This window comes from Callorhinus ursinus, unplaced genomic scaffold (assembly GCF_003265705.2).
Source record: "Callorhinus ursinus isolate GAN/ISIS: 27379988/994484 unplaced genomic scaffold, GSC_fseal_2.0 scaffold28, whole genome shotgun sequence".
NCBI lineage: Eukaryota > Metazoa > Chordata > Mammalia > Carnivora > Otariidae > Callorhinus > Callorhinus ursinus.
In genome coordinates, this window is record NW_027397090.1 from 18,141,074 (window position 1) to 18,212,837 (window position 71,764).

At 47.0% G+C, this 71,764-nt stretch overlaps 1 protein-coding gene across 4 annotated transcripts; it reads left to right on the plus strand.

The window, feature by feature from the left end:
- The first annotated feature begins 23,697 nt into the window (after positions 1–23,697).
- On the plus strand, positions 23,698–54,420 carry DIRAS2 (DIRAS family GTPase 2). Of its 4 annotated transcripts, none has more exons than XM_073878182.1 (2): positions 23,698–23,800; positions 50,495–54,420. In XM_073878182.1, exon 2 carries the CDS (start codon positions 50,530–50,532, stop codon positions 51,127–51,129), a length of 600 nt encoding a protein of 199 aa, XP_073734283.1. In that variant the 5' UTR covers positions 23,698–23,800; positions 50,495–50,529; the 3' UTR covers positions 51,130–54,420. The 4 variants fall into 4 exon arrangements, with proteins under 4 accessions (XP_073734283.1, XP_073734285.1, XP_073734284.1 ...); XM_073878184.1 differs by having other exon boundaries at positions 23,748–23,831; XM_073878183.1 differs by lacking the exon at positions 23,698–23,800 and adding an exon at positions 23,977–24,115.
- Positions 54,421–71,764: the final 17,344 nt, after the last annotated feature.

The window sequence follows — 71,764 nt, forward strand, 5'->3', positions numbered from 1 at the left end:
TTCTGTCCCCGGGTTTGCTGGGGGATGAGGGGCAGAAGTCACCTGCACGTGGAGGAACCTGGGGCGATGGTACCATGAGGAAGAGCCAGATCCAGGAGCAGATGGTGCCGGGCATCTCCTCGGCCAGTCGTAGAAGCCTTGCCGTTTCCAGGGAGCTGCGGTGGGTTTCTGAGTTGGGGAGGGTCGCCTGCAGCCCGTTTCTTGTTCAAACAGCCAAGGGTGAGTGCGGTCTGGGGAAGCGAAGTGAAGGAGAAATCCTTGCCCTTGAATAATGAATTACTTCATCTTCCTTCCCCCAGATTGGTTTATTATCTCAAATGGAACTCCTTCAATACTCATTACCCTGTGCCTAAGTGACATTTAAATAAATGTCTTGTGGCCTCCTGCTTTGCTTCTTTGTTCTGTGGGAGCCTCTCCTGCATGCAGGATTGAGAGACATGTGGAAACCATCCTGGTAAAAAGGACGCAGCTGGGCAGCAAGTCATTTAACACTCCTTTGTCCTCTTGTTTCCGGGCTAATGGCAGCCTGAACTTCGTTGTGTCAGCAAAAATGACTGGCGAACGGAAAATGCCTTTCCCCATATTTTGCTACATCAAGACAAGTTAGAATTGTTTTCCGTTGGGAGAGACAGTCCCAGAGAGAGCACCCATCCCGCACCTGCCTCTGCTGACACATTCTTGAAGCTCAGTATTTGTAACACAGCTATTTTTTGCAAGTCATGTATTATATGGCATTAAACCTCACATGATACTGCCGTTGATATATTTTTTTCGAGTTACCTAGAACATTGGGATTGGGAGTCTCTCTCCCTTAGCTCACAGACGATGGGGTTAAAAAATACGGAATTAGCCTTAAAAAGTAAGAATGCTTCTAAGAAAGGAGGAAATGAAGGGAAGATACAAACAGGGCAATTTTGGGGAAAGAAAAACAGAGAAGAACATAATTTTAAATTTGACCAAGTCTTACTTGAGTCAAATAGGTGGCAACTGCCAAGGTTTGCATATATAAACCTACAGGAAACTTAACAGTGAATATCCGTATTCGTGTGTCTCCTGGAAGCTCTTCGACTTCTCCGTCCTCAACGCGATGCCTGTGGGCCGCCTTTTGGGCTGGCTCTCTGCCTTGTGCTCCTTCCGGTATGACGTGCGTAAGCTTGTAAGCGTCAGATTTGTAATTAACCCTGTCTGAGCTTAGAAAATTATAATTCAAGGCAAATGGGTGAGTGTCCCTCAAACGCAGGGACCAAAACACATCAGCTTCTGAAGGTGCGGCTAATTCCAGCAAGCAGGACCCTCCCTCGTGGGAGGGATTGCCAAACAGGCACCCGCAGTCCTGCAAGGAACTGAGGCTCCACAAAGACCAGAAAGCAATAAAAGGGAGAAATTTTTACATTAAAACTTGTGGCAACTGTACTCCCGGGAAATGCATTATCTTAGATGCCTTCATTACTAAAAAAGAAAGGTTAAGAATAAAGGAACTTGGTACTTATCTAAAGAATATAGAAATATGGAAATAAAAAATTTGAGGAAAAATAGAACTAGGGAGAGAGATTTCATAAAGACAAAAGCTGAAATTAATGAATTTAAAATAAAGAATGGGGTCCGTTGAGCTGAAAGTGAGGTGTTTGCTTTTCCCCTCCTATGACATGATGATGATGTTCCTTCAAAATTTTTTGGTTGTTTTTAATGAAAAGTAGTTTCTTTAAAACAACAACAACAACAACAAGATGGTGACATCCTCATGAGCCTGTTAAGTGAACGTTGCATGAGATTGGAAAAGGAAGAAGGCACACATACAAGGGGATCAGTAGAATTATGAGAGAATGATCCATGTAATTCCACGGTGATGCACGGGCAACGTCCTATCGAAATGTCAATCAGAAGAACAAACTATAATAATTTTCATAGACGGATCAGAAGCAGGGTGCAAGCTCATCACGTTTTCAACAAGACATGATGCACACATGACTTCAAACTTAATTCTACCTGATCTTAAAATGCTTGATCATTCCAGTGATACTGAAAGTATTCCAGAGCCCAGGATAAAAAACGAAGTTGCAAAGTCAATTTATTTGAGAAGTATCGTTGCCAGTTCTCTTGCAATAATACAGTTTCAAAAAGAAATATGTCAATCCTAGTTTTGAATAAAACGTTGAAAAATAGAACTTAGCAGCGTCCTTAAAAGCACTTCAAAAGCGCTTCAGGAATAATCAATTACAGAAGGACGGTTCAAAAACAGTAAAATGTTGACATTCAATTAAGACAGAAAAATCATGTGAGTGTGTCGAGGCTAAAAGGTAACATTTAGCAATCATCCGTAATAACCGTAATAAAAGTTACCGGCAAAATGAGCCTAGCAATCCAGTGCAAAGGCTAGATTGATGGAATGTTTAATGTTTCCCTTGAAAGTCACTGCATCCGTCCAAGCAAGCCGCCTTCGCTTTCCAAATGGTGACCGTCGCATCTGAAAAATGGGTGTCCTTGGCTCTAGCGTGTCTTCTTCTCCCACTGACCAGGGTGACCTCCTAGATCTGTAGATCCCATCACACACCTCCTCCGTTCAAAACCCTCCAAGGATGGAGATGCAGGCTGGCGGAGAAGGCAGGGCACAGAACACAGCCCGGGTGGCCCGCTAGCCTTGGAAGGACGATGCTCAGCTTTACCAGGAGGTCAAATTATAGCACTGAGGGTGGGTCGCTGCCCCTCAGAATGGCAGACCTCAAGTGACCAGGACAGGTATAGGTAAAGAGCGGAGGGATGCTCCTTCACGGCCGGGGACGCAGTGCCGGGGAGACCATCAGTAAAAAGCTGAACGGTTTCCATGATTTGCTGTTACATTAAAGAGACAATTGTGGAGAAGTAATTTTCTTTCATTTTTAATTGATTTCCTCTTGTAAAATAATTATTTGAAAAATTGGATCTGTCCTCCATATGTAGGCACACATCTCTGTATATTCGTTTGTGTATAATTAGGTGAACAACGAGAGAAGTATGAAAAGATACTCACCAGGTTATTAACTTTGCAATTCATACAGAGCACTAACTGGTAGTCACTGGGCTGGGAGGGGGTGTGGGAGTAGGTGAAATGGGCAAAGGAAATTAAGAAGTATATTTGTAACTTCTAGTTACAAACAAAAAATGGGGATGAAAATTACAGCATAAGGAATATAATCAATATAACCAATAATATTGTAATAACTTTGCATGGTGACAGATGGTGACTAGAGTTATCACAGTGAGCATTTTGTCATGGGTATAATTGTCAAATCACTGTGTTATACACTTGAAATTAATGTAATAATAAGATAATTTGTGTGTCTGCATATTTCAATTTAAAAAAAAAAGGAAACAGGGCTTGTTTTTCACAGAAATGACTGATTCTCAGATTCGGGAAGGAAGGACAAGAAGCTCAAGCTTCATTTGGTGCAAGAACATGGTGAAAGGCTGCCCCCAAAAGCTCAGGATGACAAGGATGTGCCAGAGGGCCTTTCAGCTACTGCAGGAGCTCTCAACTGCCAAAGCCAGAGCAGTATGAACAATAAAGTAAAATAAAGTCGTATTGGATTATAACCCAAAGTATATGATGACCATCAGCGAGCGTACACCTATGCAAATAATATAATGAGGAGACACAAGTGTCCTGGGTAGAAGAATACCGACGATTTGCAGAGATCTTCTACTCTCACGGAGGTGGAGGGTATCTCCCCGGGCTGCAGGAATGCGCTGCGCACCAGACGTCCCTACAAGAGTACAGCATGGGAAGTGGGCACAAGAGTCCCCTTACGGCACAGAAGTCAGACGCACAGTATCTCAGCTGGGTGACCAGCAGCACCCCCGGTGAGAGTGAGTCATGCGGAGAGTATGTACCCTTGATGTGACCGAAAGACAATCTACCACTTTGTTCTTTCGTCCCAAATCCGTCATCCTAGTCTACACAGGAAAAAAAGACAAATCCAAATGGAAGCATATTTTAGGAAACACCAACCAGGGCTCCTCGAAACTACCAAGTCCTTCAAAAGCCGCAAAACCTGGAGAATCGGTCCTAGCCCATGGAGGCTAGGTAGCAGTAGGGACTGGGGGCCGTGTAGGGTGAGGGACAGCGTGTTAGCGGAGCAGAGTGCGGGAACGGGGCCCGCGGGACTCTCTGCCCCATGTGGCGATTGTTCTAGGAATGTGCACCTGCTCAAAAAAGTTCAGTAAAATTTTAAAACTTATATATGCATTACACGTATATGCACGCATCTGTATATACTTACTAGCATGTAACTATGTGAGCAGAGAAAGTCAGGAAAGGATACCTGGCAGTTTATTAATTTGGTGTTGGTTCAGGGAAGGGGTGAGAGGGAGGGAATAGCATGAAAAGCAAGTAAAACAAATGTTAACCTGTATGTTTCCCAACAATGTAAGTGACATGTCATTTGGAAGCATAGACTTCTTCTCATTTATTATTATGTTAACACCACTGATATTGTGAGAACATATATATATATATATATATGTAATAAATACATAGTATATATACTATGTATAAATGTGTGAATATATAGTATAAAAACAGTATAAATATATAGCACAAGAATATATCAATATATAGAATATATGGTATAAATCTATCTATCTATCTCTCTATATAAACACACATACAGGATATAAATTATGTGTATGCCTGTTGTCCTGGGGCAGAGAAATTCCCGAAAAGTGTAACTTTTTTCCTTATACTTGCATGGCTCCAACTTTTATGTACCGCTAACGATTTCTGCCCAGGTCATGAGAGAAAGTGGGAAAGGAACAACAAAGGGCTTCCCCGCTGTGGGGGCTGCTCTGCCAACAGGTCGGGCGCAGGGCCCCTCCACGACCGGAGTGGAGGGCCTACCCCCGAACTGCGAGATCCGAAGCTGGTACTAGGATCCCAATGCACCTGCTTAGGTCGGAGGCAGAACCGGAAACCCGTTCCCTTGGAGGTTTCCACCATACTAACACCTTGCATACGTCCCTTCCTCAGAGTTTCTGATGTGTGCGTACCAAACATGCCCCTCCTGCCCGGGGTGGGCTGGGCGAACATCCCTTCCTTGTGCGTCACTCCTGCCACACGCCCTGTTCTGAGTTCCCTTTTGTATGTTGTCACTGGTGAATAAACCCTCCTCCCGTGATTACACATTGGCAGGTGTGATGGTTTTCTGTGTCAACATGACTAAGCTATGGGGTGTGCAGTCAGCTTGGACGACCCGACTCCTGGGTGTGCCCGTGAGGCTGTTTCAGAAGAGATTACGTTTGGATCAGTAGACTGAGTAAAGAAGGTCATCGGTGCCAAGGTCGGTGGCGTCATCCATCCTCGAGGGCCTGACTAGAGGAAAGGCGAATCTGCTCCCTGCTTGAGCGGGAGCCTCCCTCTTCTGCCCTTGGCCATGTGCACTCGGGGTTCTTGAGCTTTCGGATCTAGCATGGGACTTACACCACCACCCTCCCTGGGTCTCAGGCCTCGGGGTTTGGACTGGACCTACACTGCCAGCCCCGCTGCGCCTCCGGCGTGCAGATGGTAGATGGTGGGACCTCAGCCTCCAGGACCATGCAAGCCAGTCCCTCGTGATAAACCCCTCTCTAGACCTACATACATGCTGTTGCTTCTGTTCACCTGGACAACCTGACTGATACAGAGGGTAGCCCAGTTTTCCAGAACTATATGCCAACGCCCCCATGGCCCAGGTGGGGATGCTCCAGCTTCCTTCTCCCAGCCCAAGCCGCGCCCCTGACATAGCCCCACTGTCAGACAAATGTCTCAGACCCTTGTTCTTTGTCTCTGTCCCCTGTGCCCACAGCGTCCAACCCACGGCCTCCCCAGGTCTGCCCCCAGAGCCCTCCTTTCCGTTCTGGCTGGGGAAACCAGGAGACACCTCAAGGAGACGTGTGTGCAACAACCCCAGGTCTAACAAGGGGTTCGAAGGAGGGAAGGAGTATTTAAGGAGGTGACGCTGAGTTGGGTGTTGAGCGAGGAGAAGGAAGGGAGCGGAGATCCGGGGCCAGGTCTTCCACATGAAGGGAAGAGCGTGCCTGGCACGTCGAGGAGGCAGATGGGGCAAGTGTGGCTGGGGGCTGGCAGCTGGGGGGAGAGCGGAAGGAGTAGATGCCGGCCGAGGGAGATGGATCCTGGCTGTGGATGCGTGCGGGCTCTCCGTGTAAGCAGGGACTGACTGCCCCTCACTTATGTCTTTGAAAGGCCACCATGGGATTGATGGACAGTAAAGGGTGAGTAGAGGTAGAAACACGGTGAGCAAGCATTTATAAAATATATAAAGTACCTGGAGGTTCTTCACCCGCTCCCACAGAGAGGTGGGGCCTGCGTCCCCTCCCCTGGAATCAGGTGGGCTTGGGGTCACTTCTAGAATCCTGTGCAAGTGACACTGGGTGACTTCTGAAGACAGGCCATGGAAAGCCACGAAACCTTGGCCTGGCTGTCTCGGAAAACTCACCTTTAAGCAGCTTCCTCCTCGGGATTCCCCCTCTTGGAGCGAGTCAGGGTGCTCTGAGAAGCCGGAGTCAAGCAGAGACACCACCAGCACCCACGGTCACAGCCCAGACTCCAGACCCGTGAGCCGCTGCCAAGCTTGCCCCAGCTGAGGCCCGGAGGTCGCGCGGCAGACAAGTTCACCTCCGGGGTCCTGTGAAGTCTGAGTCCCAGGTCCATGTCATGCTACAGGGGTGGAAGTTCGGTGCCCCTGAGTGTGGACTGGTTTGTTTCACTGTGATAATGACAGCATGTCTCGTCAAAGGCACGAACTACAGATGATTGTAACCTGGATTGGGCCCAATGTGCCCAAAGCTGGTCACAGATTTTGGGATCTAGCAAAACATCCTGATGCCGGATTTTCAGGAAGAGGAATCAGGCACTCCCAGTTCTCTGGTCTGAACAGTAAGTGCTGTGCCATTTCCTGAGGAAGGGAAGGCCCTGAATCGCAGAGGGTCTATGGTGGGGGAGCCTGATACTCTTGGCTTGTGCTCACGGCCCATGCTAAGTTTGAGATGCATAATAAGTGGAATTGGAGATGACACGTGGACAGTGAGTGCTTGAGCCTGGGGCCCAGCAAGTGGTCAGGACTAGGCTATTAATGCCATCAGAGGACATGAGGCATTGCACACCGTGAGGAGAGGTGAGCTCGCCCCGGGAGGGTACGGTGGAGCCTGGGAGACAAGCGTCCAGAAATTATAATGGGGGGCCTGTGAGGCAGGTGTAAACCAGCGCATCACAAATGCGTGTGCCCCGAGGAGGAGGAGGGAGGGAGGTCAGCCTTCTGCAGATGTTAGACAGCAAGTAAGTTGCACGCTGAGAAGTCACCACTGGCCTTGACAAGATCACCGCCGTGGGAGGCGTCACAGGAATCCTGGTGGAGGAGTCTCAGGGCCCGAATAAGGCCGGGGGTTAGAGAGAGAAGAGTAGATGAAGGGCCCATAGTCCACAGCATCCAGGGGAAATATCACTGGAAAGAGGTTTGTCGTGAGGAGCTAGGATGGGGTGAGTGCTGAATGCGAGCCAGGGGCCAGGGGAGGACGTGGGGTTGCTGTCACTGTGCCAGGTGGGAAGGGCTGGACCGGCCGCAGCTTCCACCGAGCAGAACTAACGAGCACGGGTGTGCGGTCCTCCTGTGCCAAGCCAGCCGCGGATCTCTCTCCTGCAGGGTTTGCTCTGGGGCCTGGCTGCAGGGACACACAGCAGGTGGGCACCCTCCTCTGTGGTCGGGGCCTCTTCAGGACGGAGCGTGAGCCCCGTCGGAGGCCCGCCCCTCCTCTGCAGACCCCCAGCTCTCCTCTGCTAGCAGAGAGAGTGAAGCCCTCCCCAGCTCTCTCCCCGCAGCTGGGGGGAGAATTCAGGGCTCCAGGGCCGTGTGCTGCCAGCAGGCCTGCCCTGATGTTGAACGACTTCCTAAAACTGGGGGGCAGGGTGCGGAATGGAGCTGTGCTCAGACTGCAGGACTACCCAGAATTCCCAAGGGGTCTTCCCACAACTCATGGATCTTTTGCTTTTGCATTCATACTCGCTAAGGAGCAGCTAGTCTGCTAGAATTACCTCAAAGGCGCCCTCTCCAAGTGCCCGTGCCTCCCTACTCTTAGCGGCCACCCCCAAACCCTCCGCCACCTCTTCATAGCATGCATCCCTTCCCCCGTTGCCGCACCACCGTCAAGGCAGCTGAACACGACCAAGTGGATGAAGGGCCCGCAGTCCACAGCATCCCCACAGGGGAATGCTGTGCAGAGCCAGTACCCCCAAGCCCGTCAGCACTGGAGGCCCCCCATAACCCACCCCCCGAGCGGAGGCCCTGCCTGGAGCCATAAACCATCTGGCTGTTTCCACCTGCGCCTCCCTGTCTGTCCTCGCCTCCCCTTCCTTACCTCCCACCTCCCAGCTCAGAGTTTTCTTCTTGCAGCGCGGAGCCTCCTTTATATCACATCCTGACTTCTTTCCTCCTCAGGGCTTAGGAGAAACTCCAGATTCAGCCCTACGGGCTTGGCTTTCAGGATGAAAAGTCAGCTGTTACAGTTAGAAATCCCTTTTTTCTGTCTCAAAACTTGAATTTTACCTGTCTAGGAACTCCAGAAAATCAGCTTCCAGATTTAAAGTTCATCAAAGACCTCTTTTTTTTTCCAGGTGATCACCAGCCATTCCTTGAAGGAAACCATCCTTAGGGTCAATGGATTGGGACCAACAGAATGCAAATTTTTTGATTGTGTTTTATTTGAAAAATCTTTCAAAGATGCGTCATCACACCAGGTTTTACCAGGCACTACATGTCACAAATTCTATAGTTTCACACGCTGTCAAACAATGTGTAGCTTTAGTTGTTGTAAAAAGAAATCTTTCATGTTGCTGAACCTGAAGGGGCGCGGTGGGAAGGACGCAGCATTCCCATGAGCCCTGAGCCACCAGGTGAGCACACTGTCACCCCAGGTGAGGAGAGCCAAATACCACAGGTAAGAGCCTGGACCCAACAGGTCCACCACGGAGTCTGAGTCAGTGATGGAGGCATTAGCCCTGGCCTGAGCAATGGTAACTAGCCCCATCAAGTGGGTTGTCATCCTTGAAACAAAGTTGTCAGACCCCCTGCCTGGCGGGGGGCGGGGGGCTGTGGAGAAACTTCTCATTATTTGACTGCATATGACTGTGTTTGTGGTTTTAGTACCATTTTTCAAATGCTTGCAATCTTTTCCGGCATCCATGTGGAAAACATTGGCCTCTGGGAAAGAAACAGGGTAGCTGGCCATCTGAAATGTGTTTTGTCTTAAGTCCTGAAAATGAAATTATAGTTATCAGGCTATGTTTCTATATATTGTCTGTATTTCTATGAAAATGGTGACTAAAACTGAAAGATACTAGAAGCCAAACATGTATGACTGTGTGTGTGTGTGCCATTATGTATCTGTGCATGTACATCATGTATGTATATCTGTGCATACGCATCATTACACATGTGATCTGTGCAGGCATGTGCATCATCATGCATGTGTGTCTGTGCATGTGCATCATGTTGTGTATCTGTGCATGTGCATCATCATGCATGTGTGTCTGTGCATGTGCATCATGTATGTGTATCTGTGCATGTGCATCATGCATGTGTGTCTGTGCATGTGCATCATGTATGTATATCTGTGCATGTGCATCATGTTGTGTATCTGTGCATGTGCATCATTATGCATGTGTGTCTGTGCATGTGCATCATGCATGTGTATCTGTGCATGTGCATCATGTATGTGTATCTGTGCATGTGCATCATTATGCATGTGATCTGTACAGGCATGTGCATCATTATGTGTGTGTGTCTGTGCATATGCATCGTGTATGTGTACCTGTGCATGTGCATCATTATGCGTGTGTGTCTGTTCATATGCATCATGTATGTGTGTCTGTGCATGTGCACCATGTATGTGTGTCTGTGCATCATGTATGTGCATCTGTGCATGTGCATCATTATGCATGTGATTTGTACAGGCATGTGCATCATTATGCATGTGTATCTGTGCATATGCATCATGTATGTGTATCTGTGCATACGCATCATTATGCGTGTGTATACATGCATGTGCATCACGTATGTGTATCTGTGCACGTGCATCATTATGCATGTGATCTGTACAGGCATGTGCATCATTATACATGTTTATCTGCGCATATGCATCATGTATGTATATCTGTTCATCGCATCATGTATGTGTATCTATGCATACGCATTATTATGTGTGTCTGTCTGTGCATGTGCATCATATATGTGTATCCGTGCATGCGCATCATTATGCATGTGATCTGTACAGGCATGTGCATCATTATGCACGTGTGTCTGTGCATATGCATCATGTATGTGTATGTGTGCATCATGTATGTGTATCTGTGCATGTGCATCATGTATGTGTACCTGTACATATGCATCATGTATGTGTATCTGTGCATGTGCATCATTATGCATGTGATCTGTACAGGCGTGTGTATCATTATGCATGTGATCTGTACAGGCGTGTGTATCATTATGCATGTGTGTCTACATGTGCATCGTGTATGTGTGTCTGTGCATGTGCATCATGTATGTGTGTCTGTGCATGTGCATCATCATGCATGTGTGTCTGTGCATATGCATCATGTATGTGTATCTGTGCATGTGGATCATTATGCATGTATATCTGTGTGGGGGGGTAGTTTGTACATATGGAATGATTTCAGGAATTGCCTTTCTGATACAAATGCACTGAGAGCTTTATACAAAGCAAAGTAATTGGAAACTGAGCAAGGTCTTTTGTCTGACTACCAATATAGGAAACTACTATTGCTTATTCCTGTTTCATGAGGTTCCTGTTTATGGATTAAAATTCACTTTGAAAATATGACCAATGACAATAAAAGCATTCAGGTAGAGGGTTGTTCTCAGTCTGTACATGGCATGCATAGTGCTTATGCACTCCTTTCTTGGGGTCAGAAGGAAATAAGAAGACTTTAATAGTGACCACTGATCATTAATCAGAAGCCTCCCCAAAGCCTCTATTTTTAGAAGGCTTTCCCAAATTAGATAGCAGTCTTCTTTGGTAGATTTGAAGAGTCCAGGACTGATTGCTGCACTCAATGAAGTGGGGAATGGCTGGCAAGATCTCAGGTATATTAAAATGGGGCAGGTGCCCGGTGCCTCGGGCTGTTCAGAGTCATGTGGACTCTGCACAGAGGCCCCTGATCTGAGTCAGATACAAGTTTTCCAGTTCACTGGCTGCACCTTCCAAATTAGAAAGGCTTGACTTGGAAAGCATCCTGACAGAGGTCCTCATTCACGTGCGCTCTACTTGGATGCTGCCGGTGGGGAGTGGGGAAAGCTGTAGGCATTTGGGGTGAGAATGAGCATGCATGGCTGCTGAGTGTCTAAGTAAGCTGCCCCAGACTGAGCCGCCCTTTGCAGCTTCCTGGCTCCTTAGGGGACTGTACCCCAGGAGCCTCACGCACGTCACCAGCTCATGGGCTTCACCGCAGGTGCTGGAACAAGATGAGACTTTGGGGGTCTCAGTGGGCTGTGAATCACTGGGGCCAGAGGGAAACCGCAGCAGATCACTGCCTTGATGGCCGCAGGGGGGATCATGCCTCCCTATGTCCACCTCCCTTTGTTAGGTGATTTTGGGGCCGCTCCTTCTGAGAGCTGGGGACTGTTTCCCATCCCTGAATCAGCACCTTGCTTTATCCAACAGGGTCTGGTGGGAGTGACCACATGTGGTCCCAAGGTAGGCTCTAAGTGGCCTCGACCCGCCCAGGTGGGCATCAGAGAGCCCTTTCAGCAGCACGCTGAAAGCCAAGGGTGAAGGGCTGGGGGAGAGTGGCCCAGCCGGCACCCCCCTCCCCTGCTGGCTTTTTGGAGCCCCTGTAGCCCCAGCCATGCCTCTAGCTCCCTGTAGCCCAGTGAGGGACCAGTCAGGACCACCAGAAGAAAGGCCAGCAAACCACAGACTCATAAACAGTCACATGCCATTGTCTTAGGCCATGAAACTTTGGGTGTTTTTGTTATGCAGCAATTGATAGCAGATACAGAAACTGGCCATTTGAAGCATAGAGACAGCTTTGAAGAAAGGTCATAGCTTTCTGCAAGTGAGCAAATTGTGACTTTTCTGGAGCCAAAGACCTAGTTAGGAAGAACAGCCAGGCTGAAGACCTGCTTCTTCCACTGCGAGTTTGGGGACCTTATGAAAATCACCCCATTTCTCTGAATTTTTCCTCTCTTCATAAAACAGCAATGACAATAAAACTATACCTGGTATTCATATGGAACACAATGAACAAATTAAATTTGTAAATTTGTGTTGCCCTATTGCTGTGTAAGGCTTCAGGTAACTCCTCACTGGCCTTGTAGTTTTTCCTTCTATTTCCTTCTTACTAGAATCAGAGGAACACTTCTGACGATAAATCAATGTTAGTTTGAGAAAAGCGAGGGAAGATGTTCTAAGTTAGGAGATATTTGAATTATTGAAGAATTTTATAGAAATAGTGTGAGGATACAGAGAGTAGATGTTAAGAAAGTTAATATAAGTTTTGGCTTAAGTTAAAAAAAATCCTTTTAACATTTAGCTGTGTCCATACATGGAATGAACTGCCCCCGTGTAAGGTCAAAGGCTCCTCAACTCAAGGCGGACTGTCCTAACATTTGCACGCAGTGGGCCAGAGCACAAACAGTGGCCCACAAGGTGTATTTTTGTACTTAAATATTTAAAAGAAATACATCAAGTTGACAAACTATTAAATAAAACATATTCTGTCCTCCTACCTTGAAAAATAAACCCCCGTATGCTTCTAGATTCGCATTTAGAGTGTGCAATTCTTTTGGGTTCCGCTCAGTGGTTTTTTGGCTCAGAGAGTGTCACGGGCCCCCACTCGTACCTGTGTCCCTAGTAGAAAACTAATCTCTCTGAACCCGTGTTTTGTCTCCCAGATACGGAAGGATCTTTCATTCACCATTCCTAATCTTGCACACAAATGAAACATTTCAATACCAAGAGCCCAGATTCATGCAGATTCTTGGCTGGGCTCTGTGGTTGGTAGTACCGTAGGCTGGGATCCGAGGCTGCTCATGGTCACTCTCTTCAGGCTCCCTGGTGACGTGGGTCCAGACTATACGCTTCAAAGCTGGGCCGTTCCCCACTAGGTGGGCCATAGGATGGACTCTGTGGCCGTTGGACATCTCTGACTCCTCTTCCTGGAGGGGCAGACTTGGAGGCTCTGCTGGGCGGTTGTTTGGGCTGTGTTTGTGGCCCACGTGGGCTGTAGGGTGTGCCGTGTAGCTGCAGGGGTTCCGTGTGGCCATGTTTCCCAGAGGGGCGAGACAGAAATCTATCCTCTGGGGTTCAGTGGGAGTGCAAATGTGCCCCCCTGCCTGGGCTGGGCTGGAAGATGGGCTCCATACCAGTAGGGGCCACTGGCTGAGGATTCAAATCAGGCAGAACTAGCAACCGAGCTCTCTGGCCAGTCGGGGCCACCAGCCCAGCTGCGCAGATGGGCTGACCCGCTGGCTGGGATCCCTGCTCAGTCACGGCTGGAAGTTGGAGCATGTGGTCCCCCATGACCTGAGCACAGGTTTCTATAATTTGCACTCCGCTCTGTCTCTGTCTGATCCTAGTGCTTGAGCTTGGCACATTCCCCCAGCGATCCTGGTGAGGTGAGACCCCGGGGAGCCTCCCAGGAAAAATCCCATAGTTCTGGGGAAGCTGAATGGACATTGGGTTCTCTTTTTCCCACTGGAGAAACCGGAGGACAGGTGGGCCTCTCAGTCTGTCACTGGGCCAACCCCAGGGAGGCGCGATGCAGAGTGTGGCCACTCCTCCACCTCCTAAGTGGTTCGTTTTCATCTCCGTTTTCCAGACGGGTGCTTCAGCCTCGGCCACAGCTTCTGAAACTATCACAGTCTTGCCTACTTGCTATAGCTGGTCTTCTCTGGAGAGGCACTGTAATTGGGAATGTCCTATGTCACCGTGTTGGTAATTGCATTCCCCTGTCTCTATGATTTTTACGTGCTTCAAGTACCTCATATGGTTGGGATCATGCAAATTAGGTTATTGTGTTTGACTTATTTCATGTAGGATAATGTCCTCAAGGTTCATTCATGCTGTAGCACATATCAGAACCCCCTTTCTTTTCAAGGATAAATAATATTCCATCGCATGTATGTACCACATTTTGTTTATCCATTTATTTGTCATGGGCATTTGGATTCTTCCACTTTCGGCTATTGTGAATAATGCTGGTGTGAACGCGGCTGTCCAAATATCTGTTTGAGTCCCTGCCTTGAAGTATTTTGGATGTATATCCAGAGGTGGAATTGAGAGATCCTGCAATAATTTTTTTTTTAATTTTTTGAGGATCTGCAATACTGTTTTCTCTAGCAGCTGCTATGGGTTTTATGTTCCCACAAACACTTGCCCACATTTTCACAAACACTTGTTATTTCTGTTACCAGCCTCCTTAACAGGTGTGAGGTCGTATCTCACTGTGGTTTGACCTGCAATTCCCTAATGACTAGGGATGCTGAACATCTTTTCAGTGTATACTGGCCCTTTGTATATCTTCTTTGGTGAAATCGTTGTTCAGATTCCTTGCCCATTTCTTAATTGGGTTGTTTATGTTGTTGTTGATTTGTAGGAGTTCCTTATATTTTGGATAGTAACCCCTTGTCAGATATATTGTTTACAAATATTTTCTCCCATTCTGTAGGTTGCCTTTTTACTCTGTTGACTGTGTCCTTTGATGCACAGAAATTTTTAATTCTGATGTAATCAGTTTTCCTGTGCTTTTGATGTCATATCTATTGGTGTCATTGGCAAACCCAATATCATGACAGTTTTCCCTATATTTTCTTCTAAGGGTTTTATATTTTTAGCTTTTCTGTTTAGATTTTTGAGCTATTTAGAGTTAATTCTTACATATAGTGTAAATTAAGGTTCAAACTTTGTACTTTCTGCATGTGGATGTCTCGTTTCTTCAATATCATTTATGACAAAGACTGTCATTTCCCCATTGCATGATCTTGACACTTTTGTTTAAAATCATTTGACCACGTATGTGAGGGCTTATTTTGGGCTCTGTATTCTATTCTATTAGCCCATGTGTCTGTCTTTATGCCAGTACCACAGTTTTGATTACAGTAGATTTGTAGTAAGTTTTGCAATCAAGAAATGTGAGACCTCCAACTTTGTTTTTTTATTTTCTAGATTGTTCTAGTTATTCAGGGTACCTTGGGATCCATACAAATTTTAGGATTGATTTTTGCTTCTGCAAAAACGTTGGATTTTGAAAAGAACTGCTTCAAAACAGTGGCTTCCTTTGGTTTAGTATCAACATCCTACAATATTCAGTCTTCCAACCATGACAATTTCATTCATTTTTGTCTTTTAAAACTTCTGTCAGCAATGTTTCATAGTTTTCAGTGTATAAGTCTTGCCTCCTTGGTTAAGTTTATGCATAAATATTTTGTTCGTTCATATGCTACTGTAAATGGAATTGCTTTCCTTAATTTTCCTTTGTAGACTTTTCATTAGTGTATAAAAATGCACTAAGTATAGAAAATGCAACTTTGCATATTGATTTTGTAGCCTGAATTTTGCTGAATTCATCTTATTTATTTATTTATTTATTTATTTTCTTTTTAAGTAGGCTCCATTCCCAATGTGGGGCTTGAACTCATGACCCTGAGACCAAGAGTAGATGCTCTACTGACTGAGCCATCCAGGCACCCCCACTGAATTCATTTATTAATCCTAACAGCTTGTGTGTGTGTGTGTGTGTGTGTGTGTGTGTGTGTGTGTAACCTATAGTTTTGTTTTGTTTTTTACATATAAGATCACGTTTTCTATAAAAAGAAATAATTTCATTTCTCCCTTTCAAATTTGTATTTGATTTCCTTTTCTTGCCTAATTGCTCTGGGTAGGACTTCCAGTACTATATTGAATAGAAGTCGCAAACTCTGATATCCTTTTCCTAATCTTAGAGGAAAATCTTCCAGGCTTCCCCCGTTGAGAATGATGTTAGCTGTGGGCTTTCCATATATCGCCCTTGTTATGTTGAGGTATCGGGGTAGTGCTGGCCTTATAGAATTATAATTTGTCTCAGTGTGAATCTCTTTGGGTTTATTTTACTTAGAGTTTGCTTTGCTTCTTGTATTTATATATTCATGTATTTCCTCAAATTTGGGAAATCTTTGTCATTATTTCTTCAAATAATCTCTCTGTCCCTTGCTCCATCTGGGACTTCTCTCATGCATATATTAATCTGCTTAATGGTGCTTTATAACTCCCATAGGCTCTGTTCACTTTTCATTTTTTTCTTTTTACTTCTCAGTCTTGTCAACTTACAATGACTTCTCTTCAAGTTTGCTAAATCTTTCTCTTGTCATTTGTGTCTGTTGTTGAAGCTCTGTCATGCGATTTCAATTCTGTAATTGTATTTTTCAGGTCCAGAATTTGTTTGGTTCTTTTTATAATTTTGATCTCTTTGCTGATATTCTTATTTTGTTCATATGTTGCTTTTATGATTTCCTTTAGTTCTTTGTCCATGTTCTGTTTCAGTTCTGTATTACAAGGCAGGAGTTTAAAAGTCTTTGTCTAGTAAATCTGAAGCCTTATTTCTTTAGAGTCTATGTCTGGAGATTTATTTTATTTCTGTGAATGGGCCACGTTTTCCTATTTCTTTTATGCTTTGTGAACTTTTGTTGAAAATGAGCATTTGAAAAAAAAAAAAACAGCTACCATTCCCACTCTTTGCAGATTGGCTATAGTAAAGGGTAAAACCTTTACTATTAGCCTGGTGTGAGCTTAACACCTTCTCGGGCCTTTTCTGGGCATGTGTCTTTCCTGGGACCGTGCATGTGCTTTTTCCTGAGTCCCCCATATACCTGACTGCTTTTAAATGCCTCAATTTCCCTGAGAGTTTTACCCCTGCTTTTTCCCAAGGCCATAGATGTTCTGCCATGTTCCTCTGCCTCTGATCTCGGGTCCCAGGCACTCACGCATTTGAAGTGTCCCTGCAGTTTCCAGGTGCTGGAACACATGACATGGATTTCAGCATCCTCAGACCCGATGTATGAACTCTTTTCTGTAGGGGATGAAACTTTCCTTTTACCTTTCTATGTTCTGTGACTGATCTGAGTATTAAATGGAAAGAAGGCAGATTAGTGGAGATAAAAAAAAAAAAACCAAAACAATTTTAATTACGCACGTGTGCACAGGAGTTTCACAAAATGTGAAACTTGATGTGGAAGCCAGATGACAGAGACTTCTATATCTGAGATTAGGGAAGGCAGGGATTTGGAGCTTCTAGGTCAGGGTGAGGAGAGGGAAGTTATGGGCATGTGAGGGAAGAAAATGTATGGTAAATACATGTTGCCTTTTTATGCAAATAAGCGCTCAGGCAAAAGAGTGATCTCTAGAATAGCTCTTTTCCTGGTATAGGCTCCTTCTCTAGTGGGAATTTCCTTTATAGATTTCCTTTGCAAAAAGGGGAAATGTAGATTTTATTTTAGGCAGGTAAGGGGCAGGTAGAGATGTTTTCATGAGTTTTCTAGTTCTTGATTGCTTTCAGTTCAAAATAATCCCTGTGCCAAAGTGGCATGTTTTGGGGTGTTCCGAACCCCTTCACTGTAATTCCTGTGTGAGTCAGGCAGACAGAAGCCTTATCCCCAGGCGGCCTGCTGACAGTCGAGAACACAGCAAGCAAAGTAACACTCATCCTTTTGCCCCAAGGGAGGTACTAGGAATCGGGTCACGTCCTTTGGACTAGACTGTGCTCAGAGGAGCTGGGGTCAGGGTGAGCAAAACATATTTCCTGCTGTCCCAAGTGTGGCTTTTTCTTGATTTGGCATTCACTTGGTTGCTACGGATCTTTGACTGGTTTTTAGAGTTCTCTCGGAGATATTTCACTCAGTCTGTTGTCATTTACTTGGTGTTCCCACAGGGGAAGGAGGGTCTGCCCACCCCCCATGGTGTGTCATCTTGCTTGAGTCTTCAGACTCACGAATACTCTTCATTGGTTTAGAGCGTGGATGGGGAGGAGGTGACATTTCTGCACTTCCCCACTCAAGTTTGTTTCCACCTAGCATACTGGGACAGTGATGAATCAGGCATTCATGGTGCCTACCTTCATTTAGCTTACAAGCTAAAGGGGAAGATGAAATAAATAAGGATATAGACAACTAATAAACGCACGCAAAATGGAGACTCATTCTGCTCTAGGCTATGGAGGAAGCAGGATCTGGGGGCCGGGCGACATGAGGTGTGGTAGTTTCCTGGGGCTGCTGTAACCAAGTCCTCCAGACTATGGGGACCAAGAAACAGAACTGTGTTGTCTCACAGCTCCAGAGGCCAGAATTCTGGAAACTGCAATTCAAAGGTCTGGAGACTTCATGCTGTTGTCAGGGCTGGGCTCCCTTTGAAACCTTGTGGAGAACCCTTCCCTGTCTTGTCTAGTTTCTGGCATTTGCCGGCAATCCTTGGCACTCCTTGACTTGTAGCTGTGTCACTCCTGTCTCTGGCTCCATTGTCACACACTTGTCTTCTCCCTGTGTATCCTCCTCTCCTTAGAACAACATGAGTCAAATGGAAATAAAGGTCCACCCTACTCCAGCATGACCTCATCTTAACTTAATTATCTTTGCAGTAAACCCATTTCCAAGTAAGGTCACATTTTGAGTTACTAGTGGCTAGTACTTCACATGTATTTTTTTTTTTTTTTTTTTTTTTTGGGGGGGGGAGACACAATTCAATGCTTAGCAGGTGCTGCAAGTTTAAACAGGGTGGCCACTCTCTCTGTGGAGAATGCATTTAGCAGTAGATTTGAGTAGAACGGCCTTGGCCAGATGAGCTCACAGAGCTGCCTGTGCAGCAGCCTTGATGGGCGGAAGGTCTTGCTGCGTTTGGGGAATTGAAAGGAGGCCAGTTGAGTTGGCCCCTGAGAGCAGAGGAAGACGGGCATGAGAGGAAGCTGGAGGCATAAAAAGCCGCTGACTCATGAGCTCCTTGTGAGCTAACATAAAGTCTGGGCTTGAGTCTAGAAGCTCTGGGACACCAATCCAGGGTCTTTCTGCTCTGCTCCTCCTGGCTGCCGGGAGAACAGCCTGGAAATCATGAGCAGCCATGAGGGGAGTGGCTCAGACTCATGAGGGCTACCTTCAATCTTTTGGGTTCCTTGGAGAGCGCAAGAGTGAAGGGGAGAGTAAACCAGTCTCTCTACATGTTCTGCGGGTAGAAAAGGGGGCAGGGATCATGTGGGAAAGATGGACACTTAGAAGGAGGGTGATCCTGAGCTCGGGGCAGGAAGTGGCGTCCCAAGGAGGAGGTACGGTTGTGAGTGGTGCAAGGGGGCATGCTGGAAACCAACTTCCTGTTGTCCTGCAATCCACCACAATGCCCGGGAGAAGGAGGTAGGAGAGAAGAAAGTCACTGGAGACCAGGAGACCACGGACATAAGAGAGCAGCAAGTGGGGGGATCAGGTGGCCCTGGATCCACACGAAGAGGAAGCCCACTAGACCCAAAGGAGGACAGCTGACCGTAAGGACAGCGAGACGGAGGGGAGAGGCTGGTACAGTCCAAAAGGAAGCGGGATCCTGCAGCTCAGAAGCTATGGCTCAGGAGAGACTGCTTGGAGATTAAGGAGATAATGGGGCATGGGAGGCGAGACAGTCTCTGGTTGAGATGCTACAGAAGTGGGGACGGGTCAACAGTCAGCTTTTAATGAGGCCAAAAGGCTGGCCAGCTTCTACAAAGCAGTTTAGAATTCAGAGAAGCTTGATGGATAAGGTGCAGGTGTCCCAAAGGACACAGTGGGAGGTTTGCGGAGGAGGGAAAGCACGGGTTTTGACGGGCTGGACCCAGGGACAGGCAGAGCAGAATGAGTGCACCGAGCTGCATTTCATGGATGTCATCACCTGTGTGCGCTCACTCGTATTTCAGGAGACCAAGATAACTAGGTCAACCTTAGATAAGGCAGGGATGAGAAACTCTCGAGATTACAGAGAACAGATGTCAGCTTTGGCATCTGTGCAGCCCTGGTAAGCTGAAAAGATTAAGAACAGAGAGCAAGCATGATGCCTGGGTCTTGTTGTAGCAGTGCTGAGGGGGGGGGAAGAAGAACAGAGGCAAAGCCTCCTTAGACCGAAAAGCACCCAGTACAGCCGGGTAGAGCCTGAAAGGATGATTAAAAATAGAGAACCAAGATGAAAACCAATGGAGTAACAAAGGATCCTCACCCTCTGTAAAAAGACCTGCCTTTGAGATCTTCACTCATGGAGTGGACGCCCATCTCTGGAAATCATCTCTGGCTGCTGAGATGCTGTTGCAGTGCACAACCACAACCACCACCCAGGACTGAAGCCTGGCGCCCCCGTGACTGGCGTCTTGCAGCCAAAGGCTCTCAGCTGGGGAATTGCCTCAGAAAGGGCCTGGGGAGAGGACAGCCTGTGATGACTAATCCCCCGGTAGCTTTGGATGTGGGACATCTCTGAAGGGCCAACCCAATTTCAGAACTCTTATTTCAGGGCCAGTGAACTCACGGACAAAAATCAAAAGAAAACTTCGATTTCTTTCTGCCTTTTGTGGGAAGACTTTATTTTTCTTGGGCCTGGGCTCCCCTTTCTCCGAATCGAGGTGCAAGGCTTTTTACATTGCAGGGCTGAGGACTTAGTTTGGAGGGTCTGGCCTGTCCGGGGATTAGGCTCCATGGGGAGAAGATGGAGGTGAGAGTTTGGATCAAATAGGGCCAGCTCTGCAGGTGCGCATCCTGACCACGGGCGCAACCACTGGGAGACAGGGTGTCCTCCCGGCAGTGGTGCCCTGCACCGCATCCTTACATGGTAAGCCCTTAGAAGGGACAGCTGCATGGGCAGGGCGTAAGGGTTGCGATCCCGGGAGACCCCCTGCAGGACCAGAAACATCTCAGGGTGGAATGTGCTGTCCCTTGAGCACATTCCATCAAGGTGGTGCCCCTTCTACAATTTTTAAGGAGATAGGTTGATATGGCACTTGTTAAAAATATGATTGCAAAGCATACGTTAGTGCAGTGGGTTTCAAACTCTACCACACGGCATCAGGATCTCCTGGATTGTTTGCCAAACGCATGTTGCCGCGCCCCCACCGTCAGAGTTTCTGAGGCAGGAAGTCTGGGTGGGGCTGGCATGTGCATATGCCTATTAACTTCCCAGCTGCGGCTGGTTCCGCTGTGGCCCGAACCAGGGTCTCAGAGAAAACAGGAGGAAAGTGAGACAATAAGGCACAGAAGGGACACAGTCCAAAGCTGTGTCTTTTTATTAGTTAGGTGCTTGCCCAGCAGCCAACTAGAGTGGCTCCCGCCTTGTCCCCCTGGCTCGTGCCCAGATGTTAGACTTTGGCTCTGCTTCTCCCTGGATGGCTTCTGGCACTCTGTGGACCTGTGACATCGGGTCCTAAACGGAGCTGCCAGCGCTCCAGTGGCCATGCTGGCCTGGGGGAGGAGCAGGCTGGGTGTGCTTGCTTGGGCAGTCTGTGTAACTGCGGGGCGCAGGTGCGGGGGGCGCAGGGCGCAGGGGCGCGGTACAAAGGTGACCAGCAGAGGGTGAGAGTGAGGTTGGGGTTCAGCAGGTGCCCTGCACTCACCCCGCTGGGAACGTGGCGTGGCTAGCACCTGCTGCAGGAAGATTCTTTGCACAAAGGGTCCTCTGCCCCTCGAGTCCTGCCTTGTCTTGAGGGCAAGGGGAGAGTGTGTCCACCCAGAGAGGGGTCCTTTTCCTAATTTGCACAGAGGCTAAGTTTGCCAAATCCTAGTTTGTGGGAGAGTGCAAAGTGGGAACATAGCTGAAGAAGCTCTTTTTACAGCCCCCGCCCCCCAAGACCCTGGGGCTCATGTGTGATCCTGGGAGGACAAGGCTTCCTCTAACTGAGGGATACTGGACTGGCTAAACGTGGTTTCAATTTGCTTTAGAAAATAGAAGTATGCATGTTTCTCTTACCTGAACACATCACCATCTGCTATCAGTCTCTGCATTACCTGGGTGGCTGAGCTCCGTGGGTCCCTGCTCCAAGCAGCTTGAGCATGACCAGGGAACCTGTTAGAACTGCACGCTTTGGAGCCCCCCGAGCTGAGTCAGAAAATCTGGGGTGTGGCTCAGCTGGCTGTGTTGAACGTGCAAAGAGTTTGAGAGTCATGGGTCTGGAGCTTTCACGCACAACAAGCTTAGAAATCTCATGGGGGGGGGTCTTATTAAAGTCAGATTTTAGAAGCAATCTGCTCCTTCTTGCCAGTGAAAAAGTCAGGGCTTGCCGAGCGACAGGGAGGCCAAGGGCATCATTTTACGCATGCTGCTCCTGTTTAAACGGGGCCTCTGGGGCCCCTGCGGCACATTCACAGAACAAATAATGATTGTAGGTGACCAAATGCAGATTCTTCTGCAGTGTGCAATTTGCAGAATCAACTGGCTCCGCTCACCAGCTCCAGATTCTCATTCCTTCCAGCCCTGGGCTAGGACGGGCTTTCTGCCTTCAGTACTCCCACACTGTTAAATCTCTTCACCATTCCCTACTTAGTCCTCAACTTCCATCTTTACCATTTAACCTGGTAACCTACGTTTCGGGTTGTCATGGAAAACAACATCTCAGTTTGTTAGCCTCCGCGGTCCTTTCAGATTCCAGAAATGGAAGCGGGCGATGCCCAGAACCCACCGTCAGTGTCCCTGAACCCTCCCCTGGGATGACTTTGTACTGAAGAGGAGACCCAGATGGAGCGGCCACCCTGATTTCCTGCATCATTAACATAGGGGTAGATTTGCCCGTAGTAGCCTTCAATGACTTTTTCCCCCATATTCCAATGGCCTTAGCTTCTAGGTCAGGATTAGGGTGAACTGGTGGGACAAATACATTTTCTTGATTATAATTATCATTCTAAGTAAGATTTTAAAAACATCTATTTCCTGTGAATATCGGCAGGAATGTACTTTGGAAATGAACATCAAAGGATAGGGCAATTTGAAATTACACAGAAATTCAAGACAGGTTTAAACAGGTAAATGGGATTCTATAAGCTACATCAAATTTAAAGAGCAACAAAACACTGCCGAGTCTCTTGGAAAAATTGGTATTAAAAAAAGAATGAGTTACAATAGGGCAAAGAAATATTCCTCAAACCTGTAGTTTAAATTCAATATCCCATCAGTGTTATAGGCAAGTATTTAAAACGTGTTGGCACAGAATTGTTAGCCATAAATCTTATTTCTTGCTGATTCACCTGTTTCTGATCAATGCTTCTCAGACAAAAAGGTTTATCCATGTGAGACAGTACACCTGGTTATTTCCCCCCAAACGCTAATGTGAAACTACTCAGTGGAAAGGCAATTCTAGCCCCAGATCTCCAATGGTGATTTTTTTTGTCCCACGAGTCTATTAAATGAAAATGTATTAATCTGCACTGTGTGGGTGGCTATCGGCATGGCCCTATTCCACCTGCCTCCTCAATGAGTAGGTTTTTCATTTAGTATCCGGACACTGCAAGAAAAGCTTAGGCGGTTAGTAGTGATTACAGTTGGTGATGTGAAGGGTCTAAAGCAAAAGAATCGGGTGCACTTCCAGTGGAGTGATTTTAATTCATGGAGTTCTCAGAAAATTCCAGTCCCGGCCGTCTATTCCAGGAGCATGCAGTAGGTGGCACCTAAAAGCTCTTTGGAGGCGGGCAGGCGCCATTTGAGCAAAAGCAGCGGTCGCTGCGGCAGCTGGCGCGGCTCAGAAGTCGCTGACTGAAGAGGGAGCGAGAGGAGCCAGGCCGGAGGACGGCCGGGCGGGGCGGCGCAGGTGCGGGCTGCGCGGGGCGTGCGGGGCGCAGGTGCGCGGGGGCGCGGGGCGCAGGTGCGCGGGGCGCGCGGGGCGCAGGTGCGGGGAGCGCGCGGGGCGCAGGTGCGGGGAGGACGCGGGGGGCGCGGGGGCGCGGGGCGCAGGTGGCGGGGCGCACGGCGGGCGAGCAGCTGACAGCAGCGTCACGGCGGCGGCGCGAGGGAGCGCGCCCCGCCTGCCTCGGGAGGAGCCCGCCGCTGCACAGCCTGCGCGGTGCCCTGTCCTAGGCGAGGCGAGCTCCGGGGAAGCTCCGGGCGGAGTTGTGCGGCTCCTCAGGTAACGATCCCCGTCCCCTGGTGTGGCTTCGCCGCGTCCGCACTGGGGCCACCGACGGACGGCCTGGGCATCCCGGTTCGCGAGCCCCCTGGAGGGATTGCCGCCGTGTGGGAGGGCGAGTCAGCAATCGGGCTGCTGGATGGAGTTGGCCGGCGGGGGGGGAAGCTGCATATCTGTATCCTTGTCAGCGAGGGCGTGCATCTTGGTCCCCTTGTCTACAACGTGTGCTTTAAACAAGAAAATCTGTCTCTTAGGCGTTGCTTGGGATTCCTTCCAAAACAGGAGTTAGTGTTTTAGAAAACCCTGTGGTGCAGGTGTTTCCATTGTGGAAGTTGATTGAATGGGTTTACGGGAGTCCTCAAAGATGTGGTTCGAGCAGAGGAAAATGCAGAGCACGTTGAGACTGCTGTTTGCTCAGCATGTTTTCGGACCACACCGCAGCCCTTGACGGGCTTGGCTGAGACTTGACTATAAATTTCAATTCTCCTCTTAAAGAATGTGTCTCACCATCGCTGCATGTGTTCCCCCCCCCCCCGTTTCCCTGGGGTCGGGGCAGGGGTAGGAGAGGCGCCGGACCCCTTCTGTAGTTGTAAGAATGTGGCTTCCCAAGATGACAATGACTCCTGTGAGCTCCCCGGCTCCCTGCAAAGCACTGCTGGATTCTCGCCCCGAGTCCTCCAGCCGTCCGGCCCCGGCCGGAAAAATGCTGCTGTTCTCCTTTAAAACCAATTCCCATTCTTGGGGGTTTGGGAGACTTTTAAACTGGAAGCTCGGTGCACCCCTGGTGCCCTCCATTGGCGGGTGAAATAGAGCTTCGTGGTGGGATTCAGTCCTTCCAACTGTGCAGTGACACAGCTCGCCTTCCTCGGGGATTTATTCTGCGTCTCTGCCCTTATTAACTTTGGAACGACCCCCTTCCAATCGAGAAGCTAGTCTTAGCATAGGAGACCTTTCCTGCTTTGAACTAAAAACCTATAAAATGTTCTTTTTAAGGAAGATTTTCTAGGTAACAATAAAAAGCTGGAGCATTTCACATTCCAGATCAGTCCAAAAGCACTTCTTTTCCAGTGGCATTTGGATTTGAGGGAGTGGAGTGGGAGGGAGAGAAAAGGGGAGGGTAAAATTAGAATAACTGTAACGTATTTGTGGGGGGGAGGGTAAAACTAGAATAAATTTAACATATTTGTGGGGGGATAATACTGTTTTTTTTGGGGGGGGTCGTTGTCTGAAATTGCAAATTGTCAACAGTTCTGTCTCTGGAAATGCAGGAGCCCAGCATTCCTGTGGGCTGAGGCCCTGGAAGACCCGTAGTTCATCTCAAAGAAACAGGAGGGACAAGGCAGGGAAACACTTTCATCCCCTTTAACACATGGCGGTTAGTTTGCTAAAGGGGGAGATCGTTCCCAGTGGTGAGCACGGGGAAGGGAGCAGAGAGAGGTGACTGTCTCACAGCGCCCAGAATCGCTGCTTTCTCCTGAGCTACTTTTGCAGACGGCAGTTAAATGTGCACGGTTATTGCTGAAACCTCCAGAATCTCTTCTTGTTACAGATTTAATAGTTGTTCCGAAGGAGAGACTCAGAAAACACCCAAATTGAATTCGGAGTTGTGGGAGTGCCTTTGCGCTTGCGTCTGGCAATCTGGCGTGCTCAGCAATCCGTGAATGCTGTCTCCGACCGCGTACCTGCTCACCTTACCGAAAAATTGGAACCTTTGAGAAATAACAAGGGTTCTTTGTCAAAAAGAGAGTGCATCTGTGACAGTAAACACATGTTCCTTCTTCTGATTTTGTTGCCATGGTTGATACGTAATTAGCCTATTGATTTGGACAGAGTCGTCATTTCCCACCCCACCCCCCCAAGATAAATGCAGTGAATTTTTGCACTAAAAATTTTGTTTGTTATAAAGAGGAGCATTTGGTTTTCTGGGGTGAGGAGATGGCCTGCACACTGTTTTAAGTTAGAAAGGGCTCAGTGCTGACCGGTAACTTTCAATTCGGATAACTTCTGTGTCCCATTCTCACCTGTAAGGTGGGTTAGATATCTGTCTATCTATCTGGTTTGGCTACTTACCATGGGCACGTGTCTCTTTAAAGACACACTGATTCCTAGAACGTTGCTTTTGGTTATGATTTATCTAGGAAAATACCTGCTCTTAATCAAAAGGGAAGGTGATGGTTGTCACACCGTCACGATTGCTAATGTTTTACAAGTTAAATTTACACATGCATGTGCAAGTAAGGATTAACCTGAAGTTGTTTAATTGACTTCAAGTTAGTCTTCAGTTTTTGTTTTATTATGAGTCTTGCAAGTTTCTCTTCCTTCGCCAGGTAGGGATTCTCCCAAGTGCTCGGAGCAGGCGCTCTCCCACCCTCTCTTGCTTTGTTCTCACCGTTTGCAAATTCAGGAAAGCAAGGTTCCTTATAGCTCCTGTCCTTAATGCAGTTAAGTGCTTTCCTATAAATCAGTACTGTCCAAAATAAATAAATTGTGTGAGCCACATGCATAAATTAAAATGTGCAAGGAATCACATTACAAAAGTAAAAATAAACAGGTGTAATTAATTTTCATAATGTATTTTCTTTAACCCAGTCTATCAAAAAATGATATTTTAAAGATGTAATTGATACAAAATACTGATAAGATATTTTACAAGTGTGTGTTTTTTGTTTTTTTCTTTTTCATGCTACGTCTTACACTTAGGGAACATCTCAATTTGGATTAGCTACATTTTAGGTAGCCCGTGTAGCTGGTGGTTATTGTTTTGGCTAGCATGGGTATGGGATGTTAACCTTTTGACAAAGCAATTTAAAAGCTGAAAGGTTAAAAAAAATAAATAAAATAAAAGCTGAAAGGTTAGAAACCATTAAGCCATTAAATTGAACCAATCAGACACTATCAAAAATAAAAATACAGATAATCTCAAATTGTTATAAGACCAGTGTACTGCCGTAAGCTAGTTGTGCGATCTTGAAGCCTGTTTTTGCTTCTTTATCAGAAAAACAGGAGGATTGGACCGAATAACTGGTCAGGTCAGATACCTTGAGTGAAATACCTGGTTCTCTGAAAATTAACCAGTAGATAGACTTGTGGATTCAACCCGCTTGCAGCCTAGGGATCTGCTGTAGCAGAAACAAAGGAAGCCGATATAGTGGTGGGTGTCGCCATTTTGCACAAGTACTCTTTGCTTCTGTCTAATCCCTGATGGCAGACGTCAGCAACTGAGTCCCCATGTCCCATTGGAGGTCATTCAGTTTTCATATTTAAATTCCTTTACTGGGCAGGTAACAGCAAATCCATTGTGACATCAATAAACAGCGAGTGAGTATGTATTTACTGCATGATTGAATATGCTTCATGGATCTTTTCGAATTATCCTTTACTGGTATGTGTATGCATTTTCGATGGTTCTATCCATTTTAACACCAGTAAGTCAAGTTTGGTGAAATGCAACGCTTTATAATTGACTGACCCATGCATACTGGCTTCTTGAAGCCCAGAAATGAGTGACCTTAATGAAAAGATGTCAGTTTCTTCACCCCACCCCTGGATGGCCTTGGTGATCGGTGATCAGTGAGCGATGGAGGGGTGGGGGTGGGAGTGGGGGGAGGCATTTCTGTCACATGGCTGGCTGTCTCAGAACCAGGATAGGAGGTTTAAAGAGAGCAGCATCTTGTACGAGAGGAATTTGTGCGGTGTTGTTCTAAAGCTAATTAGTGTCTGGAAAGTGATTGTTTTTCTGAAGTAAGAGAATACAGAGACTGTCCATTCCCGCACCTCTCCTCCTTCCGCTTCTGAGGCTAGGCTCCAGAAGGTCCATGTGCTCATGAGAGCTCAGACAGAGGAGCCCTTGGAGGGGGACACTTTCTTCCCTATGTCATCTTCACCCTCCGTTTGTCTTATTGGAGCACACCCGTGACTTTCAATGTGGAATTTATCTTCCGCTGATACCGGGCAAGGGGGGGGGGTAATGATCAGCATCCAGGTCTCTGCATCCAGAGCAAAGCCAGCAGCTCACTCGGCTCTGCCACAGCGAAAATCCAGCTCAGTGGCGTTTTCCTTTTGGTATGAACTCGGACATGTCTTTTTAAGCGTGCTATCCAGCTGTCACCGCCCCCTGCCGGCACACATGTGTTCATGAGATCAGTGGGCTACCTCACTGCCCCCCCGCCCCCGCTTGTGAGATAACCCCTGAGATTTACAGAGAGCGGTCAGTGGAACAGTCCCCAGACCCTGGGGATACTACAGACCCGTTTATCTTTCTGTCTTTCTCACTCATTAGCTATCACTCGATACCTATCCCTCTTTGACTAGATACTGTTGTATTCACACCCGATGGTAATGCTGATTCCTTACTATTGAAGGCTCAGCATGCATGCTAAATATGTCGGTACCTACCTTTCTGTTCTATCAGATCTTGGCAAGGAACTATTTCTGACGACTGAGTCAGAAAACATACATGGCCGTCTGTGATTAGCTGCCTAACATGGCTGTTGCATTTTTAAAGCAAATATGAGACCATTCTGAAAGTGGCTTGGCAATATTACATGTTCCTTTAAAAAACTTCCTTCCTTGCCATTCTAGTGTCCTGAGCTCCTGGTTCCATTGTTGCTGATTTGGATTGGCTTGGACGCCTTCCTGGGTTTGCTAAGCCTCAGCTGAAATGCGGGTTCTGCCACTTCCTAGCTGCGCATCGACCGCTGTTCCTTCGACCACCTGGAGGGTCCCGCATCTGAACATCCGGGCTACGAATGCCTAAATCAGAGGGGTTTTCAAGATGCAGCTTGCTAGACCTCTGTGCACCTGCTGGAGGGTCAGGATTCCTGGGCTGCTTTGGTGGGTGGTTGTTATCTGATCAGCATTGTAACGGTTCTGCTCTCTCGCTGGGTCAGCTTCGTTCTGTGCAGCCTGGTGTGGAGCCTGCGCTCTGACATTGCACCCTGCTTCTTCTAGCTCACCTGGTATACACACTCTCCAATGAATCTTAAAAGATTGTTTTTTTTTTTTTTTCCTTTATATCTTGCTCTTTCAGCCAGGCCCCCAGGGACTCCCTGTTTTGATTCTGGTTAAGTCCATGTTCATCCTTTTGCCAGCTCTTTCCTTCTGTTCCTTGGCTGAGCTCATCTCCCCACGGGCAGTCCCACCTATGTCACTGAATTCATGTGGTTTTGCATCTGTCAGAATATCCCCTGCTTGACATTTCTTTGCTCTAGTCTCTTCATCTCTGTAAGGCTTCTGGGGGTCCTGGTGCTGACTGGAAGCCTGTGGAGGACAGGTGATGCTAAGGACTGTCCAGTATCACCTGTCATTGGATTCCAGACACACTGGTAGCCACAGACTCTTATGGCATGTTTTGCTGACCTGCTTGGTAACTGTAGAGTAGACACAAAGAAATATCGGTCAGCGATTCACAGCTCCTGACTCCACGCCCTTGCCTTTGCTCATCCCATCAGCTTCTGACCTCTGATGCTCTTCTTCGCTCACCAAGAGCATTGGCCCCACGTTCAGCGTCTGTCCTCATGGTACGCTCAGATGTCACCTGGGAGACCTCTGTCTTTCCCTCCTCTCCTCTGGAGGTCCACCTGATGGTGACAGTCGCAGAGGAGTCTGCTCAGTCCTGGGAGCTCTGCCCCCTCCTGAGGGACGTGGGGTGTCTCCTCTCCAGCCTGTCCTTGAAGCACACTTGCTCAGTGCACTTGCTCCACTGCTGTCCCAGAAATGACATTTCATCCTGCTGGTTTCATCGGCTGTTACCTTCCTGCAGGTGTTCATACATGTTCATGTCTGTGTATCCTTAAATTAATTAAAACCAAACTGGGTACCATTCGGCCACCAATGTGTAAGCATCCCCGTTTCACAACCAGGGTCTCAGGAAATGTTCCTGGGCGGCACCTGGTGCGCCATCAGAGCCGCTCTTGCTGGGCTCACCAGGGACTCTTCTCCCTTCCCAGTTCCTACTCCCAGTTCACACTGCGCAGCCCCCTCTTCTTTGAAGGCCCTGCTCTCCTTGGCTTCCAGGACGTGGCCCTTCCACACGGCTGCTCCCACCCCCCGATGCTCCTTGTGATGCTTTGCAGACCGGCTGCCTCCCCCCGAGTTCAGTGCTGGAGTCCTCTGCTGTTTCCTCGTGGGTCTCCCAAGCCGTCTTGTCTACGCTGGGCTTCAGTGCCTACGTCAGTGTGTCTCCCAGACGCGCACCGTGGTCCCGGCGCTACAGCCGGCACTGGACACATCATCCACCTGCCCACGCGCCGTGAGCCTCGTCAGCCCCAAACACACTCGCCGCTCACGCCCTCCCCCTACAACCCGGGCTTTGCCCAGCATGCTCTCAGGAGAGGGTCTGGTCCCATCCCTCCGGTGCTGCCGCTTGGAAACCTTGCCAGTTTCCTTGACGCTTTACTTCCCTTCGCTCCCCATCTGAACTCCTTCCCCGACCAACCACCACCAATTCCGATTGGTGTCACTCGACCTGTATGCTGTCTTCCCTGCCGCCTTTCTGGTCTAAGCTGCCCGGGTTTGGGCCCAATTTATTGTACAGGCTTCTTGTCCACTTTCTCCAGTGGAGCCGGGCCCCTTCAGTGGCTGTATGCTGGGGTCTGGAAACGCATGTGGCCGGGACCTTGCCTCCCGGCCCAGCCTCACCTCACGTGGCTTCCCTTCTGCGGCCTCTGCAGTCAGGGCACCCTGCTTCTGATATTTGGAAGCCTCTAGATAGGGAGCTGCAAGTGCATGGAGAGCTCTCCCCATGCGGGGCCTGCACAGGGTGGTGGTCTGCCTTGTGGATGCACTCCCACAGCGGAGGGCTGGGGACAACGCCTCGTGAGCAGAGCCTTGCCCTGTCGTTGACATAGTGGCCCGCTTCACACTACTCTGTTCCTACAGCCTGGAAGCCGCGTCTGAGATGCCGCTCAGCCCACTGGGGTGCACATCACGACCACGGGTGCATGGCCGCCTAGAGAGGCCCCCCTCCAGATCTCTGTTCACGTGGCTCTTGGCTGAGCCACCTCACTGAGCCTGGCCTTCCCTGTGTGTTCATTACAAGTAAAACATAGGTTCATTCATTCATACTCCGAGCAGATTTGTACTGAATGACTCCTGTGGGCCAGGCAGTGTTCAAGCCCGGGGCAGACAGAGTGAATGAACAGATAACAGCCCTTGTAGAGCTTAGGGGCTAGTGGAAGTAAACACGAATTTTAAAAAACTAAATTACATAGTATGTCAGAAAGGCCTGCGTGCCATGGGGGAAAATAAGACAGGACGAAGTTTTAGACGGTCAGGGCTGAGGTCATGCAGGGAGACAGGGTGGTCAGGGCCGAGGTCATGCAGGGAGACAGGGTGGTCAGGGCTGAGGTCATGCAGTGAGACAGGGTGGTCAGCGGAGTCTTGTTGAGAAGGGGACATTTGAATATAGGTCTGCAGAAGGTGAGGGGGGAGACTGGTCCATGGAGAGGGAGTGCCAGTGCAAAGGTCCTGGGGCAGGAGCATGGCAGCTGTTGTCCTAGGAGCAACGAGGAGGCGTGTGGCTGGAGGGAGCTAGGGAAAGCTCAGGAGGAGGTGAGGGTTAGGGTGGGGGGTGAGCCCATCAGCCACTATTTTCTGAGACAGGGTGGCCAGTGGAAGGTTTTGAGAATGGGGGAGACAAGGTCTCGTGCCTTCCGGGAGTTGATGAGGATAGCTTGAGGCTGAAGCCCACTTTCTGCTTAGGAGGTGGCTTCAGGGACCCGGCTGAAGGTCATGGGAAGCGTGTGGGAACAATGGGAAGGGCGATCCAAGGCCACGTTCAGGGGAGATCACCACCGCTTTCTGCTGAGGGACTGGCCATTAGGAGGGGTTCGGGAGGGCTCTGAGGGCTCAGGCCTGGACAACTGGAAGGGAGTGTTGCCATCAGCCAAGACGAGGGAGCTGGTGAGGGGCTATAGGCAGCTCGGTTGTGCACACGTTATTCTGGGATGTCCCCGAGGCATCCGAGCGGAGAGGCCCTGCAGGGAGAGGGCACATAAGCCTGTAGTTTCGGGCAGAGGCCTGGCCGTGGGTAGGCCATCGGGCCTTGCTGGTGTATGGTTGGCATTTGTAGTCATGGACCCAGAGGGTGAGCTGAGCTGGGATGGCACTGACCACCCCCCTGCCACCACGTGGGTCCAAGCCGGGACCTCCTGCCTGTCTCCTGCTTCCACCCTGCCCCTCTGAGTCCTCTAGAAGGCCCCACGCAGCAGGCGTGAGACCGTCGCTCCTCTCCTAAAAAACCCTCAGTGGCCAGAGTGCTGCCCACGGTCAAAGCTGTCTCCACACCATCACCTGCCCATCACTTGCGGACCTCATCGACCTTTCCCCGTCTCCCTGCATTCTGGAATCCTCCATGGTCCTAAAACAGGTCATGCTGGTATCTGTGCTTGCACCTGATGCTCTCTGCTGGGGAGCTCTTCCCCAGGTATCCAGACTTCACACCATCGCCTCTCGCGAATCTTTGCTCAAATGGCAACTTTCCAGGGAGCCCTTCTCTGGCCTCTGTTCCCCTCTGACATCCATGGCATATTCTCGAAATGGAACTGATGGATATTGCATCCATGCATTTTTATCAAATGCATCCACACCCATGGGAATCCTTCATCTGGAAGACCTTTAAAATGATAGAAAAAAAGTTTGATTTTCAAATTTTTAACCGTGCATATCGGAGAGCTGTTTAGGGACACATTTGTATTGCTTCTGACCAAGTCATGTAATAGCAGAAGCATTTTTTTCCCAGGTGTTATCAAGAAATAATTGACATACGTCACTGTATACATTTAAGACACACAGCATGGCGGTTTGATGTACATACATTGTGAAATGAGTACTCCAGTAGGTTCATCTAATATCCATTTTCTCATATAAATATAGTAAAAAGAAAAGAAAGAAAAAAAGTTTTTAAAGAAAAAAATCATCCCCTTGAGATGAGAACTCTGGATTTATACCCTTACGTGTGTTTCCTGCAGATCCCAGACCAGTGTTGGTTCTAGTCAGCATGCTGCACATTGTAGCCCCTGTGACTCATGTGTCTTATAACGTAGAAGTTTCTTTGTTTTGACCACCTTCCTCCAATTTTCCCTTTCCCACCCTGTGCCTTTGGTAACCACACGTCCGATCTCTTTTTCAATGAGTTTGAAATGGGTTTTTGTTTGTGTGTTTTCGATTTCACATGTAAGTGGAATCATATAGCATCTGTCTCTGTCTGACTTACCTCACGTAGAATCATGCCTTCTGTGTCCATCCATGTTTTTGCAAATGGTAAGAGTTCCTTGTTTTTTTTTTTTTTTTTTTTTTTTTTAATGCCTGCACCATACTCCATTGTATAAATATACACGACTTCTTCATGCACTCATTCATCAGTGGACATTACGGTTGGTTCTGTGCCTTGGCTATTGTAAATAATGCTGCAATGAAGATTCATTTTTTAAGAATATTTGTTGTTAATAGTGTATAGAAATGCTGATGATTTTTATGTTAGCTTCATATCCTGCAACTTTGTGAAATTCATTGATTAGATCTAACAGTGTTTTGGTAGTCACTAGGATTTTCTCTATATAAAATCATGTTATCTTCATATTAGAGACAATTTTATTTCTTCCTTTCCAATTCTAATGTATTTTGTTTCTTTTCTTGCCTGATTGCTCTGGCTACAACTTCTAGTACCATATTGAGTAGGAGGGGTGTCAGTGGGCACTCTTGTCTTATTCCTGATCTTAGAGGAAAAGCTTCCAACCTTTCTCCACTGAGTGTGATGTTAGTGGTGGGCTTGTCATATATGGTCTTGTTATGTTGAGATATGTTTCTTCTGTGCCTAATTTGTTGAGTGCTTTTATCATGAGTGGATGTTGAATATTGTCAAATGCTTTTCCTCCATCTATTGAGATGATCATATGGTTATTTTCTTTCATTCTGTTAATGTGATCTAGCACATGGATTGATTTGCATATGTTGAACCATCCTTGTGTCCCAGGGATAAATCGCACTTGAATGAGGTGAACGATCCTTACGATGTGCCACTGAAATCAGTTTGCTAGTATTTTATTGAGAGTTTTTGCATCTAAACTCATCAGGGATATTGGTTTGTCATTTACTTTTCTAGTAGCATCCTTTTCTGGTTTTGGTATCAGGATAATGCTGGCCTCATAGAATGAGTTTGAGTGTTCCCTCCTTTTCATTTTTTTCCAAAAAGTTTGAGAAGGACTGGTGTCAATTCTCCTTGAAATTCACTAGTGAAGCCATCTGGTCTGGGCTTTTCTTCACTGGGAGATTTTCCATCACCGATTCAATCCCCTTACTAGTAATTGATTTGTTCAGATTTTCGGTTCATAGATTCCTAGTGGTAAGCCCCAGAGATTCCCCTGCAGGTCCCATGGTGTGAATTAGAGTAGGGGCTCCCACAAAATGACCCACAGTGCTGGGGCTGGCTGGTTGTCCCTCCTGGGTTCTCTTCCCGCTCCCCCCCCCGCCCCCGAAGGAACCAGAGGCTCAGGGGAGACCTGTCCTTGTGGCACTGTGCTGGCCTGGGGAAGGGGCGAGGTGGGCAGTGCGGGGCTGCTCCCCTAACAGGATCTATCTTGGGCTCTGGGGTACAGGGGGTGTTCCAGCCTCACCACCGTGTTCTAGGATTCTCCCAGTCGTGTCTTGTTCTTGACAAGATGTTAGTTGCTCTTGTCAGGAGGAGAAAAGTCAGGAACAACCTATGTGACCATCTCAGTGATGGCTACGTGACTCTCCTAGATGCATTTTTATGCATCTCTCCATAGGACAGTTGTTTTCCCAAAGGAGGACTGTGTCTCTCTCATGTTTATAATTTCATCTTTATATTAGAGAGACAGAGGAAGTATGCTTAGTTTTGTAAAATATCTGCTAGATGGCCTACTACTCAAAGCCATCTGCCATACAGAAAATGACAATGAATTTAGAACAATTGCTTTTTGTATAAAAGATAAGACGCATGACTTGCCTTTTAGTTCTGCAACACTTACATAGTCCTCGCTACAAGGTTAATTAGTAAGCCATCCTGTAGTAGACAGTATTTTTGTGGTTGCTTCTTCTCTCCTTATAAAGTGTGTTAAAGAATTTGCTGTATCTTAAAGGTTTTATTTTTGTATAATACATATTATTATATATTATTTATATATTTTTATATATTAAAAATCCTTGCCTTATATATTACATATATTCTTACCTCTTGTATAAAAATACCTATTTTATATTAAAAGACACCAGCTGGAGATAAGTACATAGAAAAGAATGAAACTGGACCACTTTCTTATACCATATACAAGAATAAACTCAAAGAGATAAAAGACCTGAATGTGAGACCTGAAACCATAAATCTCCTAAAAGAAAACACAGGCAGTAATCTCTTGGACACTGGCCTTAGCACCATATTTATGGACATGTCTTCTCAGGCAAGGGAAACAAAAGCAAACATAAACTATTGGGATTACACCAAAATAAAAAGTTTTTTCACAGCAAAGGAAACCATCAACAAAATAAAAAGGCAGCCTAGTGAATGGGAGAAGATACTTGCAAATGCTGTATCAAATAAGGGGTTAATATTCAAAATATGTAAAGAACTTATATAAGTCAACACCAAAAAACCTGCAAATAATCTGATTAAAAATGGGCAGAAGACCTGAATAGATATTTTACCAAAGAAGGCAGATGGCCAACAGACACATGGAAAGAGTCTCAACTCACTTATCATCAGGGAAATGCAAATCAAAACCACAATGAGGTACCAACACATACCTGTCACAATGGCTAGAATCAAAAAGACTAAGAAATAACAAGTGTGGGTAAGAATGTAGAGAAAAAGGAACCCTCGTGCACTGTTGGTGGGAATGCAAGCTGATGCAGCCACTGTGGGAAACAGTATGGAGGTTCCTCAGAAAGTTACCGTATGGGGCGCCTGGGTGGCTCAGTCAGTTAAGTGTCTGCCTTCGGCTCAGGTCATGATCCTGGGGTCCTGGGATCGAGCCCCGCATCGGGCTCGCCCCTGAGCAGAGAGCCTACATCTCCCTCTCTTGCTCCCCCTGCTTATGTACTCTCTGTCTCTTTCAAATAAATACATAAATAAATAAATAAAATCTTAAAAAATGTTACCGTATGATCCAAATACCCATTTCTTTGGTATTTACCCAAAGAAAATGAAAACACTAATTCAAAAAGATACTTGCACTCCTATGTTTATTGCAACATATTTAAAATAGCCAAGATATGAAAGCAACCCAAGTGTTCATGGAAAGATGAATGGATGAAGAAAGCATACATATATGTATATATATATATGCATATGCAATGCAATATTATATATATGTACAATGGGATATTATATATATATATGTAATGGAATATTAACCATAAAAAAGAATGAGATCTTGCCATTTATGACAATACAGATGAGTTTATGCGAACTGAGATAAGTCAGACAGAGAAAGACAAATACCATATGATTTCACTCATATGTGGAATCTGAAAAACAAAACAATTGAACAAACAGCAAGATTCATAAATACAGAGAACAAACTGCCCGGAGGTGGGAGGGGTAGAGGAGTAGATGAAATAGATGAAGGGAAGAAAGAAAACAAAATATCCAAATGCACGATACCCAGTAGCTCCTGCCTACTTTTGGCTTAAACTTCTTTGTGTAAGAACTTACTGAATGGTAACAATAAATTCTGCACCTCTGGTTCTGTCTCTATAATGTTACTGCGTATCCTTTTGTAAATTTTTATTTCACTTGACATTGCCAACCTATGAGTGGTTAGTCTTATGTAGATATTTCACAACTTTATTTTGTTTCTTTAAAGAACTCATTTATCCTCTCTGGTACAGTTTTCCTTGGTTGGCTCACAAAAATGTATTCCAACTGCAGATAATCATTCAGTAGGTGCTAAGCGTTTCTGATGTGTTTGGCAATGAGTCAGATGCATGGATGTGCCTGGTGAATGAATTCAACAGGGACCCTGCCTTTGTGGTACTGATACTAGGCAAGGAGTGGAGAGAGAACACAAACAAAACAACACCGAGAGAAGAAAGTATGTGCCAAAGTATCTTATTATTGAAAGAGAATCATTACAGCAAATAATAGATGCACAAAAGTGTGTTTGAGACCTTTGCACTTTTGCTCAACTGTAGTAAATTTCTCTCCTCTGAAACTTCTCATATGGGTTTCTTCCCACCTCATGCATTATTTTTTATTTATCTTTCTTTTTTGTTGTTGTTGTTTTAAAGATTTTATTTATTTATTTGACAGAGAGAGCGAGAGAGCACACGCAGGGGCTACAGTAGAGGGAGAGGGAGAAGCAGGCTCTCCTGCTGAGCGGGAACCCGATGTGGGGTCCGATGGGATCAAGATCTTAGCCGAAGGCAGACGCCCAACCATCTGAGCCACCCAGGTGCCCCTATTTATCTTTCTATAGGATTCTGGTCAGGGAATGCATTTTAGTTTGTCACCATGCATGTTGGCATATTATTTTATATATTTTGACACAGCAGGAAAATCAGTATTTTTCTTTTTTTTTTAAAGAGTTTATTTATTTATTCATTTGAGAGAGAGAGAGAGAGAGGGAAACAGCATGAGAGGGGATAGGGTCAGAGGGAGAAGCAGACTCCCCGCTGAGCAGGGAGCCCGATGTGGGACTCGATCCCAGGACTCCAGGATCATGACCTGAGCCGAAGGCAGTTGCTTAACCAACTGAGCCACCCAGGCGCCCGAAAATCAGTATTTTTCTGATAGTTTGTGGCATTTTGCCTTTCACTATTAACTAGAAGAGGATTCTAAGAATTTTCTAAAAAATCACATTTAGTTAAATTTTGTAACAGATTGCATAATTATAATGTGTTCTTAAACTTTGCTAAAGAAAAAGTTGTAGGGATTTGTCCTAGAGCATTGCATACCAGCAAATATACCACGTGAGCCATGTCTGTAATTTTGCATTTTCTAAAGTAACCACATTTTATTTTTCATTCTTATTTTTTTAAAGATTTTATTTATTTATTTGACAGAGAGAGAGAGAGGGAACACAAGCAGGGGGAATGGGAGAGGGAGAAGCAGGCTTCCCGCCGAGCAGGGGGCCTGATATGGGGCTCGATCCCAGGGCCCTGGGATCATGACCTGAGCCGAAGGCAGATGCTTAACGACTGAGCCACTCAGGCGCCCCCAAAGTAACCACATTTTAAAAAGTAAAGACCCAGGTGAAGTTAATTTAAATACTGTACCCAATCTATATGAAATGGCATCATTTTAAGTTATCATCTTATCACAGTTATGAATGAGGTATGTAGCATTCTTTTTTATACTAAGTGTCCAAAATCTAGTGCAGGACTTGTCCCTTGAGTCTAGCTGCAGCTCACGTGGGGAGCGGCTACCATATTGGACAACAGTCTCTACCAGATTTAGTTTCAAATAGCAGTATTTACCACTACTTTTGATGCAATATCAAATTAGGTCCAGGAAGTAGGTGCAAATGTTCATTGGTCTTCTCGGGAAATCAGGTTCTTCTTTGGTTTTGCCAGATCAGATCAGACCCTTAATACTTTTACTTGCCACACGGATGGGAAAGGAGAGGGGTCGCCTGTCCTGCTGGTGCTGTTAATTGTGCTCGTGTCGTGAGGGTGGTCTTTAAGACAGGGTTCAGTTGTTGCTAAAAATGTTTTCACTGACAATCACAGATTTTTCTTGTGCTAAAATACAGGTGACATAAAATCCACCATTTTCATCATGTTCAAGTGCACAGTTCAGGGGCCTGAAGTACGTTCACACCGTACCACCATCCATCTACGGAACTCTTCACCTCCCCAAACTGAAACTCCGTCCCCATCAAACGCTAACTCTCCATCCCCCACCCCCACCCCAGCCCTGGCATGCACACCGTGTGACCTTCTGTCTCTACGAATTTTTCTACTCTAGGGACCTCATGTAAGTGGGATCATAGGGTATTTGTCCTTCTGTGACTGGCTTATTCCACTCAGCATAGTGTCCTCAGGGTTCATCCATGCTGTAACAGGTGTCCAGATTTTCTTCCCCGTTAAGGCTGAGTAATGTTCCATTGCATGTATGTATCACATTTTGTTCATTCAGTCTTCTCTCAGTGGACCCTGGGTTGCTTCCACCTGTTGGCTATAGTGATTGGTGCTGCTACAAACATGGGTGTGCAAATATCGTTTCAGTTATTTTAGTTACATATCTATATGTCAATTATATATCAGTTCTTTGGGGGTATACACCCAGAAGTGGATTGCTGAGTCATAATTCTATGTAATTCTATGTTTAATTTTTCCATGTCTCCAACACGTGTTCTTTTCTGATTGCCTTTTGGTCTTTCGTTTTGATTTTGGAGAGTAGTCATCTTACTGGACGTGAAGTGGTGCCTCAGTGTGGTTTTGATCTGTATTTCCCTGGTGACTAGTGATGTTGAACAGCTTTCCATGTGCTTCTTGGCCATGTGTATATCTTCTTTGGAGAAATGTTTATACGAGCCCTTTGTCCATCTTTTAATTGGTTTGTTTTTCTTTTTGTTATTCAGTTATGAGAGTCCTCTATATAATCTTTATGTTAGATTCTTGTCAGAATATATATTTTCCCCCATTGTGTGTATTCTTTTTTAACTTTCTCAATAATGTGTTCTTTGTTGCACCAAAGTTTCTAATTTTGACAAAAGTCCAATTTACTTATTTGCATGACATTCCAAGGGGCCCCAAATTGCCAAAACAATCTTGAAAAAGAACAGTGAGGCTAGAGACCTCACACCTACAGATTTTACAACTTAACTGCAAGCTACAGTAGACAAAACAGTGTGGTGCTGGCATAAGAACAGACATATAGCCCGATGGAATGGCATAGGGAGTCCAGAAATAAACCTTCACATTTACAGCTAATTGATTTTTGATGAGGAGGATCAAGATCATTCTTTGGAGGAAGAACTGTTTCTAACAAATGGTGCTGTGACCACGGGATATCCACCGGGAAATGACGTTGGGCCCCTCCTCACACCGTATACGAGAACTAACTCAAAATGGACCAGTGGCCTAAATATAAGAACTAAAATCATAAAACTCTTAGAAGAATACATAGGGGTAAAGCTTCACGACCTTGGATTTGTCAGTGATTCTTAGCTAGGACCCCAAAAGCCTGAGTAACAAAGTAGTTCACGATTGTTTGAGGGGGACTTTTGTAGCCACTTGCCAATTTGTCAACTTTTATTTGTCTCAGCCTAGAAGCCCACGGATCAACGTACGCCTACGCAGAGCCCCGTTTCAGTAGGCTGATGGCGAAGGAAAGCCCGGGCTGCGCATTGCAGCGCACGGACCCTTCCCGCCTGGCACGGAGCACTTCCTTGCTCCTGGTCTGCAGAGTTCCCGAGTTCCCACTGCCTTCTTCCCCTTCTTCCTTTGGTGTCCCCTCCCCTCGGGGTTAGCTTGCTGCCCTGGGCATGGGGGGCCCACCCTGGTAACTGATCCTTTGACCAGGGTGATGGTGGTATTTTTATTCGCATGATTTACCTTTTCATTTCCCACACCTGCATGGAAAGAAAAGGAGTCAAGCAGAAAATGTTCCAAATATAGTCAGGCTCTGGGCAGTGTGAAAAGCGCCACGAAATGCATGTTGCTTGGCTCCGTGGCATTCCTGAGCATGAGGGTCAGGGGATAGCATCAGACAAACATTAGTGGACCTTTCTTCTGTGCCTAAGCTGGTGGGTGTTATTTGCCTCTCAATAATGAAAGCCTTAAAAAATAATATATTCTAACCCTTCCAACCCAAACCACATCCCCATGTCTCTCCATTTGTTTCATTCTTGCAGATACCATGAGTCTTGCCAGAATAGCTGGGGACCCCCCCGCCCCCTAACATCCCCCAGGGATGGTGGCTCCTTGATCTGGGTGTAGATGTGTCATCTGCTTCAACACCTGTCCTTACACGGCAGGGCAGGATGTTTCCAGAACACCACAAAGCAAGGTGTCTGAAAAAGGAGTCTGCTTCTTTGGGGAAAGATAAGCCAGAGATGTTTAACTCTTTATGGTCTGGCAAATGTTTCCTACTAACAAATCTGTCATTTTTTAGGGTCAGCTAAGAAGGTACTTTGAATGAGTCTTGAATTAAATTGAGATTCTAAAAATAAATAAAAGCATTCTCTCCTATGGAGAGGATTTATATGGAATTTGTTTAAAAATGAAATTTAAATGTTATGATACAAACAGATGTTTTTGAGGCGAAGGCATCTTGGAAAACCAAGGCAAGAATCAAGCAGAGACCACCCGTGTAATCTGGAAATGCGAGTGCCTTTGATCTCAGACTGTCGGTGAGGATTTGTGGCAGGATAGCACACAGACTGTCAGGCTTTTCCAGACGCTCACGCTTCGTGAGCTGACTTCTTCTAATCTAGGATTTTTGTCTGGTTTGAACAATTTTTTATTTTATTTTATTTTATTTTATTTTATTTATTTTGCAGCAGGCTTAATTCAGGCTAGAATGCAGGTAAAGACTGTGGTTTAACCTGAGAGGCTTTTTTCCTCATTCACATAAATCTGTTTCTCCCAAAGGGTATTTGGATGGGCAGGAAATCGAAGTGGCTCAGGAAATCGAAGTCCATTTTCCCTAGAATCCAGGCCGTATAGGCTAGGAGAGCCTCCCATAATTCTGCACCCAGTGACAAAGCCTGTGGGGTGGGCTCCCCCCCGCATCCCATACTTGTCCAGTACCAGCTGGGCGCCCTGCACGTTAGCTCACTTCTGACACTGTGTACCCTGAGAGAGCATCAGATCTCATAGGCTGGGGGCACAGTCCTGCAAGCAGACTGCCCTCTGTTTCAGATGCCAGTGGCAAGCCCAGATTGTCGCCTGGGCTTCTGACTGGCTATAAATCAGAGATTTCTGTGACCCCCTCCTTGGGTTTGATTAATTTGCTAGAGTGGCTCCCAGAGCTCAGGGAAGCACGTGACTCACTAGATCAGTGGTTTAGTAGGTAAGGCTAATAGCTCAGGAACAGCAGGTGGAAGAGATGCAGGGGTCCAGGGATGGGGAAGGGGGCAGAGCTTTCGTGCCTGCTCCAGGTGCCCCTCTCCCTGCTCTCCCTGCAGTCCACATGTGCACTGGCCCAGAAGCTCCCCAAATCCCATCCTTTTGGCTTTTTATGGTGTCTTCATTACATGGTGGTGATTGATTAAATAGTTGGCCATTGGCAATTGGGTCAACCTCCAGGCCTCTCCTCCCCAGAGGTGGGAGGAAAGGAGGCTGAAAGTTCCAAGGCTCTCTTTATGGTTGGTTCTCCGGGCAACCAGCCCCCTCAGTCTTTAGGTGCTTTCCAAAGGTCCCCTCATTAACATAAGCCCAGGTGCGGTGGAAAGGGGCTCCTTATGAATAACAAGACACCCACTTCACCTTTATGGCTCTGGAGACCAGATCCTCTAGTAAAAGATGCTCCCGTTACTCTCCTCACTCAGGAAATGCCAAGGGTTTTGGGAGCTGTGAGCCAGGAACCATGATGAAGACAATATATATATGGAAAATGTCTTTTCATCATCTGAATGATCAAATGTGCATTTCTTATAAATCATAATACTGCACCACTAACCTCATTTTTAGTATTTAAAATGTCTCATTTTGAATTCTTTAGTATAAGACACGCAATTTATGATACTTTGGGATGGCTCATTTACTCCCTTTCCCTCATTTGTCTGTGTATAAGTTTTTTAGAAATGTGAGGGGCTGGGAGACCATTGAGTTCAGACAAGTTCCAGAAAAGGAGAGTAGAGAGGTATTCAGACAGTCGTCCTACTCAGGGCATGGCCTTTGGTGGACAGATCTGTGCATCCAGGGAACCCATTCTAGCTGCCCCTCCCAGCCGGCGTGGCGATTCTTTCCTAAATCAGGGGACAACCAGGGACTAGCAGACATTCGTGAAAACAACGCCGTGAACAATGAACAGACAGAACCCGAGATAGCTCAGATGTGTGATAATAACAGCAGTGACAAATCTCAGTTAGCTTTCTTGTTGACAGCGTGGTATCACCTTCCTTGGGACAAGAAAGAAAGTGCTTCCATGAGAAAGGAAAAATCAGGGGGGAGGAAAAGTACATTGAAAATTAAGTGAAAAGATTCTAGAGAAATCAGGAATAGGTATGCTCGATCCATCACCTAGGAAGAGTTCCAGAAAGAGAGAGAAGGTATAGGGGCTGGGATGATTTACTTTTTAAAAATAGACGATGGGGCGCCTGGGTGGCTCAGTCGTTAAGCGTCTGCCTTCGGCTCGGGTCATGATCTCGGAGTCCTGGGATCGAGCCCCGCATCGGGCTCCCTGTTCGGCGTGAGGCCTGCTTCTCCCTCTCACCCTCCCCCTGCTTGTGTTCCCTCTCTTGCAGTGTTTCTCTCTGTCAAATAAATAAATAAAATCTTTAAAAATAATAAATAAAAATAGAAGAAAATTCACCCAGGCTGCAGAAGTGAGCAGGTTTTTAAGCCTCCCCCAACCCTCAAAAAACATAATTAAAAAGCAGTTCTAGGTACATCCTGGTGAGATGTCATAACTCCCAGAATAAAGAGAATATCCTCACCCTGCCAGAGAGAAGGGAAGATCCCAGCTTCCCTACAGAGGCAAGAGTATCATACTGTCTTGGGTTTCATATTGATATCCCTGGATGATCAGGTTAAAAATCATATAATCCTTAAAATATGAGGAGAAAATAATTTGAACTTAGGCTTCAGGTTCGCATCAATCAGGCGAGAAGGGCATGAACTCAGAAATGTTAATGCCATCTAAAAGAATTTATCAGTAATGTTTATACCAAAACATAAAATGGATCCAAGGAAGGGGAGAATAAACTGAAATACAAAAATTGGCAACTAAGAGTTACCAAGGTAAAAAAAAAAAAAAAAAAGCTAGGGGGAAAAACCCAGCCAAACCTAAGACCCCTGTGATGCTGACACAGAAAATTATGTATCAGTCAGCAAAGTCTGACTGACGATGAACTTTCCCTCAGTGGGTTCAGTCCTACTAACTACTTCTGCCTTGAAAAGTCTGTACAAAACCCTTTTTTTAAAAAAAAGATTTTATTTATTTATTTGTCAGAGAGAGAGCAAGAGAGAGAGCACAAGCAAACTCCCCACTGAGCAGGGAGCCCAATGCAGGACTCGATCCCAGGGTCCTGGGATCATGACCTGAACTGAAGGCAGCCGCTTAATGGACTGAGTCACCCAGGCATCCCTACAAAACCCTTTTAATGCTGTTTATTGATAGGGTTTAGAAACAACCTGCAGGTAAAGCACAGAAGCCTTAATATAAATTTTGGAACAAATTGTAAATGTTATACCTGGAAAACTGAAATACTGGTATGTACTTTAAAAATAGAGTAGAACTAACAAAACCTAGGCAGTGGAGGAAGGCATTGTGCTGATTTCATAGAAAGATATGGTCCAGAGTCAATAAGTCAAGACATTAAGATCTATGATTCAAGCAGCGAGTGCATTATTTAAAATTATAATGGTGAGCACCAGGAAGTGACAACTGAGTGTCCGTTCTTTTCAACAGCGGTTATTTATGGAAAGAGAGACAGGCTGCTGAAGGAAGGAAGGGGCCTCGGTGCAGACGAAAGCGTGTTTTACAATCTCCTTCATCTTTTAAACCGAGTGCATGCATTATGTCATCTTTCATTTGTTTGTTTGAAAGTTTTTAAGCTGAGACATCACAGGTGGTTGGGGTTGGGCCCGGGTGGCATCCTGTGTCTCCACCTGCTCTCGCCTCGCTGTGAAAAGCAACCTGCCCCGTGTGCATCCTGTCTTCTTTCAGATGTGCTGCATTGAATATGTATCACCAGACCCATACAGATACTCTTCCCCTACCATACCCCAGGCTGATTGTCTCTTCCCCTTGCCTTAAGCCCTGAATTTCCTTCAAGAGAAATCCACGCTTGTCTTTCTGGCCATCTCTTCAATTCTGTGCCCCCAGATACACTGCAAGGTGGCTTTGACTCCCTCCGTGGCCCCCCGCACACCAACTAACTGAAGCTTTGTGAGTCTTCCTCCACCTGCTACTGCCCCACACTCCATCGGTAAGGATACTTTCTTTGAACTTGGGTCTGAGAACCAATCCTCTTAGGTGTCCTGGTTTTTTATGATATTTGAAAAATGTTGCTATTTCAGTCCCATAATAATTTTGAAAGAATAAGATCATTCAGAACAATCTGGACGACCACCGTGTTACCTTGAACATGTTATTTCTCACACTGGGGGTCTCTGGACCTATTGCTCTGTATCTGTGAATCTGTTTCAGCATCAGTAGACAATGGCATCACATACAGTGGCTTACTGCCCCTCAATGAGTTTGAAATCAGGAAGTATGTATTCTCCAACGTCTTCCTTCCTCCCCTCCCCTCCACTCTCTCTAAATTCAACATTGTTTCACTCTTCTGAGGCTTTTGAGTTTTCACGTGAATTTTAGAATCAGCTTGTCAATTTCTGTAAAGTAGCCATTTGGGATTTTTGTAGGAATTGTATTGAGTCCATAGGTGCTTCGGGGAATATTGCCATTTTAACAAAATTAAGTCCTCTGATACATAAATGGGGGTGCCGTTCCACTTATTTAGGTCTTCAAAGTCTTTCAATGAAATTTTTTAATTTTCAGAGTGTAATGTTTATGCTTCCTCATTAATTTTATTCCTAAGTATCTTATGCTTTTTGATGATCCTATAAATGGAATTGGTTTCTTAATTTTGTTTTAGATTGTTCACTGCAAGTGTGTAGAAATACAGTTGAATTTCATATGGATATTCAAAAACCTTTTAGAGCTAGTGTGTTGGTTCTCTTTTCTTTTTGGAAGATTCCTTAAAATTTTCTATATACAAGGTTATGCCTTCTGTAATAAATAGTTTTGTTTTGTCCTTTCCAATCTAGATTTTATTTTATGTTCTTGACTTATTCTCCTAGTCAAAACCTCCCGGAAAATGGAAAATAGAAGCTTCAAGAGTGAGAACTCTTGTCTTTTTCCTAATTTTAGGGGGAAAACATTCAGTCTTTCATCATTAAGTATTGTCTTCATTGCCCTGTCTCATAATATGTCCTTTTTCTGGTTGGGGAATTTCTCTTTATTCCTTATTTGCTTTTTTTTTTTTTTAAATTATGACTGAGTGCTGAACTTTGTCATTTTTTTAAATTTTTTGTATCTACTGAGATTATCATTTTTTTTTGGTCTTTTATTGATAATGGTACGTTATAGTAATTTTTGGATGTTAAACCGTCTTTGCATTTCTGGCATAAATCCCACTTGGTTATAATGTACAATCCTTTTTATATATTGATGGATTCAGTTTACTAGTATTTTGTCGAAGATTTTTGTTTATATTCATAAGAGATACTGGTCTGTAGCTTTCTTGTGATATCTTTGTCTCAAGCTGATGTCAGGGTAATATTGGCCTCAAAAAGAGTAACAAGTGTTCTCTCCTATTCCACTTTTCGGCAGAGTCTGTGAAGTGTTGGTATTCATCCTTTGAATGTTTGCTGGAATTCACCAGTGAAACCATCTGGACCTGACTTTCCTAGCTTTTTGGTTAATATCCTGCTATAGGTCTTTCCAGATTTTCCATTTCTGCTTGATTCAGCTTTGGTAGTTTGGGTCTGTCTCATCTGAGCTACCTAGTGTTACCATGTTACCATGAGGCTGGTCACAGGAGCCTCTTATAACACTTTATATTTCTGCGAGGTCTGTAGTAATGTCTCCTCTTTCACTTCTGATTTTAGCAATTTGAGTCTTCTCACTTCTTTGGTCAGTCTGGCAAAAAGTTTGTTAATTCTGTTGATATTTTCAAAGAACCAACTTTGAGTTTCTTGATTTTTCTCTTTTGTTTTTCTATTCTTTATTGTACTAACTTCCACTGTAATCTTTCCTACATTTTTCTTCCTGTGGGTTTAGTTTGCTCTGGGAAGGTGGGTGATTAGGTTACTGATTTGCAATCTTTATTCTCATTTAACATAGATATTCATAGCTACAGTTTCCTTCTAAGCACTGCTTTAGCTGCATCCCCTCCATGACTTTTTTGACATTTTTTTGCTTTCTTGGCATTTTGTGCTTTCTCTCCAGTTTGTGCCCCTGTCCCTATTGCTCCTTGTGACCCCCTTTTCTGCCCAGTCCTTACTAAATATATCCAGAGAGCTTGGGCTCCTAACCATGCGAGTGCTGGGTCTTGTCTTGTCTCACTAACGCCCCCTAGCAGCTCTGAGAAGAAGGTGCTATTATTACCTCCATCTTCTGGTACAGGCAACTCAAGTACAGAAAGTTTAAGTAGATAACTCACCAAGTTCTCTTACATCATATTCGGTCTTCTCTCGTGCTACATGCCTTCTCCCTTGCTGATTTTTACTTTTTATAGTGCTATTTGTGTGTGGATGAGACCCACATATTTATCACTAGACTAGACTTCTCTGCTGAGCTTTCAGACTAAAGCCCAGTCACCTACCAGATACTATCTCTACCAGTCTGTCCTACAAACCTGACCCAATCACAGCTGCTCCCTCATCACCTTCTTCACAACTACTTCTTCTTAATCTTGACTAATGATGTCACTGCTCACCTGTTTGCCCAGCTCTGCCCCAGATGCCAGTGTGCATCAGCTTTGTATCCTGGCACAATGTTGGCTCTATCCCTGCCCTTGGACATCTGCAAGAGGCCGCAACTCCTGGATGATGTGCCATTCATTGCTTCGCATCTTCACCCAGCTCTCTGTGACATCTCTCCTGAGGGCCCCGCACAGAACTAGATGCCCCACTGGGCTCTCCTCCTGCCTTTATGATTTTACCACAGCAGCAACCAGGCAGAGTGTACTATATGCTTTCCTATGCTTGTCTGTCTTCTAATGCTATGAGCTTCTACTGGGTGAGCACTGAGTTTGCATATCATCTAGAGGGTTATTTTTACAAATGTTTATAAAACAGTGAATTTTATACCTTCTTACCTGCCTGTCCTCTGTGTAACTATCAGGTTCCTGCTTCCATGCCACCGCCTTAGGGAAGTTGTTTCTGGTATCCTAGGTTGGATTAGTCGCCTTCAGACCTCTCTTTTGTAGCACTGCTGTGATATAATTTATTAATTATCTGTGAAGTCATCTTCTCATTTCTGCCTGTTTCACTTAATCCTAAGATCCATGAGAACAGAGCCCCTGCCTTCGGTCTGCCCTCTACACATGGGTTTTCTGGCCCCTTGCCCAGAGCCTGGCCTTTAGAGGAAGCTCAGTAGATATCTCTTGGACAAGCGCATAGCCGTAGCTGTGGAGTCTTCCTAGTAACGTTTAGTGTTGGCTTTCTATATTTTGGTTGCCAGTTGAATAATGGAGACATCTTAGCATGCCCAGCAACACATTCGTCACACACAGGATGAGTGTGAGCTCAAGACCTGGGGCTCCCATAGAGATTTTGGGGTACAGAGCTTGTTAAGACATTCCCTTCCAGGTAGATGCTCACACTCCAGGCTGGAGCTAAATAACCATAGTACAAGGCAAGGTTGAGTGTGGACACTGCTTCCCAAGCACAGAGAGAGGCTTGTTCTGAGGTTTCAAGCCAGGTCCCATAGGACATTGCATTTTTTAAAAATGTAGAACAATTTATTATAATTCTGCACTGTCAAGTTAATCGTAATGATCTCGTGAGCATTTAATAGACTGTGCAAACTCCTGAGTGGGCTTTCCTGAAGCTTTTTGCTGTCAGTGAACTGCCTGACATCTCTCTGTGTTTTCCTGGCATTGGATGCTTCTTCAGCTTCTCGGTAGGTTAGGGTTTCCAAAGTGCACAGAATAACAGCCGGAGATTTCACTGAGCAGGTTTGGAGGCAAACATACAGGGAACTCAGGGAGAAATCAGAAGATGGAATGCCAGTGTCCCAGGCTTCGATCCAGTGTTCTGTTTGCCAGTGGACATATTTACTGCGCACACCTATTTGCTTCCATGGCTAATTACATTTAATCATTTGCCTCTGAAAACGACTTTGCTGAGCAGTATCTTTTCTTATTGTCCATGAGTTACTAGAGATGGGAAATGTGAATATCAGCACCATGGCTTCCTGGAGAAAATGGGTTCCATGCTTCTCATTTCCACAGTATTGTCTTCTTGGGGTAAAAAAAAAAAATGGATATTGCTTATTAATTCTCAACTTTTTTGGGTGTTATGTGTCCTTCCTTCCCAAAGAAGGGACAGGATGAAAGATATTTGGTCATCTATATGTGAGGACAGCACACTTACTCCTTGGGCAAGGGGCGATGTTGGTAATGAAGGAAAAACCCCGTTCCGTTTTAACGAACACCTCTGGTTGTTTCTTCTGTTATCTCGATAACACTCAGCTCCTGGTAATCTTTTTTTCTTTTTTTTTAGATTTTATTTATTTATTTGACAGAAAGACACAGCGAGAGAGGGAACACAAGCAGGGGGAGTGGGAGAGGGAGAAGCAGGCTTCCCGCTGAGCAGGGAGCCCGACACGGGGCTCGATCCCAGGACCCTGGGATCATGACCTGAGCCAAAGGCAGACACTTAACGACCGAGCCACCCAGGCAGCCTGGCTCCTGGTAATTCTTAAAAAGAAACTACCTATGACCATTTTAATTTTGATTGAAATTTGATTTGAATGCAAGGCCCCTCCGAGCTCCTTAGTTACCTGTCAACGCTGCTCAATGAGACAGTCCACACTAGCGCCCAAGCCACTGCCACCAGCCCCCTGTCACCAGCTGGGTGAAGTCAGGGACATTACATTCCCCGAAGCCCTCTGTGTTCCAGTGTTCTCATTGTACAACGGGGACAGTGACACCAGTGCTATAGGTGGTGAGGATTTCATGGGTTAATATAAACATTGAATAAATATTAATAGCATCCTCCTCTCTACTCCCCCCTCCTTATTCTTATAAAAAATCACATATTATTATGACCTGAATATTGGGTGTTCACAGCACTTTGAGTAAAACAATAAGGATCCTCTGCGATTATGTGTGTGTGTGGGTGTGTGGGTGTTGGGAGGGTGGTTCATTCCCATGTCCCCTTTACCTTTCCTTGATTCCACCTGCCTTGGACTGACTTGGCACCTTCTCCCTAGGCACAGGGATGCTCAGAGTCATGGTCTGAGAAGGAGAAACAGACTGACTCTAGTTGGCTGCTGAATAGAGCGACGGCCCTATTGAAAACTGGAGATTGAGCGTAATTACTGGATTTAGAATTCTAGAATTTTTAAATGAAATTCAAATTATCTTATGTCGGGACCGTGAAAACAAAATGTATCCCTCCCATTCTTTTTAAGCTATATCAGAAGAGGGTAAAGCAATCCTTCTCGAGATTTTCTTTACTTCCTTGTATTTTTTTTTTTTTTTTTAACGCATTCTCTCCCATGTCTGGTTCCCCTGCTAGGTGCTTCCTGGTGACAGTCAGAGGTCTCAGGCAACATGCCGGAGCAGAGCAATGACTACCGCGTGGCCGTGTTCGGCGCAGGGGGCGTTGGCAAGAGCTCGCTGGTGCTGCGCTTCGTGAAGGGCACGTTCCGGGAGAGCTACATCCCCACAGTGGAGGACACCTACCGGCAGGTGATCAGCTGCGACAAGAGCATCTGCACGCTGCAGATCACGGACACCACGGGCAGCCACCAGTTTCCGGCCATGCAGCGGCTGTCCATCTCCAAGGGCCATGCCTTCATCCTGGTCTACTCCATCACCAGCCGGCAGTCCTTGGAGGAGCTCAAGCCCATCTACGAACAAATCTGTGAGATCAAAGGGGACGTGGAGAGCATTCCCATCATGCTGGTGGGCAACAAGTGTGACGAGAGCCCCAGCCGCGAGGTGGAGAGCGGCGAAGCCGAGGCCCTGGCCCGGAAATGGAAGTGCGCCTTCATGGAGACCTCGGCCAAGCTCAACCACAACGTGAAGGAGCTCTTTCAGGAGCTGCTCAACCTAGAGAAGCGCAGGACCGTGAGCCTCCAGATCGACGGGAAAAAGAGCAAGCAGCAGAAAAGGAAAGAAAAGCTCAAGGGCAAATGCGTGGTCATGTGAAGGCCGGTCCGTGGGAGGAGCCGTGGCGTGTCCCCCCCGCCCCTAGTCCCGTCCCCTTCCCCTCCCCACGTGACACCCACTGTCGTCAGGGTAGCATGGACGATGCCCACGTGTTCAAAATCGCCTTTTGACCGAGCCGGGCCCTGTCGTCCCCGAGAGGGCCTATCACACCACCAACCAATAAGCACCCCGTCTCTAGAATCAGGGATTCTGCCCAGCGGCTCAGATGGAGGCTGCCATGCCCAGCATCGCGGGGAACTGAGAGAGGCGCCGGCCGTCTCTGAAGGCGGCTTATCCCGGAGGAGGGGTCGGGCCGGCAGCCGCGGGAGCAGCCTGGGCTGGGGGAAGCAGGTCCCATCTGCATGCATGTGACAGCGTGTGACCCTGCAACTGCCCCCCCCCCCCCAGACCAGGCCTTTCCCTCTGCTCGCTTGGGGGCTGGACACCCTCGGGGGCGGCAGGGGCGGGAGCCCAGGCCAACGTTGTTCTATTTCAGGTCCTTTAGCTGAATTACAAATAACACGGCACGGCGTCCCCCTGAGGGTGCTCGCTGTCGGGTCCCTGACCCGTGAGCCTCGCGGCTCTAAGGGGAGGCACTCCCATCACTAGACCTAGTTAGCAGGTGTCCCTGTCACCTTTTGGAATATTTATTTCACATACAACGATGAGTTCACAAAGGGCATCCTGCTGGGTCACAGACCCTTCAGGGTGGGAGTGACGATATTTTGACATGACTAGTGCAGCGTGGTAATGCTCTGTGTGTTACCCTCGAGGGTTCTAGAAATGTGCTTTTTCCTTCCTTTGACCCATGAGGGGTCTGCTTCTTGCAGCCCCTCAGATTTTAAATAAACGCAATTAAAGTAGTTAGTTTTAGACAATTATTTTCCCTCCCAGATGGTTGCCTTCTTTTCAGTAACTCCATTTGTATCCAGCTGGGAGCAACCAACAGAGGCCATGCGAAGACCAGAAGCACATCCGTTTTCTAAATCACATGGATATCTGTATGCCATACTTTGCACCTCAACGAAATACTTTGAAACAGAAGTTGTTCACCGTGTTTTTGATGGTCTGTCTATAACAAAAGTATATTCCTGGAAAATGTGTTCAAGTAATAGATTATCTTGCATGCTCCATCACCAGTGTCTTCTAAGAGCCGTTCAATGCGCTGTTCACTCTGGAAACAATTATCTTTTCCTCTTAATGACCTTGTGTGCATCCTTACTCCTCCAGACCAAATCAGGGCCTCTGCCGGTTCCTGCGCGCTGGCGAGGAGACAGGATGGTGGCTGGACACAGGCACAGCCCGCTCAGCTTAACTGCTCTGTCCAGTCTGGTCTGACTCTGCTTCCAGAAAGTTCCCACTGACAGAGCCCGCGAGTCCTCCTGTTTGTTCCAGTCGGCGTAGCTCACACTGGCCCCGATTCCAGAATCTTCCTTTCAGCCTGCCTGGCAGGCGGAGGAAGCTGGAGGGAGTGCCGCGGGCCCCGGGCTGGTACGGGGAGCCCCTGGCGGTCGGGCAGCTGTGCCAGGCTCCTCCGCAGAGTGGTCAGGTTGCGGACGTTTGCATGCAGCCCCTTTGGTTCTGCTTGTCTCTCCTGCAGCTGCTGTGTCTCGCTGACTTGAGCAGGGCTCCGGCCGCCTGCAGCTCCATGCACTCGGCACACCCCCCATCAGCCCTTTCTGGCTCAGTGTCCTTGCCTTTGCTCTTCCTCTGTGCTCTGCTACCAAGTCCCTGTGTGGTGGTGCATGTGCGGGAGGCGCCTTTGAGAATCAGCCGCCCCGCTGTCTTCCCACGTCTTGGCCTCCTAGAGGCACCCTGAGCAGGGATGGTGTGGACACAGCCTGGGCGCCAGTGGGGTCGGGGGGGGCGGCCAGAACGATGCGTCAGCCAGACCGCAGGCCCCGGCAGGTCCCGAGGGAGGCACTGTCCCCGTGGTGACTGCCCCACAGCCTTCACAGTGACACCTAGCTGGTAAATTTTCTAGAACATGTATTTTTCAACCTATCCCTATTTTGTTTTTCTATTTCTGTTCTCAGAGACATGTGATCGGTTTGTCATTTGGATGTGGGTTAAGTGGAAGAAGAAACAGGACGTCATGGCCACAGTCGGAGGCTGGGGTCTGTCATGAGCGGTGTGTCCCTGAGGCTCCCTGCCGGGTGCCCTGTTCCCACTGATAGAAGTCACAAATCTCGTTCCACCTCTCACGTCCCTGTCTGCCGTTGAGGTGTTTAGAGATTCATCGGTAGGAGAAGCTTTTAATGATTGAAAACCGGGGTGTATTTAGGACCCATTTTGTTCCTTTGTACTTCGCCCGTGAGTTTATAGGAAGGCCATTGACGCCTCAGTTACGGGTCTTCATTCTGCTGTATTTTCTATGAACCGTGCTGAGGGTTTGATGAGGATCTCAAAACAGCCTTTGAGGAGATCCCCAGTTGTCTCAGGGCTCGAAGAGTTAGTTGCACTGAAACGGGTGTGTTTAGTATTTATGTGGCCCCGTCCTGGGTATGTCGCTGTGGTTCTGGAGGACCCATCCTACGTTGCACACGGGCACAGAAGTTGTTGGCCTAGCCACAGGACGTCACGAAACTCAAAATATTGCTTTGAAGGTGGCATTCCGGGGATAAGCCTGGGGCTCCATGAGTCGCCTTCTGACCCTTCCGGTCCCTCCTCCATCTGGTGACAAGCCATGGGCGTGCCCTGGGCATGCATGCAATACAGCAAGACCAACACAAGAGCAATATTCAATTGTTCATTAGATCTAAAATTATATATATATATGTCATATATATATAATTTATCTTCCTGCATTTTTGAAGTATAAAGCAGTCCATTGTACATAACTGTAAGCTAGCATACTTGTTTCACCATTTCTAATACTGAAGAAATGTTCATTCTTTGTAGATCAAACAACTGTTAGAGGTTTTTAAAACTGCTTTGTGATACTTAATTTCCTTTTCAAGATTTGTAATGTGTTGCACCTACATAAGCTCTCTGGAAGCATCCATCACTAATGGGACACACGTAAACCCTCAAAGCTCCATCCTGGAACTCGGTCCCCCACAGAGACTGTACGTGGACAAGAGTATTTACAGAGCATGACTTTTCTACATGTGGGATATCAACGTGTATATTTATATTTACGGTGTATATTGGTACAATTCCATTATCGATTCTATTTTATTTACTGTTCAGTTATAAAAACCACACTTGCATACCAGTTTCTAGTTGCCAGTGATGTTCTGAATAATGGAACCTATTGAAATAAAGCTTCAGTTCTGACCCCCTGGCTGGAAGGTGATGGTGTTTCTGATTCTTGGCGGTGTGGCATGTCGGTGAGGGTCTTAAGCTAGTTCTCCTGCACCTGCTCCCTGCGCTCACTGCTGGACAGGAGGCTGTCAGGCTCTGTGCGGGGCTGGGATGGGGACAGTGTTTCCAGGAGGTTTTCTTTCTTTCTTTTTTTTTTTTTTTTTTAAGATTTTATTTATTTGTTTGAGAGAGAGAGCTCAGGAGCATGAGGGGAAGAGAAGAGGCCGAGGGAGAAGCAGTCTCCCTGCTGAGCTGAGAGCCCGATGCTGGGCTCAATCCCAGGACCCTGAGATCATGACCTGAGCTGAAGACCCATGCTTAACCAACCGAGCCACCCAGGCGCCCCTCCGGAAGGTTTTCCCAGGTGGTCCCTGATGTGGGAAACAAAGGCAAGAGAAGGATTGAGTTTCCTTGCTGCTTGCAGCCCACTGGTAGGTCCTTGACACAGGCAGAGCCTCATTCTTCTGGGAGCTCGGCTGCCTGGATGTTGGTGCTTTGCTAGGGGTGGGGGGCCCCGGGGTCCTGTGCCTCTGCTTTGGCATGTAGAAGTTCCTTCGGAGACTTTGTCTCTAAACAGCCCCCGAGACCCATGTTGTGGATCATCCCCCAAGCATGTGATCCACCGAGGTACATCTGGGGGTCTTATGGCTGGGCTTTGATTAGACAGCAATGAATGGCCTTTTCCCAACAATGGCTGGCCCGGTCAAGGTCCTGGAGGTCTTGTTTCCAAAATTCCCTGGAGACTTGCACTGTCCCTGACCCCCTGCCAACCTGAAAGTGTATGGTCGGCCACTCCTCTCTTCCTCATGTCCCGCCCCCTGCTTGAATGAAACCACTTTTTGCATCAAAGATGTCTCAGGAATTCTTTCTTGGCTGTGGGCTCTGAACCCCAACATCTTTGCTACATCAGCCCCTGTCAGCCCCTGTCCCAGGCTGCCTCACTCAGGCCTGAGGAGGGTGAACTGGGAGGGAGGGAGTAGAGGCAGGGCACTCCTTGGCTCCAAACAGGAGTCAAGAAAAGCTCCCTTTTAATCCTGTGTCTCAGGCTCCCCCCTCCCCTCAAGCACAGGCTATTAAGTGGGTTTGCTATTGAGAACCCCAAAATGCTGTTTCTGGGCTGTTTCCGCTGGACACCCTCAGGCCTCACTCCTTCTCAACGCTACTTATAATAATATAAACCCAACTTTTGGTAACACAGGGAAAACAAACCAACGATTATAAACAAAGATAAACCCCTTTGTCTGCCCCTGAATAGCTAGGTGACCACGGGCAGGATTTTAATCTCTCTGATCTTCTCAAAAAGGGAAATTAGCATCTGCCGAGGGGGCAGCCTTTAGGATTAAATTAATAAGCACAAAGGACTCAAGAGCTGTCTTATCACATTCTGAGCTTTCAGTGGAAACAAACAGAAGCCCGGGACCCTGTCGGACCCTGCCTGGCAGGTTTGTGACAGTGTGAAGATTAATCTGTGCAGGTACAACCAGCAACCAGCAAGTCTCCCTTTCTTGAAACTTCTTTTAATGGCTTTCCTGCTCTGGCTCTAGGCCTGCTCCCCCACCCCTGGGTCATTATTGCTACATTATTCAGGGGTTTCTCCTCTTACTCAGATAATTGCAATCAGCAGGCCCCATTAGGTGCCATTAAAGGGCATCGCATCCGGTACTTACCAGGCTTTAATGTGCAAATAAATCTCTTGAAGGACCTGGTGACTACCCAGAGCTGGGGTCTGTGGGGCTGGGCGGGGCCGGGGATCTGCATTCCTAGGAGGCTCCAGGCCACGCATCTGGTCACCGACCACACTTGGAGTGGTGAGGCTGTTGTCTCTTTGTACTCCCTTGCTGCTGCATGTTGGAGTCACCTGGAGAAGTTCTGAAACCTATACTGATCCCCAGGCCCCGATCCAGAAATCATGTAGTAGGGCTGGAATGTGGCCTTCGCTCAAGATGTTCCCGGGGAATCAAAATGCCGCATTAACGTTGGAGAGCCCCGCTGTGAGCCAGGGTTAGCTGAAATGTCTGCCAGTTCCCTACACCTCCTGGCGGGGGCCGGGGGGGGGGTGCGGCATTGCTTATTAAATCAGGTTTCCTTTTTGAGAAAGTTCTCTGGACAGCAGACAGCAGACAGCAGATTGGTGGGATTTGTGGGAGGCCCCCAGGCTCCTCCGCATCCGGCAGCCCCCATGATTGGCATGGAGAGAAAGGTGTAATCCAAGTAGGGCTCCCGCTCATGGGCACCTCCCGGGGGAGTCACGTCAGCTCTGAGTGTGAGGGGATCTGGTAGATCTGGGGTTCCAGCCCCAAGCTGTCTGGAGGGTTCTAGCCTAGGCTGGCCGCATCCCAGGTGTACACTCCATTCCTGACAACTCAAGTTCCTCAAGTTCCTCCGAATCCCAAAGACCAACGGCCCCCATCCGTCCTGTCCTGGCTCTGCCGACCTGCTGCTGCCCCAGAAACCTCGGCTGGGCGTCAGTGGTCAGCTCCTGACATTCTGCCCTCACCTCGTCCGTTCCTTTGCCCTCGGGCCATGGCTCTGCCCAGCCGTGTCCTGCGTCCTTCAGACAGGGCCTGAACCCCCGCACTTTCCTAGTTCCACATGTCTGGATGGCTCACAGTCACCTTACCTTTCCATTATCTTCTCATGACCAAAAACAGCCTTTGCCTAACCTGGAATGTCACATCCCTGGTGGACCCAGAGAGGCCGCCACCTGCCTCCGAGATTATAACAGAACTTGTGTCACCATGACAACATTGTTGTTGTTTTGATGAGGGAGCGGAAGGAAGGCGAGCTGAGCACAAAGCACAAGCTGGTGCCCCACACCCCCCCACTCCCAGGTGGGACCTTCCCCAGGCCCTCCGGCCGCCCTAGAACTAAGGGAAGGGAGCACAAACGGTTCACAGACGGAGATCACAATCCCACAGGACAGGAGTCTCCCTCAGTTTACCAATGTCTTAGCGATTGACAAGGAAAAGGCATTCTTACCAATAACCTGACTTCCAGAGGCCCGTAAGTCAAGATCCTGGAGCCCCAACATCACCCTCCCCTCCACGAGTGACGTGGGAAACTGAGGCAGAAGGGAGGATAAAGTTGTCTCTTTATGACCTGCAGCCCGTTGACAAGCACCTGAGAGAGGCCGAGTATAAGGTTCCCCCAGGAAGCTCCCTACTCTGTCCATGTTAGTGTCTCACTAGAAGGAAGAACAACCTTAACTGGGCAATGGCCAGGCCTCCAGTATGCTGAGAGTCTTCTTGAGCATGTGAAAGTCCTTTCGGACGCCTCCCTCTGTCCTTACCTCCCCCAGCTCCCCAGTATAGAATGAGTCACCCCTCACAACCCCGGTGCCGCTCTTTCTGCCCACGGGCCCTGTCCCCCGGCTTTAATAAAACCAGCTTTTTGCACCAAAGACGTCTCAAGAATTCTTTCCTGGCCGTGGGCTCGGGACCTCACCCACATTCCAAACCTACCGCAGTTCTGACTGGTTTGCTCTTAGGATGCCTCATAGTCCCTTTGCCTCAAACAACACGGAGGCAGTCCTCGCCGACGTGTGGGGAAATGAAGAGCACCATGGGCGGCCCGCTGAACTTCTGTAAGGACAGAGATCCAGGGGTGAGAAGAACCCGAGTGGCGACAGAGCCTCTCCTACCGAGCGTGACATGAAAACCACGCAGGTTCTCTCTTGGCCACAAAGGCCATACCGCAGACGTCAGCCGTTCGGTGGCCTCCCGTCAGACGGCGGGACTGCAGTGGGCTAACGAGGACGTGTGAGCTTTCGAGAAGTACCTCTGGAAAGTGCCACGTGCTCGTGAGCACCGAGGGCGCGTGCACGGGCACACACACATGTGCACACACGCTCACCGGACCGTAGTAATAAAACAGCCCTCAGAGTTAGACACTTCGAGGTACCCCCAAGACGCAGTGGGACAACCACAGGGTAGGGCTCAGGAGCTCAGAGGAGGACGGGGGCATCGTCTCGGTAACACAGCCACATACCATCATAAATGGGTGTGCCAAGATGCACCGCTGCGGCCAGACTCGGGCCCCCTCTGCTCCGAATTCCGCTGTGGGTGTCCATGTCCCACGCCTGCACATTTGAATCCATTCCCACGTCCACGCTGCCACCCAGTGAACTCCGGGAAGCCCTCCCCAGCCACTGAAATCCAACAAATTCTCTCCACCATCAGAATCCCTCTTGACTCCTGTTTTCTGTCTTTTATGGCTCCTACCACTGCCTTCCTTGTGCCGAAAGGATTTTGGCCCATGTCCTGATTTGTTCCCTGCTATTTAAACTGAAGTCATTGCTGAACCTTCTTGGCAACTGGAACTGTACTCTGGACCAGTAAGGGCCCCGTAAACACTGGTCAGGATGAGCAGCAAACCCCACCTACCCCTTCTGGGGGCTTCTGCGTGTTCTCCAAACATTCTCATTCTGTACCTCGGGGCACAGAGTCGGAGTGAGCTTCCTGGCTCCCGGAGTGTCATGTGGGATCCCACCCTTTCTGGCAGGGGAGTTTAGAATGCTAGAGACTCCTGTGGTTTCCAGGCTGGAGCGGTTCATCTCCCAGGAGCCGCCCTCTGGGTCTCCCCTCCCTGTGTCCCCCAGAGGCGGTGGCCCTGGGAAGCAGGGCGACCAGGAGGGGGCTCCTGGCTGACCTGCGGTGGATGGACAGCCTCAGGGAGAAAGATACCTCTGCTGGTCTCAGCGGTTGAGATCTGGGGGGCTATGTGTCCCAGGAGCACTGCCCACCCTTCCTTGACTCACATAACCTCCCTGGTTTATAGCCTCAAAGATTAGCATTTCCTCTGGCTAACAGTTTTCTCTTAAAATAACAAATGAATAAATACAGTATATACAATACAAAGACATACAATGCTATGAAGTAAGAAATTCTGAAGAACGTGCCCAAGTCAAACTTATAAACTGTTGCTTTATCTTTGACAGCTTATTTTTTTAAAAGATTTTACTTATTTATTCGAGAGAGAGAGAATGAGAGAGAGAGAGCAGGAGAGGGAAGAGGGTCAGAGGGAGAAGCACACTCCCTGCTGGGCAGGGAGCCCGATGCGGGACTCGATCCCGGGACTCCAGGATCATGACCTGAGCCCAAGGCAGCCACTCAACCCGACTCAGCCACCCAGGCGCCCCACCCCTTCAGATGTTTTGAAATACCCTGCCTTTGCCCCATGTCAGCGGTTCAAGACGTGGCCAACTGAGCAGCCTGTAGGCAGTTCCATAGTTTTCAAGTAAAAGACAGTTGAAACAGTCTTTTTCTCCTGTAAATGTTATAAATGTGAAATATGAAACTAATTGGCTTTCTCAGAAATCCCACTGAGTTCCTACCAGTTGAGTCTCACAGCCTCCCAGAACCATGGGGCTGGCATTCCCTTAAGGCTGGTCATCTCACGGTGGCTCCCGGTTCTCCTACTTCTTACATTGTGTACGCCTTCTTATCTTTGTTACATTGCATGTGTTTTGCTTTTGATGCTGAAGTCATGGTTCAGTGAAGCACAGAGGTAGAGAGAGAAGAGTAGCCAAACACTAAACTTAGAATGTCATGAAGCCCAGATCTGTCCATCTGTGAGAACGACAATTTTCCCAAGACGAGAATCTCCCCTCCCCTCAAAAAAAAAAAAAAAAAAGTTGCTAAGAAAGAAGACACAACCCTCTGACAATGTCATGTTATGGGTCTGGAGCCTTCATGCCGATGAATTACTTGGTCAGAAAGTTTATCAATTCATCCAACTTTCTCCATCATTAGGGTCTCCTTTTTTTTTTTAAATAGAAACAAATGCAAAATAATGCTTTTGAGTGTGAAGTTAATGAGTTGTTTTTAAAGAAAATGAATAAGCCCCAAATTGTATTTTTAAGAGCAGAAAGAGAAAGTCTTAACGACCGCAGAAAGACCTGGAAGAACAGATTCAGTGTTTATTGCAGATGTTCTCAGGGAGAAAGCACAACTGGTTTTGGGTTGCAATTCCTTTCCTTACTGGTGGCCCATCAGGTGATATTAGTGGCCTCGCAGAGAGAAGAACAGTCACAAATACATTGGTGTGTTTGCTGATTCTGTTTCATAGTGAATCGGCTCATGACATCCTGGTGGGAACGATGAGGGGGCAACAGAGAATCCACACTGTCGCAGACGATGTCCACTGTCATTTGTGTCATTTGTGATTATTTGGCAGGAGGTGACATGCTATGCAGAAACCACCCTGGGGTTGGTACCCATGGGGGACCCAGAGTGACCGGCAAGGAAAAGAGATGGTTTTACTCGAGTGCCAAGTCATGCTCGGCTTTATTTTCCAGAGCTGTTGCTGCTTAACCATGTGCCTCCTGTTCTGGATTCACGGTCCCAGGAAAACAGTGCAAATTGTAAATATAATCCGATGATGGCCACCACAGGCATCTTGTTCGTCTGTGTTTAGAGAAAGTAGCAGAGCAGGGCCGGTACTGTGTGCGTGGACAACTGAAAAGAAATGCATGGACCAAGTGTTTGACTTTAAAGATGAGTGACACTTTTCTTTGTGATCGTGGTAATGGCAGTCGCATAATCAAGAGACATGTTGTTGGGAAAAATTGGGAACCTTCACAGGCCCGAACCCATCACTTCAGGCCTAGATATTATGGTTTTTGTTTTTGTTTTCCATTAGGGATAGTGCATGACATGAGCATCTTTGGCTGAAGGTAACAGCAAAATCTCAAATAATAGTTATTTGAACAGTGTTGATGTTTATTCTTTGTCACATGGAAGGAGTCCAGTGGCTCCTTGAAATTAGGAGAGATCCAGATTCATTAGATGGCTCAGCTCCCCCCTCTCTAGGGTGTAGGATGCTTCCTAATGGTCCCTGATATCTGCTTGAGCTCCAGCAACAAATCCTCTGCATTCTCCACAGCATCTCTGTGGACCCCCCTCACTGAGCATAGCGTGGCAACCGTGACCTCTGCATCAGTTGGTTTGCATATGAAAGGCATGCCCACAGGTGAGTGATTTACTGTCTCTGGAAATTGGCTAACCTGGGAAGGGCCCCCATGTCAAAGCAACAGAAATAGAGAAAATAAAAGAAATGCTTAGTACACTGGCAAGCTCTGTCATGGACAGGCAATCAAAACTGGCAAGGAAAGGACATGCCTCGGCCATCAACAATTTCCTCGTATTTTATGTTTTTCTAAATTTGTTAGAGAAATAAGGCAATGACACCGTCTGAGTAATTTAACACCATATCCAAATGCTGAAAAGAGAACACGAAGAAACACTTTCTAAAGCCAAATGAAATTAGGGACTAGATTAAGAATCCATTTGTTGTGATCTCTCTGCTGAAACTTTTAACCTCTGGCTTTTGAGTATTGCGTGCTCTTTAGCCCCAAATCAGATAAAGCCCCAAAGACGGGGCCCACTGTGAAATATCTCCTCATTTCTGTGTCTGTTTTCAACCTTTGTCCTTAGTACGTAGAACTCTCTGCCAGATTCATCAGCCACTTACTGTCACTCATCATGAGCCAGTATAATTTTGCATTAGGATTTTCTACTTTGGTAGAAATAGAAGGCCAATTAGAAATAGAAGGTCCTACGTATGCAATGAAATCTGCTGCAGGGCTCAAGGCGGCCATTGTCTGCTCAGATTGAATAAGAGTCTGCGAGAGGGTCAGGGGTCATGGCGGTTCCTACAGGACTCTGCCTCCCCAGTGAGTAGGGAGCCTCCCTGTGGGGTGTGTTCAGCTGGGCCATGGTCAAGGCCCATGTGCTTCTCTCGATCTAAATGAGATCACCCAGGTCCCCAGTCCTCTGTTTAGGATCCTTGCGTCGGGTGGCAAGTCTTACCCAGTGCAGCGTGGACGGAGGTGGTGGCCCGGCCACGCCCGAGGACCGTCGTCCCCTCTCCCTCCCAGTGGGCCCCCGGTCTCTCGCAGCTGGGGTGCTGGGGCCCGCTCCCACGGGGTCCCAACAGGCCTGTGGTCCCATGTTTCCCAGTTCTGAGTTAAGGGGGTGGAAACTGGCCACGGCAAGAGCACGCACACTCTGGCAAACACCGCGAATCAGGGCTTCTGTTCTCTTTTCTGGAGAGCTGGTGGTCAAGCACTTAACAGCACACCACTGCCTGCAGTGGCTGAAGTGCCTGCTTTCTTTTCCCCCGAGACTGTTCTCTGATTCCTCCTTCCTCTCCCGCTTTATCTTTCTCCTTCTCCAGCTTCCTTTTTGCCTAGAACCTTTCTCACGGGTCTCCCAGCATCTCAGTTACCAGTCTAAATTCATCATTAGCAATTACACCCTGCAATTAAAAAAATATATATATAAATAAATATACATAAATTTAATATACAAATACATAAAAATAAAAAAATATATGTATAAAATATTGAGTCCTGGCAACAGTGTGGTGAACACTGGTGTAGCATTTTGGAAACATTTTTTGGAAACACTGAAAAAAAACCATAAAATATTTTATAACCCAGTTGACCATAACATTTCACTTTAGGCATATCTGAAACTAATTTTTTTTTTTAAAGACTCTGTTTATTTGAGAGAGAGAGACAGTGACAGAGAGCACACTGGTGGAGAGATGTAGAGGGAGAAGCAGACTCCCCTGCTGAGCAAGGAGCCTGATGCGGGACTCGATGCCAGGACCCTGAGATCATGACCTGAGCCGGAGGCAGATGCTTAACCCACTGAGCCACCCAGGTGCCCCTGAAACTAATTTGAAGTATAAAGGAAAAGTCTTACACCCAGAGATGTCCTTTGCAGCCTTAATTAGTAGCAGACTAGAAAAAACGAACAGTGATCCCACACGGAGCAGGGTGTGTGCTCCTGGTTGGAGAGAAGCCGGTTCCCCACCCCCCCACCCCCCGCCCGAGGCACTGTCAGGGCCTTCATTATCAAAGAAAATTTAAATCGGGTTCACTAAGTTACAAAAGTGTGTCTCATACACTTTGGAAAAAACGTGTTTTAATGGAAAAGTTTTTATGGTTAGTGCTCAATTAAGCCAGGAAATTAAATTACCCGGAACACTCGATTAATTGAAGATCCTCTTAATTGAGATTTTTTACAATCACATTTAGAACGAGGAGCTGCAGAGTGTCTGGAGCGGGGCTGCTGTTTGTGCCATGGCTTCCATAGCTAGAAACACGCCAAGTGCTCAGCTCCACGCTGACCGTGACCGTGACCGGGGCAAACGGACGCCCTGCTGTCCGCGGCCTTAACTGGAAGTCACATCTGCTGCAACCACAGACATGAAAGGCTTGGCACCCTGGAGTCACGGGGAAAACGCTGGAACTGTCCCAGTGAGGACAACTGTCTCCATCAGCGAGAGGGGTCCCAGGCAGGACAGCCAGATCTACTCACTGCTCACCTGCCTCGCTGGGCACCTGAGCGGTTCTTCTCCAGATGCTTCTCTGTCCCCCTGTTCTCAGTGGCGGGGTGCGGGGGGGGCATGCTTTCCACTAGTCCCCTAGACGGGAACCCAAATACTCAGGGATCTGAGCCGCTAGGGCTTGTCTTCTAGCTTGCATTTCCTCTGCTTTCGAACACACTCTCTCCTCTTTCAGAATCCGCTGCTACTTTCCTTCACACCCAACTCAAAATAGCTACTTTCAGGAAGTGCTAAAAATATAGGTTATCTGAAAAAGCCAGTTCCCACCCCCGCCCCCTTCAAAGCTTCCTTTCCCTTGGAGTCGAGAAGAGGGTTTGCAGGGACTCCTGCTTCCCCTTTCCTGACGTGGAGACCAGTGGCCCCTCTGGCTGCCAGGCGGTGGTCTCGGGGCCAGCGTCCCGCTGTCTGCACACAGAGCCGGCGGCGGACGGGGCTGGGCTGGTGTCCTTCTCCTGAGGCTGGTGCTCAGCTGTCTGTAATGCAAACCCCCAGGGACCCTGGCTTGAACAAAGTCTCCTGGGGAATTAGGGAGTTTGGAGGGGAGCATCTTGGGGCTCCTCAGATTTCTCTAGGCCTCTCTGTCTCCGTTTCTCACACGGAGGCTGCTCCAGGGCACGTAACCCTGCCCCGTTCCAGGCTGTGAGCAGGAGGAAAGGTGCGGGGAAGGGAGGGTGTGCCCACTCACCCCCTCTGTACCCACAGTGAAAGCGGCGTTCAGGTCGGCGGGAAGAGGGAACACGCCCCGCTTGTCCCTTTGCTGTCTGCATTGTCGCCCGGCACAGCTGTGGGTCTACCAGACCTCCTGGCTGTGGGCTAACGAAAGGGGACTGCACCGTGGACCAGCCTGGCCTGGATACCCTCTGTCAGGACGCCTCCGCCGCCGGCCCCCGGAACCTCCCCCTGCTACCCTCGGACCCTCCGCAGTGACCCAGAGTCCCACTATCTCCTCTGACTTGAGCAATGAGTGGACAACCTGGAGAGGAAAAGACGTGTGAGCCTCTGGGTGGTGAGCTACACGATTTGTGTTTTAATATTAATAACGTGAAACCACAGAACTTGGTTGAACTTCTGAAGCTCATGGTTTTTATGCATCTTTAAATGAAAAACAGAATTTCACAGCAATTTCAAGAAAAACTATTAAACCTGATTTTGCTACCCTGTCTGACATCACAGTTGCCTGACTCAGCTCCTTGAGGAGCCAATGCCCACATGCCACCCCGGCATCCTACCTGGGTCACGGTCTCCACTAAAAAGCAGTGGGGGGAGGGGAACAGGAAATGTTGGAGGTGGCATTTCAGGTGTGTGGGGATCAAATTGCATTGTTCCTTCTCCAATCCCATTGAGACATTCCCTTTCATTTCCCTGGAAAAAAAATGTGCCCTTGGCTGAAGGGTCACCAGATCCATGAGTGCCCCTAGGCCATGGGGCACCATTGTTCTAGACCTTGGCTAGCCCGCCCCATCACCTACTATTTAAAGTTGGTCTCCCTAAAAAAAGATTTTTTTAAATGAAATAAAATAAAAAATAAAAACAAAGTTGCTCTCTTTATTGAATGTGATTTGAATGAATTTCTTTTCTGATTCCTCCTGCCGTTTGAACTAAACCAACTCTTTAGTGTCAGCAAATAGCTGAAAATTAGTTGTGGAGAATGGAAACTCCCAACTGTGTTAGTCAGGATAGGCTAAGTTACCTGTGATAAGAAGCAGCCCCAGAATCACAGAGCCTCAGATCACTGCTGCTCTCGCAGCGCGCTGCAGGTGCCCTGTCCCTCGCGCACTGGGCATTCCCTCTGACAGGATCCAGGACGTGAAGGCAGCCACGACTTACATGCAGGGAATTCTGTGACCGAGGGGAAGCGAGCCCTGAGGGTTTGAGACAGGAAACGGAGTGCTCTGGAATAAAAGAGACATACGGTATTTCTTTCCACCACTCATCAGCCCGAACTAGCCATACACTTCCAGCCGGCCTTCCGGGAACCGGTAATACAGTTCCTGCGTGTTCCCAGAGAGGAGAAGCCAGGGAGAAAGGAAGCAGCTTACAAAGAGCACGGATGACCGCCTGCCGATCCCTCGTTCTCCCTGGGTGGAGGGCCTCACCAAAAAGCAGTGAAATCATGCCGGGGAGCCGCTATGGCTCCTTCTGCGGGTCCATTCACAGTTCTTACTTCCACAGGAGGAGGCAGACTCATACGTGGCTCACTTCTTTTGTCCTTTTCAATGTTGGGCAATAAGCTCAGTGAAGGGGTCCTGTTGAGCAAGGGTTTGGATGCAGGACTACCCCTGTGAGGTGGACTGAGGGAAGGTGTTTTAGTTCCCTATTAATAACAGTACCAGCTAAGGTGGGGAAGGGTGAGGTGAGTGGTTTTAATGAGGCGCAAGGGAGCAGCCAGACCTGCAGTCACGTCCAAGGAGTCTTACCACGGTTTGAGAGTGAGTTCTGGAGACTGGAAGTTGTCACCATGGCAATTAGTTGGAGGATGTTGGGGTCACTTTTAAGAAGAAGGATTCCAGATCATCTGAAGGGGAATAGGACATACTCAGCTTCTCAGTTGTCTAACTCTGCAGGGAAACATAAATTTAGATGGCATTTAAAATTATTCACATAATATCTGTTTTATTATGCACTATCAGGGAAAAAAAACGCAGGCATGTCATTGGCAGCCATGGAAACACTGGCAAAATCTGACAATACTTGCATTTCTGCCTCTTCCTCCCCCCACAACAAAAAGGGAGAGGAAAAGGGAAACTGGAAACTGATCACATATAAAGTACCGAGAAACACAAATTTTGATTAAAAGAAAATTGTCCTGGTGATATATAACGTTTGTACAGGGTCTTTCTCTGCAAGCTCCCAGAGCATGAACCACAGAAACGTGCCCCTGCCCTTCACAGAACTAAGTTCCACCTCTATTGAAAGGACAAATGAATAGATGCACCAAAATACCAAAATAATCTGCTCGCCTTGGACGATAACAAGATGGCTGATCTCATCATGAACTTCTCACTGAGAATTCTGTATTCGTTACAGTTCCTACGGAACACAGTTGACGCTGTGCGTGATAGGGATTGGCTAATTCCTTGAGAAATAGGTGTAGTCAATAAAGACGGCTAGTCGTAAATCTGGACTGTAATTCGTGGCATATGCCTGCAGAGGTGGAGAGCAAGCTTGAGTAACAGCAGTTAGGAAGGGCCAAGATTCCCTTTCAATGGGAAGTGAGAAACACCTATCAGTTTTTTAGGACTTGGACTTTTCTTTTACGTCACTCACGGTGAATATCTACGCTTTCTACTTCTGAAAAGCTAGTGGGAAATTTAAAAAAAAAAAAAAAACAGCAACACGTAGGCAAAACAGGAGTCTCAAGAATAATGGAGAAGGTTGTTTGTAAGCTTTGAATCCTCACCAAATCCTATGCATCCAGCAAAGGAACAGGAAGCCGGGGGCTTCTGTCCTGTTCTGTACTGGGTTTGGGTGGAGGAACCCGAGGGTTAATGCAGATGATGTAAGTGCTCCAGGGGAAGGGAAGAGGTCTGAGTCCAGGCTTCTGTGATCAGAGAGGACAGCAGAGGGCGTGGGTGGTGGCGGTAGGACTGTGAGCCTGAGGCACAACCAGAGACCCGGAGACCGAAGACCGAGAATGCCCGGAAGGTTCTGGACAGCAATGCCTGCAAACACAGCGCACTGGTGAAGCCACCTTAAAAAGATAGGTACACCTGAGCTTTTTTTTATAGGAAGAAATGATGATTCTCCTTCATTTTCCTAGAGCGATCCTTCCTAGATTGGTCCTGTGCTTGGAGCCGGGATCCACCGGAGGCCACTTGCGGGAGGAAAGTCCAGTCAGAGAACAAATTCATGCCACGCTGTCCAGGTGTGACGGACTTCTCAGCCTCGCTCCCGAAGGGGCGTTCTCCACAGCCCACATTTCCGACGGAGGAAGGCCTTATCTCTCTTTGTAGTCCTCCTTTCCTCCCCTCCATGACCACACCCTGTTGGAGGTGAGAACCCTCTTGGAGGAGGCCGTGCACACAGATGATACCCGCATACTTCACGCCCAGTGTCGTCGTGCATGTTGCATGAAGGCCCCTCTCTGGGCTTACAGGGCTCTACAGACGTGACTTTGTGAAGACCTGGTGGCAGCACTTTATAAACAGCCCTTTTCTAACATGCAAAGAAGATGAAATGGACTCACTCAGTGAACGAGCACATGCACTCTTGGACATTTCTCCCAGAGAAATGGAAATTTATTTTGATGCAGAAACTTGTGCGTCAGTGCTCATAGCAGCTTTATTTGTAGTAGCTCAACACAGGAAATTGCCCAAACGTCCTTTAAGGTGTAAGTGGTTAATCAAACTACGGTACATGTATGCCAGAGCAGATGATGCGGCAACAAAACTAACAGACTGTATGTACCCGACAGTCTGGATGCACCTTGAGGAATGTTGTGAAGTGAAGAAAGCCAGCCTCAAAAGATGTATCCTGGACGGTCCCTTTTTTCTAACATTCATGAAATGACATAATTACAGAGATGGAGAATAGATTGGTAGTGGCAGGCGTGGGAATAGGGGAAGATGGGTCTCAAGGGCGGCATGTGGAAGTCCTGCGCTGATATAGTTCAGTTGCATATCTTAATTGCAGTGATACCCACAAGTCTACATAGGTGGTAACATCGCATAGAGCCACCTACACATGAATGAGTGCACCCGAAACGAATTCTATGGATGAATTCTATGGATTGTACCAATGTCAATATCCTGGGTTTGATTGGATAACTGTGTCAGATGGAAGATTTTTGGGTAAGGGGTGTGTTGGACATCCTGAGCATTTCTTTGCAACTCCCCATGAATCTATAATTACTTCTTTATTTTAAAAGAGATTTTATGTATTTATTTGACAGAGAGAGACACAGCGAGAGCGGGAACACAAGCTGGGGGAGTGGGAGAGGGAGAGGAAGGCTCCCCGCCCAGCCGGCAGCCCCATGCGGGGCTCGATCCCAGGACCCTGGGACCATGACCTGAGCTGAAGGCAGAAGGTTAACGACTGAGCCACCCAGGTGCCCCTATAATTATTTCAAAGTACAAGATTTAAAGCAAAAGCAACATGTAGCCAAATAATCCAATAGCTGTCACTTTTTTGGGGGCTGTTTTTCAACACTTGTCCATTATGATGTCTGAGAAGCATCAAGTTGGTGTCATTTTAAACAATAAAAGGAATAATATTGTAGAACACGGTCTTTGGATGCATATGTCATCTGTACATCGTAATAAAAAATTATAATAGAAAATCTAACAGGTGTACAATGTCAACCGATATCTGTTAGCAAAACTCCTGGGGATCCACTCAGTCTCATCCAATAGACCAGGTTCAAAGGGGAATAAAAATAGCTCCTGCTAGTGTCAAGCGTACATTAAAATATGAACAAATGTGATTCAAGTAATTACAAAGAGTTCGGGATGTGATGTGATGTGTTCCAGACCTGTTTCTTCTCTCACATACACTTTTAATACTATACATTTCCCTCTAAGGACTCTTCTGGTTGCATCCCACAAGCTTTGATCTGTTATATTGTGATAGTCATTCTATTAAAAATACTACCTTATTTATTACAAAATTACAAAATTTTCATAAGGATTGGAAAACTCATTTTCCACCTACGGTAGGGCTGAACCATGCCTCCTCCTGCCTCGATGTCCACTTCCCAATCCCCAGAACCTGGGAGTGCGTTTTACCTTCCACGGTAAAAGGGACTCCATATCTGCGATTAAGTCAAGACTCTTGAGATGGGAGATGAACCTGGGTGGTATGCCCGGGTGGACTTGGTGACATCACAAGCCTCCTTTTAAGAAGGGGGCAGGAGACCACAGCGGGATGGAAGTGTGGTGATGGAGCAGGGACTGGAGTGATGGCTTTGAAGATGGAGGAAGGGGCTGGGGGACCAAGAATGTGGGTGGCCACTAGAAGCTGGGGGAGGGCATGGAACGGATTCTCCTCTAGAGCCTCCAGAAGGAACCAGCCCTGCTGACACCTTGATTTTAGCCCTTGGGACCCATTTCAAATTTCTGATCTCTGGAACTCTAAGATAATACATGCGTGTTGTTTTAAGCTACCAAGTTTGTGGTAGTTCTTTACAGCAGTCACAGGAAATTAATACAACTCCTTTTTATTTTGAGTAATGGTAAACCTTCCGATTAGTTGCGAGAACAGTACGAGGCCCCCCACGTGCCCTTCTCCTGCATTGATGTTCCACCATATTTGATTCCCTATTACCTGTGTGTGCGTCTTGCCCAACGATGGGAACATGAGTTGTAGACATCATGTCCTCTCGTCACCTAAGTATTTCAGCATGAATTGAACGAGAACATTCTCCTCTGTAACCAACAAAACAGTCACATTCAGGTGCTTTAACATCGATGCAGTACTTTTATCTAATACTGAGCTCACACGTAAGCTTCTTCATTACCCCCAGTAATGTCACTTATCTCTGGGCTTTGTGTCTCCTAACTCGAGGCCCAGTCAAGGATCCCATGCTGCATCGAGTTGTATTCAGACTCTTAAAATTGAGCATTTTACAGCCTCCCCCCCACGCCCCATGATATTGATTATTTTGTAGAATCTGGGTGAGTTGTTTTATAGACTATCTCTGGTTGGAACAATGGATCTTTTTCTCATGGTCAGATTCAGGGTAAACATTTTGGAAGGAGTATTTTATGGTGATGCTATGAATTTTTCAGAGCTTTTCATCATCTTTGATACATCTTTTTCTTTTCTTTTTTTTTTTTGGTGTGTGTGACTTTGAATTTTATTTTTAAAAAGTATCATACAGTAAAAATGAGTCATTTTTTAGTGCACAGTTCTATGAATGTGAAGACATGTATAGATTTATGTAATCCCCATGACAATCAAGATACAAAATAGTTCCATCCCCATAAAAACTCCTGGACTCCATCCCAGGCCTACTGAATCTGAATTTGCATCTTAACAAGATCCTCAGGGACATTCAATCTGAGAAACACTGGTTTAGAGAAGTTAAAACAATATTTACAAATTTCTTAGCACATAGCGAACCATCAATAAATCATGGATCCCTTAAATCTGATTGCCATTACTAGACGGTTTCGCAAAGTGCGTATCTTTCTGTTGCATTATATGAGGAAGATCAACTGGTTTACAGTTTCAACAAAACAGATTTGACCCTGGCCAAAGAAAGACATTGCCTTGCTGTAATCACCACTACTGTGTCATTTCAGGGGTCACAGATACACAAAGCCACACATACATGCAAGCGCTCACACCTTAACTAAGGTTACTAGAAATACCTTTCCCTCCCGTATTGATGCTGCTGTAAAAGCTAATTCCCTGAGCTTTCTACTAAAGAAGGCATTCTGCTAAAACTGAGGAAGCTGAGCGGAGTTTTCTAGGTCTCTTGCTTATCATCACTTGCCTGGTAGCTGATACAAGAAGATAGTGCAAAATGGCCTGCACTGGGCAAACAGGGCTGGGGTGGGCAGTGGTTCATGTTGCTCATCTTTGATATCCATCTAGAGCCCAATAAAATTGACTCAACCTTTTCTAAATCTTGCTCGGAGAAGACCTCCATGTCTTGGGAGGGCCTTGAAAAACCTAGGGCAAACCATGTGGTCACTCTAATGTGATCTTAATGGCCAATTTCAAGACTATTTTAATATGTAAATCCATTAAATCAAAGTGAGCACTCACATACGTTTGTGATGTTGTATGAAGGGCAGGGATGGCTTATAGTTCACAATCCTGAAATGTTGGCTGCCAATTCCTCAAAAAAAGATCTCCCCCAGAAGTCCTATTGATCAAACAAAACTAACTCTATTGGATTTATTGCAGTGTGGAAGAACGCTACCTTAATGGTCACAGTGTCTCAGAGGGGGGATCACGGGAAGGGCTTCATAAGATTTTAGAGATGTGGATGGGTGATTTGAAGCAGGCTTTCAAAGGGAAATCTGGTTGG

Coding starts and splice junctions, on each gene's coding strand:
- DIRAS2 (XM_073878182.1), top strand. CDS start 50,530: ATGCCGGAGCAGAGCAATGACTACCGCGTGGCCGTGTTCGGCGCAGGG.